The sequence below is a fragment of the Coffea arabica genome, chromosome 2c, assembly GCF_036785885.1.
Source record: "Coffea arabica cultivar ET-39 chromosome 2c, Coffea Arabica ET-39 HiFi, whole genome shotgun sequence".
Taxonomy (NCBI): domain Eukaryota; kingdom Viridiplantae; phylum Streptophyta; class Magnoliopsida; order Gentianales; family Rubiaceae; genus Coffea; species Coffea arabica.
In genome coordinates this window covers 69,928,811-70,000,899 of record NC_092312.1, presented here as the reverse complement: position 1 = coordinate 70,000,899, position 72,089 = coordinate 69,928,811, and the positions used below count along the sequence as shown (strand labels likewise).

The 72,089-nt window shown below is 33.6% G+C and overlaps 5 protein-coding genes, 2 long non-coding RNA genes and 1 other non-coding gene across 9 annotated transcripts in view; 3 read left to right on the top strand and 5 right to left on the bottom strand.

Annotated features, from left to right (window-relative positions):
- Window positions 1–1,046, top strand: part of LOC140036035 (uncharacterized) — a 3,320-nt gene extending 2,274 nt beyond the window's left edge. The window contains exon 3 of the long non-coding RNA XR_011839933.1: window positions 643–1,046. This is a non-coding gene — a long non-coding RNA (uncharacterized lncRNA). The remainder of the gene's footprint in view (window positions 1–642) is intronic.
- Window positions 1,047–12,707: 11,661 nt separating this feature from the next.
- LOC113727604 (NADPH-dependent aldehyde reductase 1, chloroplastic) lies at window positions 12,708–14,777 on the top strand. The gene is made up of 4 exons (XM_027251861.2): window positions 12,708–13,055; window positions 13,474–13,850; window positions 13,948–14,306; window positions 14,439–14,777. The coding sequence occupies exons 1-4, from the start codon at window positions 12,774–12,776 to the stop codon at window positions 14,459–14,461; spliced, it is 1,041 nt and encodes a 346-aa protein (XP_027107662.1). The 5' UTR covers window positions 12,708–12,773; the 3' UTR covers window positions 14,462–14,777.
- Window positions 14,778–15,194: 417 nt separating this feature from the next.
- Window positions 15,195–20,305, bottom strand: LOC113727603 (mevalonate kinase-like). The gene is made up of 5 exons (XM_027251860.2): window positions 20,033–20,305; window positions 18,488–18,731; window positions 18,143–18,396; window positions 17,000–17,413; window positions 15,195–15,509 (listed from the first exon to the last, which is right to left on the bottom strand). The coding sequence occupies exons 1-5, from the start codon at window positions 20,163–20,165 to the stop codon at window positions 15,391–15,393; spliced, it is 1,164 nt and encodes a 387-aa protein (XP_027107661.1). The 5' UTR covers window positions 20,166–20,305; the 3' UTR covers window positions 15,195–15,390.
- Window positions 20,306–22,940: 2,635 nt separating this feature from the next.
- LOC113727601 (amidase 1) lies at window positions 22,941–36,900 on the bottom strand. 2 transcript variants are annotated; one of them, XM_072076270.1, is made up of 15 exons: window positions 36,701–36,900; window positions 33,820–35,484; window positions 31,877–31,956; window positions 31,741–31,796; window positions 31,484–31,604; window positions 30,891–30,949; window positions 29,293–29,562; window positions 28,558–28,710; window positions 26,457–26,581; window positions 26,238–26,363; window positions 25,256–25,438; window positions 24,477–24,618; window positions 24,216–24,384; window positions 23,330–23,464; window positions 22,941–23,182 (listed from the first exon to the last, which is right to left on the bottom strand). In XM_072076270.1, exons 7-15 carry the CDS (start codon window positions 29,403–29,405, stop codon window positions 23,036–23,038), a joined length of 1,293 nt encoding a protein of 430 aa, XP_071932371.1. In that variant the 5' UTR covers window positions 29,406–29,562; window positions 30,891–30,949; window positions 31,484–31,604; window positions 31,741–31,796; window positions 31,877–31,956; window positions 33,820–35,484; window positions 36,701–36,900; the 3' UTR covers window positions 22,941–23,035. The 2 variants fall into 2 exon arrangements, with proteins under 2 accessions (XP_071932371.1, XP_027107656.1); XM_027251855.2 differs by lacking the exon at window positions 36,701–36,900 and adding an exon at window positions 35,703–35,841.
- Window positions 30,421–31,056, bottom strand: LOC113727602 (uncharacterized). The gene is made up of 3 exons (XM_072077158.1): window positions 31,048–31,056; window positions 30,891–30,949; window positions 30,421–30,712 (listed from the first exon to the last, which is right to left on the bottom strand). Exons 1-3 carry the CDS (start codon window positions 31,054–31,056, stop codon window positions 30,421–30,423), a joined length of 360 nt encoding a protein of 119 aa, XP_071933259.1.
- An 11,212-nt stretch (window positions 36,901–48,112) lies between the features above and the next one.
- Window positions 48,113–52,181, bottom strand: LOC140036034 (uncharacterized). The gene is made up of 2 exons (XR_011839932.1): window positions 51,914–52,181; window positions 48,113–48,437 (listed from the first exon to the last, which is right to left on the bottom strand). It is a non-coding gene; the product is annotated as an uncharacterized lncRNA (long non-coding RNA).
- A 13,193-nt stretch (window positions 52,182–65,374) lies between these two features.
- On the bottom strand, window positions 65,375–66,742 carry LOC113724594 (uncharacterized). The gene is made up of 2 exons (XM_027247482.1): window positions 66,452–66,742; window positions 65,375–66,256 (listed from the first exon to the last, which is right to left on the bottom strand). Exons 1-2 carry the CDS (start codon window positions 66,740–66,742, stop codon window positions 65,375–65,377), a joined length of 1,173 nt encoding a protein of 390 aa, XP_027103283.1.
- A 538-nt stretch (window positions 66,743–67,280) lies between these two features.
- On the top strand, window positions 67,281–67,387 carry LOC113728342 (small nucleolar RNA R71). The gene has a single exon (XR_003458066.1). It is a non-coding gene; the product is annotated as a small nucleolar RNA R71 (small nucleolar RNA).
- Window positions 67,388–72,089: the final 4,702 nt, after the last annotated feature.

The following is a 72,089-nucleotide window of genomic DNA, read 5'->3' as shown; positions in this document are numbered from 1 at the left end:
GTATGTTTTGTTAAACTTCTGGATGTAGAAGAGGGCGTTAGAACATGTTAACGGATTTATTTTAAGTCGAATCGATGGATTTAAAGTTAAATCTAATCTTGTAATCTATATTTACAATATATGTAGGTCGAGGTTAGGGAAATAACAGATAATGTTGTCAAGTGCCCTTTGGATATAGCCAAAAAAAATCTTATTGTGTTGTTGATGAAAATAGCATACGTATATGAACATAGATCTTGTATAGCTATATGGATGTGGAGCCCAAAAATTGATTAAATATTCTTCCAAATCGCATGTCAATCAACTCTCTTTTGCAATTCGTAGGCAGCTCATAGTTGTTAGGGTTCTAAATTATAGGGGACATATATATTATACAGTGTGGTATTGACCGATTACAACTTAATATAGACCCTGTTTGTACCATTGGTACAGTGAATTTAAACGTGCTTATAAGGGAGACTTTGTCAATTTTTTTTAAATATCTTTGTCAGTTTTTGAATATTTATAGCAATTTCCGTAGGGGAGATTTTGCCGACATTTTTAAGAAATTTTTGTAATCCTCGTTAACTAACTATTACTAATTGGGATGCAAATAACTTATATGAAATGGTTTGCATATTGAACAGTTGTTGCTTCATATAGGTGCATACAAGGTTGGTGACACAAGCTTGGGAGGCGTAGAGACCTAGGTTGGAAAGTCTGTCGTCCAAACCAAAGAAGTCCATCTTTCGAATTCGATACAAGCCATTCGATATTAATTTTTAGTTTATAACTACATATTATGGACGTCGAAACAATGAAATAGTATAGTTTGTTAAAGCTCTTCCAAACCACGAAGGCGTTAATGAAATTAAATGGATTTATTTGAAGGCGATTTGATGGATTTAAAGTACTTTAATACGTCTTGTGCAATTTGAAATGACAGTAATTTGGATTGTTTGACAGGGAGTTTTAGCCTATTTATAGGGGAGACTCTGTCGAAAATTTTGTAGATCTTTCTTTGTGAGAGCAACTGACTATTACAAATACATGTTGCAATTTCTATATTTTTAAGTAATTTTTGGTTGTAAATTATTTCTTCATCTAAGTACAATAAGGTTGGGATACAAGTTTGGGAGGTTGTGTTTGCTACCTCTAGAATCTAACCTACAAAAGTTGGATACATTCGGATTTGATACAAGTCATTAGGTAATTTATTTTATATTACAACTATTGGATCTTTGCCGTCGAATTGAAATAGTATAGTTTGTTAAATTTTCTTTTAGTAGAAAAGAGCGTTAGAATATGAAATACGGATTTATTTTAAGGCGAATTGATGGATTTAAGGTCAATGACCAACCTTGTAGTATTTTTTGTAATTGGCAAAATCTATAATGCTTAAAAAGTGGCAAAATCTGCTATAGGGAAAAACATTAATTTTGTAAGGTTCATTGCTAGAATATCACATCATTGTGAATGTGGATCTTGTTATGCGATGTGAATGTGGAGCCCAAATATATATAATTTTCCGTATTTTTCTTATACTTATACTTTGAAAATTATAGGGTCTCTTGACAATATGTAGTATGGCAAATGTCGTTACAACTTCATATAAATCCTGTTTGGATTAGTTGGCAGGGAGTTTTAGTCTATTTTGTGGATTGGTTGACAGGTAATTTTAGTCTATTTTTAGGGGAGACTCTGTCCAAATTTTCTAAAAATTTCGTTGGGAGTTTTAGGCTATTAATATCGTCATTTATAGCATATTTCATACCAGTTTTCAATTTTTTCATAAACATTTGGATCGAAATTAGTTTATTTAATAGTGTCAATTTCGACCTAGAGTCCACCATCTTTCATTTGTTTGGACTCTTGGACTACTAATTCTAATTTATTGTCCCCAAAATAGGGATTCATTTCACAGACATGTCTGTAGAAAGACCTCTGCGGGTAAACCTATACCGAGGAGGAGAAATACATTACGAGGGTGACTTTGTTTGTTATTTGCCTCGTACTTCAAACCAGACATTCACTTTGAGACATAGAATTGGATATGGGGAGTTGGTTGACAGGATTTATCACTATATTGGGGTCGATAAAGGGATGTTCAAGTTGAAATTGTTTCTTCGTCAATCGTTGGAGAGTTCCAAATATACTCTTTCCGCAGTGGTGGATGATGAAACTCTTGATGTAATGTACGATCTTTGGATCGAAAGAATTTCATACATGGCGGAGATTTATATCGAGAAGGAAGAAATCGTCCAAATGCCTATAGTTAATAGCGTATTCACTGGACCAATAGGTAATGTTGGTTCAATGATGTCGTTTGTACATGCATTCATGGATCCAACAAAGTTTAACTTCGGTTCTAGTTCAGTCATTCCAGAGACTTTATTGGCATCTCACTATATGCATGATGATCGATCTATGGATTCATTAGAACCAAGACTCACATCAGGGTCCATAGGTGCCCAAGAATATTTTCATGGCCTGGATTCGATTTCAAATTTTGGAGATCCAGGGCCATAATGCCATATTTTTCCACATGGGATCGAGTCTAACCCTGGTTAAGGTTGTCGCAATTCAGCTGAAGATGATGTATACGCTAGTGGGCATGATAGGCTCCTTGCCTCTGAAGAAGATGATCCGGAAGAAGATGACCCGGAAGTTGATGCGGAAGAAGTTGAAGAGTTGGAGTCGCAAGATGTGTCTGGTAGTGACTCGGATGATGAGCATGAAGGTGAGAGTTTAAGAGTAAACCTCGATACCCAACAACCCTTTGTTGGGTATCGGGTTGCCAACACAGAATGCGGAGATATTAGACGTAATAGCACAGTTGGCAGCTCTGCATATGTTCCAAGAGGAATGACATTTTTCTCCGATCTTGGGAGCATAGATGATGATGATATAGAAGAGGAGAATGGATTGGAGCTCAATAAGTAGAGCTCGCATTCCGCAAATGCGAAGACCCCCCGACGAATTTCCTCACCAAAATCACCCCTTTTGTAGAATTTTTTTAAAATTCATCACAAAATTGAAAATTTCTCTCAAACATAGGAAATAACGGAATTCACATTAATTCATTGTCTCATGAAAGAAAAATTAACAATTGATGCATGTTCCGAAATCAACACAAACTTCATGAGCTTCATTCATATCATCAGATCGTACTAGAAAATATATAACTACTTGTCCTAAACCGAAAGTAAGGGAATGAGATGCATCACCAAGAAAATAGTATCCAACTCTAACAGACACCATTGCTGAGTTTAGGAGAGCCCTTTGAACTAATAAACTAGATCGAACTTCAGAAAATTTTCCGTGTTAATTTAGCAGAAAAATATTAAGTTTTTTTTCTATCTCTTTTTCGGTAAATTGGCTGCAACACTTATCTTGCAGGGAAGGGCACTTGAAAATTGAAATCTGCTGTCTTGGTACATGTACAGGGGTATCAAATTGGGCTGCGGTAGGTTGCTGAAGAATGGATATCAGTTGCATGATGTTTACACGTAGCATACATGCATAGCCTTTATTGGCACCTGTCCCTGTGAGAGGATTTGTAGCTAATAGCTATCTTATAGACAAACCCCACTTTCGTGGAAAAAGTGGACAGCAACCGAGTTTAGGAAAAGCTGAAGTAATGATCATTATGGTAATGAAACTGTTTTTATCTGATATAACATGTAAAAATACTTTTAGCGATCATTTGATTATTTGTTGTACTGGTCATCTAAATAAAATAGTATCTAAAATTTTGGTTAGTAAGTTTTACATAAAAAATAGTAAGTTAACTCAATAAATTAGTAACTTTTATGTTTCAAAAAGTAAATTTGAATAAATATGAAACTTACTTTTTTTTTGAAGTAAATTACTATTCTATATCCGAAACTTACTTTTTGGAGAGTAAGTTTAGTTCAAGTAATAGTAAGTTTTTATAAATTAATAGTAAATATTGTTGATTAAATAGTAAATTTGATTAATCATCAAAACTTACTAGTTTGTGGTATAAATTTACTGTTTTACTTAAAAAAACTTATATGAAACAAGTATTAGGAAGTTTATTTGAAATAATGCTAAAATTTTTTTATTAATAATTGAAACTTAGTATTATAGTTAGTAATTACTCGTAATGTAAATGTATGATACACAATTATACGTATCATATATAAATGTTACTCCCTCCGTCCCACTTTGATAGTCCTGTTTCTTTTTTCACACAGTTTAAGAAAAAGTAGTTAACTTTGTTGGAAAAGTAAATTTAGATTGCTATTTTTCTAAAATACCCTCACATTAAATAGAGTACAACTTTATGGGAACTTGAATTGATGGTAAAAAAAGAATTAACTCTCATTAAATGGGGTAGGTTTATAGCAACAACAACTTATATTGAATAAGGGTATTTTAGGAAAATGAAAATACAACTACATTCTTCAATTGGAAAGTGGACTGCAATTTGGGACAGACAAAAAAGGAAAACAGGACTATCAAAGTGGGACGGAGGGAGTATATGTTTTAAGCATTTTAAATATACTATGAAAACATTTTTTTTTTTTCATATGGCCTTATAAATATGTAAGAATAATTTGTCATATTATAAATTTTGAATTATTTTTGAATTTGTGAAAGGTTAGAAAGTTTGGATGACAGTAACAACAAATCTTTCGAGTTATATATAGAATTGTACTTATCTATACAACACAATTTTCATATATTGACACCTATGAATATAATAAAATGGTACACAATTTTCATATATTAATGCCTATGAATTTAATAAAATGGAAAATCTTAATAAATTTATTTTCTGGGTCACAAGTATAAAAATTAAAGTTGTATTAACATAGCATAATCTTTGAAAATTATAGTAAAATTACCCATATGTTAGGTTCTGTGACTTTCAAACATACTTTTTATCATTTACATTATGGATTTGTATCCATTTGTTTTCTATCAAACTATTTTTTATTGGCAAATGGTATGTAAAATATTATAAAATGTCATTTTATAATCATCATAATTTTTTATAGATGAATCTTATGTAAATTGTTAAAATTATGAATTCACAAACGACTAAATCTGATTACTTTATGGCATATATTAGTCTAAATAACTAAAAAATTACTGTAATCATGTGCACGTTGATTGTTGAATTGAAATTTCTTTTATTACTAGTACAAGTTCTTCTAATCAAAGCAAAATAAAATCAAATATCTTTTCCTTTTGTATGCAGTAGTTATGCTTAATAGAAAATTAGAGAAAAATGCAGTTTTGGTACCTAAACTTTGACACATGAGCAGTTTTAGTCCCCAAATTTTGGAGGAAAATAGACGTGGTACCCGAACTTTCAAATTTTGAGCATATTAAGTACCCTTGACAATTTTTTCCCAATTTTTGAGCATATTAGTCACGTGTCCGGCCACTATTGTATAAAAAAAAGGCCAAAAAAAAGGTCAAATGCCATTCTAATACTAAGTATTAAGTTTAAGGACTAATAACATAATAAAGAAAAAATCTAAGGATCACATGTAGGGATGGCAATGGAGCAGGTGCCCGCGGGCAACCGCCTCGCGAGGGTAGAAATGGAGCGGGGGATGGGGCGGGGACGGAGGCAAAATATTTACCCCCGCCTTAAAACGGGGTTGGGAATGGGGCAACATACACCCGCCCCATCCCCCGCCCCGTCCCCCGCATAAAAAAATATATACACATATATATATGTGTGTGTGTGTGTGTGTGTGTGTATATATATATATATATACAAAAGTAACAAAATCCCTTATTATCCCCCTCAGTTCCTCTTTCGTTCCCTCTTTCGCAGCTATCGCCATCGCCTCCCATTCCCCTCAGTTCTAATCACTACTCAATTAATCGCAGGCGCAAAGGAGAGAGGTGAACTAGAAGGACGCGTGACTACATTACTTAAGGACATAAAAAAGTCAGGTGTGCCCATTTCTTTTTGGTGCATTTGAAGTAAGTCGTCTATTGTGGCTTAACTTGTTGTGACAGTATTGCAAGCAATGTCATTGTTTTTATTGATGAGATCCACACACTTATTGGTTCTGGGATAGTAAGACGAGGCAATAAAGGATCTGGTCTTGATATTGCCAATTTATTGAATCCATCACTTGGACGGGGTGAGTTACAGGTAATATTTCTTCCTTGTTACATGCTTTAGTGTGTATTATGTTACTGGATACTCAGTGACACCCGAACAAGAAATCATGTTACACTGGCATGATCATGGATATTGTAAGCTCATGTTTCTAACCTTAACTTGAAATAAGTAGCCGAAAGTTTCTAATCTTTCCTCGCGGGGGACCGCAGGGGAAACGGGGCGGGGGGTGGAGGACAAGGGGCGGGGGATGGGGTGGAGGACGGGGATAGGATCCCCCGCCCCACCCCGCCCCATTGCCACCCCTAATCACATGGCGTCACATAGGATCTGTTTCGTCTCTCTTGCTTCGCTCTCCAATAAGAAACCCAGGAACCGACAGAAATCTCATCTTTGCCAAGACTTCGAAAAAGAAGAAATGGGTATTGATTTGAAAGTCGGCGGCAAAGTTAAGAAGACTAAGCGTACCGCCCCCAAATCTGATGACATCTACCTCAAGCTCCTTGTAAAGTTGTACCGATTTTTGGTGAGGAGGACAGGCAGCAGGTTCAATGCTGTGCTGCTGAAGAGGTTGTTCATGAGTAAGATCAATAAGCCTCCTCTGTCACTCTCCAGGCTTGTCAAGGTCATGGAAGGAAAGGAGGACACAATTGCAGTGCTTGTTGGAACCATATGTTAGGTCCAAGGGTAGGAAATTTGAGAGAGCTAGGGGAAGAAGAAATAGCAGAGGCTTTAGAGTTTGAAGGGGAATGTCTCCTTGTTTTGGTGGTGCTATGTATAGCCGAACTGGCAATTTTTGCGAGACAATTTTGTCATACTTCATGTTTTGGAGACAATCAGTTAGCTATTCTGTTGTTACCTTATTGTTGAATTAGAAATTCTGAACATGCGTCAATGTTTTCTTTTTTCTTTAATGCCATTCTTGTTTTCTAGCATCCACCTCAACCAAGCAATAGAGAACAAAAACGGTACGCTTAAAATTCCTTTGTGCTGTGATGGAGTTTCACGCCTTGCTAAAAGATTTGTTCAGCCACTGCATGGAAATTGTTATCAATGTTGAAGTGAGTTGAATTGTAATGATCCAGAGAAGTTAAGTGCGGTGAAGATGAAGAGATACTGGATTTGGGAATTCTGCTGCATGTTGGCATATCGTCGGCTGCAAGGCTGATTTTTGGAGCCAACTTGATCTTTGTTGAAGTTCGATTTCTGGGTTTCTTATTGGAGAGCGAAGCAAGAGAGATGAAACAGATGCCATGTGATGCTTTCTTCTTCTTTTATTTTTAAATTGACTCGTGATCTTATTTAGTCCTTGAATTTTTTTTATTACGTTATTAGTCCTTAAACTTAATACTTAATATTAGAATGACATTTGATATTTTTTTAGCCTTTTTTTATACAATAGTGGCCGGATACGTGACTGTCACATGACTTTTTCCGATAGTAATTTGGGACAAAATCGTCAAGAGTACTTAATATGCTCAAAATTTGAAAGTTCGAGTACCACATTTGCTTTCGTCCAAAATTTAGGGACTAAAACCGCTCATGTGTCAAAGTTTAGGTACCAAAACTGTATTTTTTTTCTAGAAAATTATTAACCTATTTTTACAATACATAATTTCTCCTAAAATTAGTAACACTTTCCATGACCTCTAACCTTGTCAATAATAATAACCACCGACATGTAGATAATCTTAAAAGCAAAAGCCATCAATATGACAAAAAAAGAATATTGTCGTGCTGAACGAAAAAAAATTGCGATTCTATATAGAATCGAAGAAATTCATCATGAATGAGAATGAATTGCAAAGTTATCACATTTCTAATTTCATATGCATCCAGAATTTCACACAGCATTAATTTAGAAGAACTTTCCCTTTTTACACTAAGGAACCAATCCCAGTCTCTACGTCTCTTTTATTTTTTCTTTAACCATTAAATGGGGTCAAAGTTGTTAGCGGTAAAGTAATAAATAAATTTAATTCCATTTCAAACTCTAGTTAATTGTATACTAATATTTTACACCACAATCAATTGAGCACCAATTTCCTTTTTTTTTTAAGTAGCTATTATTTATTTTATTACTTATGTTAACTATTTACATATAAAATAATAGCAATAAAATGCCAATCCTCATATCAATGGAACTTCAATTATTGTTAATAAAACTAATTTTGCATTGATAAAAATTAGTCTACAGAATCAAAAGTCAATGACAACAATTGCTAAAATATAGCAATTTTTAATAATGGGAAAATAAACAACTAAGTTCCCAAAATATTTCACTTTTATTGTTTAAAAAATCTCAACTTGTTGACTAAATTCAAAATAATTCTATTGTCAAAAATATTTTTTCTCAAATTAACTTTCATGATTAGATGTGAGATACAAATATGGTAAAGTATCCCTCATACGTATGTCATGGATATTTTAGACTTTTAGTAAAAAAAAATTTTGTTATTAAAATAACATTGTATCATAGTGTACTAATTATTTTAGGACCATTTTATACGTGAACTAAATGTAATTTAAATTCTACAATAGATTATATATGCATGTGATTTTCATTTATAATTATTGGATCCTATTCTTATGAACAATCTCCCAAGAAAAAAAATCCAGATCATACAGATTTTCTTATATTAATTGTTATACATTTTGTCATTTTTATTATTATATTATTTCTCATTTGTTTAGGCTTTTACTCTTATTATTTCTTGTGTCTCAGATGTAAATTTATTAAAACTTTATCATCTTATTATATTCATAGGTGTTAAATTATAAAAATTTTGATATATAAACAAGTAATATTCTATATATAACTAGGAACATTTGTTGTTATTGTTATCCAAACTTTCAAACTTTTCAAAAATTGAAAATGATTAAAAACTTATAATATGACAAAATTTTATTACATATTTTACGAGATTAGTCAAACTATTTTTCATAGTATTTTGAAATATATAAATAAATTTTTTTAATTATACCTATAATCATGCATTATACAGGTATATTATGAGTACTTACTAACTAAGGTACTAAGAATTAATCATTAATAAAACATCTTATCGTTATTTCAAATAAATTTCCTAATACTAGTTTGAAATATGTTTTAAAGTAAAATAGTGCATGTGTCCCATAAATCAGAAGTTTTGATTATTAATCAATTTTACCATGTTATCAATAAAATTACTATTTATGTATAAAAACTCACTATTACTTGAATTAAACTTACTCTCTTAAAAGTAAGTTTGGGATATAAAGTAGCAATTTATTTATTGAAAAAATAACTTTAGAATTCCAATTTACCTTTTGAAGTATAAAAGTTACTAATTTATTACTGTTAACTTACTATTTTAGATGGGAAACTTACTTTCTTATTTTTAAGTGTTATCCTATTTAGGTGGATAGGCCTATCAAATAATCAATGGTCGCTAAAAGTAAATAAAAAATAAATAAAAAATGGTCTTATAAGTGTTATCCTATTTATGTCTCAAAAAGTAAATCAAAATAAAAATGAAAGTTATTTTTAAAAAAAAAAATAAATTATTACTTTATATTCGAAACTTACTTTTTGGAGATAAGTATAGTTCAAGTAATAGTAAATTTTTATAGATTAATAGTAAATCTTATTGATAGAATAGTAAATTTGGTTAATCATCAAAACTTACTAGTTTGTGGCATAAATTTACTATTTTACTTAAAGAAACTTCTATGAAACAAGTATTAGGAAGTTTATTTAAAATAATGCTAAGATTTTTTTATTAATGATTTAAACTTAATATTATAGTTAGTAATTGTTGGTAACGTAAATGTATAATACATGATTGTATGTATCCTTCATAAATGTTTTGTGTTTTAAGAATTTTAATAAATGTATTATCATTTACAAATGTTAAGTGTTTTAATAAATTTATTTTCTAGGTCACAAGTATAAAAGTTAAAGTTGTACTAATGTAGCATAATCTTTGAAAATTATAGTAAATTTACCCATATATTAAGTTTTGTGAGTTTCAAATATATTTTGTATCATTTACAATATGGATTTATATGCACATTTTTATCAAAATTATTTTTAATTGGCAAATAGTATGTAAATTATTATAAAATGTCATTTTATAATAATCATAATTTTTATAGGTGAATGGTATATAAACTGCTAAAATTGTCAATTTATAAATGAGTAAATCTTACTACTTTATGGCATACGTTAGTCTGATCAACTAAAAAATATTACCTTAATTAAATGTACGTTGGTTGTTGATTTGAAAGTTGCACCCCTATCACTATTTCATTATTACTACCACAAGTTTTTCTAATCAAAGTAAAACAAAATCAAATAACTATTCCTTTTTATATGTAGTATTTATGTTTAGAAAAAAATTAATAAACCATGATTACATTTCATAATTTCTAATGAAATTAGTAACCTTTTCTAAATAAATTAGAATAATTTGTAAAATATGTTATTTTTTTACCAATATAATCAAAAGAAATTTGCACTCTTAAAAAGCAAATGGGAAGAAAGGACGATGACATAAGTATAAATGTGAGCAACTATATGCATATCACACCATGAGTTTAGGTTTGATTTGTTCAAAACAACGGTAATTTATTTGTTAGTAGATATAAAATGCATATTATTTTTCTGCATATGGAAAATACAATTTCATATATACTAACCATTAACAGAATATGTAGTTTGAACACGATCAATTGAGCTCATATTTCATTTGTTTAGTTATCATTTATTTTGTTACTTAGGTTGAATATTTACATTTGAATAGAGTATTGATATCAGAGCTTCAATTATTCCCAATGACACTAATTTTATGCTGATAAAAGTTGGTCTAGACAATTAAGTGTCAATGACAACAATTGCTAGAATATATTTTTAAAATTTTTTTTTTGAAAAATGACAAAAAATACACTTTTTTTGTGAAAATATCAAATTGTTAATTCAACTCAAATTAATTTTATAATAAAAAAATTATTCCTCAAAGTAGTTGCTTAATTTGTATCTATGCCCGTACTAGTGTCAAATGGATAACTAAAATAGGAAATTGCGGCAAAAAATAATGTTACAATAAAGGTGCAAATAGGTAGGACTTTTGCTAATTTTAACCCAAAATGATAAAAAAAGATAGGCTTTTTTGTTGTTTTGAATTCAAAAGTGTTGTGGTTGTGATAGAATTCTTTGTTAAAATTTGAAATGGTTCAGAATCCCAGAGATAAGTGACAAGGTGATTTTTTACTTTTAGTAGTAGTAAGTTTAATTTAAACAAAGGTAAATTTTGTCAAATAATAAGTAAGTTAAATTACTCAAAGTGTAAATTTCTATTTCTGACTAAAACTTATCTTTCAGGCATATAGTTACTAGTTTTTATTGAAAACTTACTAAAGTTAATATTAATTAGTTTAATATAATATTTAAAAAATCGCTAAAAAACTTGATCTGTCACTAAAGATAATAGAAACCTACAATAGTAGGTTTCCCTAATATCGTTACCATAACTATAGCATTGTCCCCGAGTTTAAGGCTCTAAGGTGATTGCTGTGTCTTGTTTTAAAATTCAAAGGGTTCAACTAGGTGGACTAAAGTACGAAATAAGAATAAGAAGTGAGTTGAATCTAATTTTTGGCAATTTTAAACTTATCTCGTACCTTTAGGATATAGAGTAGAAAACAAAAATCTAATTCAAAATAGTGTTTAGGATGGTGTTATTTGTTTGCAAGGGAAAAGTGTGAAAAAGTGTAGAAAAGTTAGTTATTTTCCTCTTCATGCATGTTTGGTTGATAAAATGTTGAAAATTTTCCTGCATTTTCCTATATTTTCTAATTTACAAGGTTTTGAAGAAAAAAATTAATTACTCACGCAAGTTTCAATAGCTATTATTAATTGTTATTAATATTTTGTTAATAACTAAATGTATATGAAACAAAGATTTTTATTTTCCTATATCTCACTTTCCTTCACTTCACTTTCACATTCTAACTTTCATTCGGTTCACACTCATATGACATGCTCATACTAGTCTTCCCTATAATTAATTTCCGGTCATTTTAAAAAATTAGAACATTTTACTCAAAATTCTTGACTTGAATCTACACTTTGTTTCTAGCATGATTTGCGGGTGTGTTTGGATAAGAAATTATTTGAGATAATTTTTTAAAATGATATTGTAACATGTTCTTGATATGATATATATATAATTAAAAAAATATTGATAATAAAAATAAGTTAAATAAGATGTAAATGATGTGCAATTCAGACAAACTAAATTTATCAATGTAAATAATGTATTGATAATGCAAACTAAATTGTTTCCAACTTTCCACACAAATCGCAACTCAACGCCCCATGCATGACGCCCTTTTCTACAGATGTGCCGGTTCATACGGCTTAAGATTACACGCAGACTAATGCCTCATGCCACGCTACAAAAGCCTCGCCATGTGTCCGGTTCATTGGGCTTAAGATTACACGCAGACTAATGCCTCATGCCACGTTACAAAGCCTCGCCACCTCTTTGACCTTTTTTGTCTTCAATCTTCCATCTTCATATAAACCACCTCGGATGTGTATATATATATATATATATATATATATATATATATATATATATATATATATCTATCAACATTTTCATATATACATCCCAAAAAAAAGAGAGTTGTAAATTTCATGTTCTTTCGTTTTCTTGTTTCTTCCACAGTGTTAGCAACCACCTCATTGATCAGCTACCAAAGTTCTTTGAAAAGTCAGTTTTCTCTAGTTTCTTGTTCAAGTTCAACCTACTACAACAGTTTTACCAGAAAAAGCACCGTTTTTGTTAGATCAATTATGGCTTCTAGCGGTCAGCAATTCCCACCTCAGAAGCAGGATGTACAACCTGGGAAACAACATGTCATGGATCCAACTCCTAAGGCCACTTGCCATGAGTATAAGCCCTCTAACAAGCTTCAGGTACGTGCCACCAATTTTGCATGTATTAAATTTCTTTGTTTTTTAATTTTTATTTCTGGAGAATGAAATTTTTGGAGGACTTGCTTCTTTCGCACTATAAACAATTTCACTACCTCTATTCAATTTGCTATTCTACTGTCACAAATAGCTCCTTATTTAATAAGAGTTTGAAGGCCTATTTTCTCATCTTTCTTTTTCTTTAGTTCTTGATCGGAAGTTTGTAGTGAATATTTCATTTCAAACTGTGATTGATCATTTTATGGGGCGGAAAAATAAAGCATCAACTGAGGGGCATTAGTACTTTCATTTTGCATGGGATTGCTTCTTGATTTTGAAGTTCATGAATATTATGGCATATTATTCTAAGAAGGTACTGTATACTTGAAATTGATTACTCTAACCAACGTTCAATTGCCAGGGCAAGATAGCACTGGTTACCGGGGGTGATTCGGGCATCGGGAGAGCAGTCTCCCATTGCTTTGCTCTTGAGGGTGCAACTGTGGCTTTCACCTATGTGAAAGGCAGTGAGGATAAAGATGCAACAGACACCCTAGGAATGTTGATGAAAGCCAAAGCTCCTGATGCAAAAGACCCAATGGCTCTTCCTGCAGATTTGGGATATGATGAAAATTGCAAAAGGGTTGTGGATGAAGTGGTAAACAATTACGGTAGGATCGATATTTTGGTGAACAATGCAGCAGAGCAGTATAAAGCAGCCGCTGTTGAGGAAATTGATGAAGAAAGACTGGAAAGAGTGTTCAGGACTAACATCTTTGCTTACTTCTTTATGACCAGGTATGCACGCTGGGATGATTTAACTATCAATCTTTCATCATATGTGTAGTTTTTGTTTTGGTTTTTATTTGATTAGTTAGTGATAATGTAATTGCAGGCATGCTTTGAAGCACATGAAAGAAGGAAGCGCCATTATCAATAGCACATCAATCAATGCGTACAAGGGAAATGCTAAGTTACTTGACTACACATCCACCAAAGGAGCAATTGTTGCATTCACGAGAGGACTTGCGCTGCAGTTAATCAGCAGAGGCATCCGTGTAAACGGTGTAGCCCCGGGGCCAATATGGACACCGCTGATCCCTGCATCATTCAGCGATGAGGAGGTTCAAAAGTTTGGGAGTGAGGTGCCAATGAAAAGGCCAGGTCAGCCCATTGAAGTTGCACCCTCTTATGTTTTCCTTGCCTGTAATGAGTGCTCCTCCTACATCACTGGCCAGGTCCTCCATCCTAATGGTATGCTCCTTATCACCGTATCATGCAGGCTGCAGTTTCTTCTTTCCTTTACCTATTGATGGTGTTATCAGAATTTTGTCATTTTGTCTTTTCTAATTGAGTTCTACGATTTAATTGATTGGTTTTTCACAGGTGGGACAATTGTTAATGCTTGATCTTGATCGGTGCTTTTGTGGTGGTCTTGGCATGCTGAGTGTCTATAGCAGTGTGGCCAGAGGAAGTGGAATCATCTGTCCTTTTTTATGTTCTTTCAAGTTCCGTTGCGTGATGTTTTCTTTTGCACTTGGCATCAAGAAATGTGAATGCATGTGTGTAAATGTAAAAACCCTTGTGTTCAAGAATTCATTTGGTGAAAAAGAATGGTGTCAAGTGACTCTTTGTATATTGATATAGTTCGTGCTCTGTAGGTGTGCATCTGGGAGAAACTCTGTGCAAAAATACGGCTTTAAATGAACTTTTATCTTCTGATCACATTTGAGGATTTGATCGTGCAGTGGTAAATATTGAATGCAGCTAAGTCTGAAGAAACATGAATAAATGGTAGACAGATGAAATTGAAGACAAATTTCCTGAGACATGTAGAATCCTAGGCAACAACCTGCCTGTGCTCTACAGTAATTTGTGCCATTAATCATTCCTGTGGAGAATGGAGATTAAGTCTTCCATTTGTGCAATTTTGCTCAGATGGAATATATGATTTAGCTTATTCAAGATTTGATATATGATTTTTGTATGGTCAGTATAACAGAAGGAGAGGAAATCACAAAAGTGCGACCGACAGTCATAGAATAACTTTTTATATACAGTTATGATAACTCAAGAACTGAAACCTGAAGTAAAACAGGCATGCTAAACTTTTAAACCAGAAAAACAGATTGAGAATGAAGATTGAGGTCAACGTCACCCAGGAAAAGACATCTTTTTCTCAACAATGTGATTGTCATTTGATACAATAGCTTTCCGTTACAGAATAATGAACATACAACAATGATCGATGGGAAAATTTGAAGAAACAAATGTCTTCAACAAACTTATTTGATTCTAAAGAGATAGATCTTACAATTGGCAGCTGCAGCAGACAATATCAGGATGTACCGCTGAAGGAAACTTCCATGCCTTTCCCACCTATTCCAGCAATCAAACATTGGAACCCACATGATTCTAAATCTGCAATTACCTTGTCAACAACTGTTCCTGACAATACTGAACAATGTAGTTAAGGAAAGAACATAAAGGATAAAAATCTTAACCCAGACAATGACCAACCTATATAGTTCTCGAACATAAATAAGACATAAAAGTTCAAGTTCAGGAAGGTTTTCTGGATGCAAAATTTATTCCTCGACCGCATAGAATGATGTTAGTACTTCCCAAAAGCAAATGAAGTTAAAGGGTTTCCTGTAAATCATGACAGAAAGTCACGGAAATCTGGAGACCCTGAAGATGTTCACCAGTTTTCGTCAGGCTACAGCAAAGCAATTGCAGGTGCCCCTGCAATCTCCTTTCCCCTACACTGTTTCTTCCATGTATATAGTTACTCAAAATATGTGAGACCCAACATATGAACATAGTTAGCAAACACACATACACAGAAGAGCAACCATTGAAGTTGAGGAAGACATTTAAAGTATAAGTACTTTTCAAGCTCAAGAAAACACTAAAATACTAAGAGATTGGCTATTTTGTTAGGATCAAAGGAATACCTTCCAGTTATCGAATGTCCCTTCTGTGCACTACATGTAAAATAAACACCACATGCTATCATACCAAGCCCAAAACTACTAACCCCTATTTTTTAAATTTAAAGTTGCATTCTAAGGTGAGGTCTATATCCAACTGAAAGACACTACATCTTTATCTCATCTAAAATATCTCAGTCTCACCTTTTCTCTTACAGTTTTACATCCTTATAGTAGTTCTGCTTCCAGAGTGATCTTGCCTTAAATTTTACACCCCCTAAAATAGGCATAGGGACATAAGTTTCTCATGTGATCCAATTCCTTCAAGAATCAAACTCCAGATTCTATTCATGGGCCTGAATTTGAATTCATTTGTTCTTAGGTATGTATGCCTTAGCATCTCTCCTAGATCTTTTTAAAATTTCTGTCCTTTTCCATTCATACGCAAGTCTATGTGAGCTTTAACACCAAATGATCTCCCCAACTCTACAATTACCACTTCTAATTCAAGTCAATTTATTCCAGTCAGTACCATGCCAATAGGACTCTGTGCCTTTAGAGTGCACTAGGATTTAATTATTTGTCACTTTGATACCATAATTATCAGAACACCTGCCAACTAAGATAGTAAATCATTTATCAAGGATTCAAATGTAGAAGTTTCAGCTTAAAAGACTTCTCCATTAAACGATCTTTTGGTATTGTAACTGCAATCTACAACAGTTATGGTATGCTCTCTTGTCATTCTACAACCAAAATTTACTGGGAAACTATTCATAATAATGTTGTACACACACGAACTCTTATTCACCAATTGGTTTTTGATAGACAACAAATGACCCTAACTCCTGGACAGACAGCACAAGAGGATTATTTTTTTAAAAAAAAGGGTAAAAAGGCATAAATGAATGCAGCAGATGCGGCTAAGTCAAGCACAAGAAGGAAACAGAATTTCGAAAAGCAAGAAATTAAGGAGTTATAGGAAGCACTATAAATAGAAGATACAAAGGATACAAGTTGGTAGCAGTGTCAAAACACAGCCGCCGCCACCAGCTCCAGTCAACTTCGATGACAGTTTGAACTTTAACGTTGTTCGGAGCACAGTTTCTATTGAAGCATGACTGACACCCATGCATTGAAGCAATCCCTGATTCATTTCCATTAATTCCTCTAATTTCTCTTCCTTCTCAGTTATGGCAAGATCATCAGAAACAGGAGATTGAATAATGGTAGCCATTTCATTGCTGATGGAATCAACAGCATTAAATACAGCAGCCATAGCAGTTGGATGCCTTGCTGTCCGTTCTGAAACACCTGCCACCAATGCTTTTGTGTTTCTCCCTACTTTTGTGTTAGTTATCAACATCTTTAGTGGCATATTAGTTTTGATGCGTGTCAACTCGCCAGACTTAAATTTGATCATGTTACCTGTTTGACAATATTTATCAGTTCAAAGGACAACTAAATTCTGAGAGACCCTTCCCACATTGTGCAAAAATAAGCCAGAATACAGTTGACTAAAACAACATTTTAAGTGTAAAAAATCTAAAACAGATATGAAAAATTAGATGGTAAAAACAATTTCACTTTCCTGAATTTGTCAAAGGAGTGAATATGCTTCCATCATTTAATAATTGTTCAATGTTATATTTCATTTGACATCAGCCACTGCCCTCTTAAAGGACCTTAGTTATCTAAACTGTGAAAGCATGAAAGATGTTCAGACTCAACATGTGTTAGCCTATTGTGATTATTCCATTTTACATTACTACTCCAATTGAAAGAAGATATGGAATTATTTTTAATTCTTTATAGTTAAGGAAAGGAAAGGAAAGGTCAATTTTGCCAGCCAAACATTTATCACCAGGATAAGAAATTTTTTTTTTTTTTGTGTTTAGTGTTGTTGAGGTTGTTTGTCTAGCTTTCTATTCATATCATTCCCCAGTTACTAGTTCAACCTCCGAATACTGTTACTCCTAAAACTGTAAAAAAACTTCCAGCAGTAATGTTTTCTGTGTGGCAAAGGGCACCCGCTACTTCAGACTAAAAACGATTGAGATAAAGATCATTAAGTTCTCTCTCTGTCTCTCCAGATTTTTTTTTTAATAAGAAGCAAAAGCAGTCAATGTTCAGCCTTTACTTTGTATTTTGACATACCATATGTGCTAACTGTGTTATCAATCCCAGATGGCTTCCCATGGATAATTTTTTCACCCTCAAACGCCCATTTGTTCACCAAGTCCAACTCACTATCACCAAATATCTGCCAACCTTGGTGGCCAAAATCCAGCTTTACAGAGTCTGATAAGGCAAGCAGGGCAGCTGAAAGCGCAACACAAAAGGCAGCAGACGAACCCAAGCCTGATCCAAGAGGAAGCTCAGAATTGACAGTGGCCTTTGCTGGTTTACAACTGATGCCAAAGAAAATGGAATCATGATGTTGCAGGTGATTCAGAATTAAAAAAACATAAATATTATCATCTCAGAAAAAATGCCACATACCCATGGATAGAGATGTATAGCCAAAGAAATGCAGAAATACCAGAAGCGAGCCCTATTTTCGCCTCTGGAATGTTCTGTTCATCAACTAAGGCTGCAATTGCTTTTGTAGTTTCCAGTGAGCATGACATTGGTGAAGAGGCACTAAAACTGCCCAACTCTGGGATAGCTTCCTTGATTTTTCCAACCGGCCAAGAAAATTCTAAGTCCATATCCTTGAGGTAGAGTTTAAGTGTATCATCATTATCTACACAAACAGACCATAGAAAATAAAGAGGAATAACTTCATCACGAAGCAACAAACTACAAATGCTACAACTTGATTAGAGGAGAAGATGATTAGAGTCAGCTTATCCAGCAGTGGTCACACAGATGTTGATATATTAGGTAACCTTTACAGCTGTAAATTACAAGATTTTGGAGGATTGAATTGGACGACTCCTCAATATACTGGAATTTAAGCTAAATCCCATAATCGAGCCATATACTACATCAACGAAGTTGACCAAGCAAATTATTCTGTTTCAGCTAAATAAAAGTAAAAAAAAAAAAAACGGAAGGGCTTAATCCAGATCTATATTTGCTTTTCCTAGCCATCTGAACAAACATGTCTGGGGTGAATTTGGTTTGTTCTAAATCAAGTAGCACTATCTCTAATCTATACGCAATGACTGTAGTGAAAGTCACTTTATCAGTAAATTTCAACAGACGAAAATATTACGGTTAAAGGATCAAACTCGAATATCCCCAGAGAAGTGACCAGCTTAGTAACCCTCTTATCATTCAAATATCCAGAAACATTCCAACATTTGCCAAAAAAACAGTATGAATGAAATTAGGACCATGAGTTCATTCACTTTTCAGTGCAAGCTAATTGAATTTGTAGAACTAAGCACAAATTTTACCGCAGCAGTGTCTTCTTGCACTAGTAAATTGCCAATAAATAATCTCAAATAACAAAGTAAGATTTTGCATGACACAGAGTTGACTAAAACAACCACCAAACAATTTCAAACTGTGAAGCATGAGACGTCTCATGGAATGACTAACAAACACTTAAAGGTTTTGTATGAATTCCTCCCAGTACGAAAATTGCTAATGCTTTCAAATAAACCCAAGATTACGATTTTCAAGGACTTTCCTATAAACCAATAAATCTTTTCAAATTTTTTTGTCAAACAGGAATCATTGCGCTCGTGTCACACCACCCTGTCTAGAGAAAGACCCACTGCACTTGTCAAGGGGAAAATACAAAACGCAAGTCCTGATTATTAGCAGAGACTCAAACTCCCCAAGATCCTTAATATTTGATCAAACCTTATGCAATTATACCTCAACTGCATGGTAATATCATGTTATTCCATACGGATACAACACCATAATACACAAATAAGGACCAATCAAATCCTCATATCATGCACTAATCACCACTTAATTATCCCAAATCAAAAAGCCAAATGCAACATTAACCAAGATTACCTCTTCCAAGATTTCAATATCATTAGAAGCCCCCCATTGAAACAAAACAAGAAAGAAACAAGGGAATACCAGAAGGGGTGGGGAAGCGGAGGGAAACATAAGTGTAGAGATCGATGGCGGCAGCCATGGCCGTTGATCCGTGGACCACAGCATGCTCTCCGGCCAGTATGATTTTCCCTGGAGCTCTAGCTCTTGCTTCCATTTCTTTATTCTTCGAAATCCAATTGGAATTTTTTAGTTATTTTGTTGGGTTTTTCAAATACAGTAGGATATAGATGTATGATTATGAATTAATGCTCATTATTGAGAGCAGAGAATTTTGGCTGGGAATGGCGCAGAAATTCAATGCAAGAAATTGATTCCCGGTTTTGTTTGGAGGACGGAGTTTTTTTTTTGGGGTTAAATTAATATCATTATTGTGTCAACACAGATTGCAGGCGCGTGAGCCGTCTTTAAGATAGCTAGTTGTTTGGACAGATTATTTGAAAAAGGGCAATTTTTTTTGTCAATTCTTTATACATTAGTATATTAATCAACTTATTATTTTATTTTACATATAACAGATTACAAAATACACTGAAGTGAATCATACAAAAAGTAAAAAATTTAAGTAACCTTTAATCAAACATATAAGTGGCTATCTCTCTCATTGGAAAATTTTGTTAAAACTCTTGACTGCATTTGTCATTTTCTTGAATATTTGATTTTTTCTAGAGGTAATAATTTGTTATATATATATATATATATATATATAGTTTGGACACCATAATCCAGAAAATGTTATTTGAAAAAGAAAAATGTTGACCAAATATACATTCATACTAAAATCAATTAGGGATAAAGAATCGTAAGTAAGAGATTCCGTGTTCGAACCTTTTCACTTACACCAAAAAAAAAAAAGAAATTCAGAAAAAAAATACTGAAACCAATGAATAAATTTTTTTTTTTGATAATAAACATGTTTAACAGTTTTCCTATAAAAAGCAACAACTATGACTAAACACATTCAATCTTCTACGTAAACAATAACATGAAAATATACAAACTAACATCATAAACTTTACATGGTTTTGAATAGTCTTATATGATAAGAAAAAATTCTCATATCAAATTTGCAAGTATTTTTTTTTGTTCACCTTAATATACTATGAAATTGTAAACTAAAATAATAATTTTGAAAATTTTATCCAAAAAAAAGAAATAATTTGAGGAATTATAGATTCATAGAATAACAAGTTGCTCAAACCTACACTGATTAAAAAGAAAAAAGTTGCTCCAATGGAGCCGGACCATTGGAATGCTTCAGCAGCCTTTTGGCTTCGCAACCCGTCACTTGCTGCACACGCGCCCCACAGAAGTTGGAGAATGTCAATTTCATAGGGTTGGTAGACTTTTCAAAGCTTTAGTCAAAGTCAGCGTTCATAAAAGTTTCGCTTTTCAGCCATACCGTTAGTGAAACCTCTCCAACCCCACCATTAAAAAAAAAAAAAAAAAAAAAAGCTACAATATGTGGATCTAGTCCCTCACATTTTTATTATTTTTTAGGCCCTTGCTGTCAACATAATGCAATTTTATACCACACGCAAACGATATGCACTGTTTTAGTCCTAAAGCCTAATGGTGGCTGCAAGCTTATTAAAGATGATTGCGATAGGTCGGCAAAGACAAACTAAGTTTGTTGAGGAAATTGAGAAACACAGGATCAAAGATTTCGAGAAGAAATTAAACACGAAGGCCAATTGCGATACACACGAGTCTTTTTTTTTTTTTTTTCCAAAAAACTTGAGAAATTAATTTAAGCTAATATATACCATGTATAATATGACGTGATAAATTTAGCGTGGATTTGACACATTTTAAAATTTGGCTAGAATGCATGCACAAGGGAGTGATATCTTTTTTGCTATTCAAATTAACATTACATGGTGACCACGTCCCTTCTTTCGGACAAAATATTGATCTATTATGGATCTTGGAAAAGGTTTTGTTCGCATGAGGGTTGAAAATGCATCATTTTCAAGAGCAGAAGACTAAAGTATGTAGTCTAGATATTTGAAGGACTCTTTAGGCGATTTCACAAAAAGGATGAACAAGAAAAGGTAAACCATGTAAAAAAAAAAAAAAAAGTTACATTCGGCCTTCACCAACCATTTGCTTCAAGATTCGGATCTTACAAATGTTTTTGTAGGAAAATTAACGAGTTTAATTCTGTCATATTAGGTGTATATCATAGTTATACACTACCTTGTTCACATTGCCGTTTTTCTCAAAAAAAAAAAATTTAAAAAATTACATTTTCCGTAAACACATTTTTTAGTCATCTTTTTACCTTATATACGTCCAATCGTTACAGTGCATTCTTCTACAAAAATCCGAGAAAATAGATTTCATTTGAATGATTTTTGTACCTTAACAGTAGACCACTCAAATGATTAACTCATTTTTGCAAACAATTAAGTATGTTTACAAATATGTTGAAAATCAGTAACATGAATGTACACAGTACACAGTCGTATTACTACAATCAGATCCACCATTTCTAGCAATGGTAAGTCCTCTTTTTCAAAGATAATCAGATCCGCCATTTCCCAGCTATATCAGCTAAATGAGAAGCAGAAAGACAAATGTGGTAGGTAAAAAGAGCAGGGATGGCCGCCAATTTAACCATTCTGAGGGGGTTAACAAATTATCATTTTATTTAACAATGTAAATCATTTTGATCATAGTGTAAACTTTAAAAATTATTTTGTGGGATGCACATGGAGTTGGAAATGATGTATAAAATGTGCTCTAAAGTTTACAATTCATCAAAGAGTATAGTTTTTCAAATTCAATAATTGGGTCATCTTGGTCCTTAAACTTTAATATAACTGTTCCTTGTACCCCTTGTTCATGGTGATAGTGCCAAAATAGAAAATGGGATGCAACAGAATTTAAAAAGTAAGTAAAGGAAAAGAGTGAAAAGAGACAGCAAGAATCAGCAGGAAAAAAGGCTCCATTAATTGGTATTCAGCTGTTGAGAGAAACAATAGTGAAACTTAAAATCTGCATCTAGGGAGAAATGCAACTCAGCTAGTCAATATTCAGCAATTCAAACTGCTCCTTAAGGGTGGTGTACATAGTCTCCACAACGTTTAGTAATAACCAATCCATACCTTTCTTTGCCAACAATGAAACTGCAATAGGAAGATTTTCATACATCCCTAGAGGTACGCTTACCTGTTGATGAAAGCAGTTTTTGCAAAGAACCAAATTAGAGCTTTCAGGGAAAGCATGTGTCAGTATCTCCACATTCCTTAAAGCCAAAAAAAAAGGTGTATCTCTGCATTCAACAAGGTTATGTAGAGAGAGAGAGAGAGAGAGAACCTGACAAAATCCAGAAACTCCTGCAACAGATAACAAACTAAAAGCCTTGGCACGAAAAATTTCTAGTGAGCTTGCCTCCTGTTGAAGTTTTGGAGGAGGTCCAGCTACTGTAGGGAGTGCAAGGATGCCAAAATCCTACATTTTGTATAAAGAGTATTCACTCAGGAATGGCAGAAACTGTTAAACACCAAGCTTATTAAAATCTGTTCTACAATTTCAAGTTTAATAGGAAAAAGGATAGCCAACACCAATCCATGATCATCAAATTTAATTGGAAAAAGGATAGCCAATTTTATTTTTAATTGGAAAAAGGATAGCCAATTTTATTTTTTTAAGAAGGATTACTCTCTTACAGAAGATAAAAAGCTATAAAAAGACCTAGATGATTTTAAGACCTAAAATACGTACGTGTACAATGAAGGCCTTCTATTCTGAAGGTTATAGTCCTTTGAAAGTGTTTAAAAATAAAAATAAAAACATTGTAAGGAAAATTCTCATATTCAACATTCATTCCAAAGAATCAAATAAATCATGCAGCTTTAAACGGAGGAACATGTTGATATACCATCAACTGTTGCTTACAACTGGGAAAGGGAAAAGCTTGAAGAGTGAAATTCTAATTCACTGTAATAGCCTCCTATCACACCATGAAAATGGTTTATAGGCAATGGTAATCGATCATGATAACTTTAACCTTTGTGTTCCTATAAAAATTCAGCAAGTTTACTGCTGCCAGAGTATAACGTTCTTACATTGTCCTTTCTTCCTTTGAAGGTATGTGACATAAACTTCTATACATGCATAGACAGGTCTGGACAAGGTATTATAATGATCACAAAAACACCCTCACACAGGAGGGAGGGAGGGAGGGAGAGAGAGACCCCACCTCCAAGAAAGCAGTAAGTGCAGCAATTAGTTCACTCTTCACACTGTGGCAGACATCTATATGTTCATCCATTGTCCTAACAGCTTCCCATATTCTTTCTGATATACCTGGACCCAAATTAGGCTTGGCTGTGGTGACCCATTCACCATGATTTTCCTTGAATTCATATCTGCTTAAAACCAAAATGGGTTCAGGAATGGAGATAAGAAGTCACACCATGCTTATTGAACTACCAGATAGACTGAATATGTATATTTTCACCTCTGAAGCAACCGCATGGCACTTGAAAGCGCTGCTAAGGAGGCTATACTATATTCTTGGTTTCCAGTACTCCGGAAATGCTTCAAATTTGGAACTTTCTCCTCAACATAATCTCCCAGACTTGCAAACTTTATGCAATGACCTGCAAAATTCATTTTTGATGTGCTAGCACATGTTAACAAAAATATTTTTTAGCTCAACATAAGTCTCATTCATCGGACTTCTGTTATTCTCCTAGTTATTGACTGTAGCACATGATAGGCTTGGATTCACGAGAGACAGAAGATGACATAAGATTGTAGTTGACAAGCATGTTTATGGATCCTTGGTTGTCCCATCTCAGGATGGAGTAGCAGCAAGAAGTAAACTTTATATGGAAAATCCTTGTCCCCAATAACTAAACAAACTAAGATTTCTTTTAATGTCTCTTAAAAAGGAGATTTAGTCTTTTGGCTGTGAGAAAATTGTCAATATCGTGGCTTATTGTTACTCAGCTTTACAGGTTTGAGAGGCTTCTGATTTTTGTACTCTCTTTTTCATTAGCATATTTCTGCCCCTTCAGATGAGGATGCATGTAAATCTGACTGCTCCACAAAATAAGGTGTGTAACTTATTTTGCCTTTCATTTTCTATTTCCAACATTAAGCATGGTGTTTGAGCGTGCGGTTCCCAACAACTAATCAAATTCATGGGTTAACAAGTAAAATGTGTTTTCCTTGTAGTCTTTAAGTTCACGTAGGAATTTAAAAGAATTCAAATAGCATCATGATCACACTTACGGCCATAGGACTTCTCCACTGACTGTGTGATAACCCTGGTTAATTGGTCTCCTGGAAAATCCATGAGCTTGAAGCAATCCTCTGCAATAACAATATTACTGGGTGCTACAGAGCTGGCGTCATGCACTTCTAAAAGAATTCTTCCAACGTGCTTCAAGATTACAGGATCCCTAGCAAACCATCCTGAAATAACATTTTCAATAAAACAAATGTCAAGAACTTGCATCTGTATGACCACAGACCAAAAGAATATCAAAGAAACTGTGTACATGTCTGCATCTGAGAAAAAGAAAGTTTTGGGAAGAGTAGGGAAAGGGAAAGAAGAGTTAGGGTGACTTAAAAAGCACATTCATACTCAACGAAACATCACAGACAGAAGCAGAGAGGGTGAGAGAGAAGGATTTACAGCCCATTTTACACTCATTGCAACAGCCTATAATGTTATTCAGTAAGCATTCTATCCCATGGCAAATGGACTTTCTCTTGTTCTTACAGCATCACCTAGAGATAGCATTTTACAGTTGCAAATCAGCGAAACAAAGACAATCAAGAAATCCTCTTGATATCCAGCTAACCAGTTTCAAAGCAAAACAAAAAAATAGATTCAGCAGACTTGAAAGATTTAATTGCAAACAGCTTACAAAAGATGTTCAATTAGTTGGTGTTGACTTCTAACTGGAATTCAAATTAGAAGAGTATTACCAGTCCATAAGTGGCATTTAAGCAAATCTCATGTTAGTTTTCCTCTTGCATACTTGCGACAATCATCAGTGACTTTGAAATAAGGGATTCTGATAATAGTACACAGAACAACAGTGCATCAAATTTGCCTTACATTTTGGGAGGTGATGAGTTTTTCCATTAAGACATCACACACTGGAATATATTAGGCACTATTACATTAAAGAATTTTCCCGAGTTGGGTTTAAAAAGAGAACTTTTAACATGCTGTACATCACATAAATTGTACTTCTATGCTAACCTACTGTATCGAAACTCTGTGCCATTGGAATTACTCCCTTGGTGGAAACAATTCCATGGGAGGGCCGAAAACCCAAAATTCCACAATATGAAGCTGGAACTCTTACACTTCCTCCAGTGTCGGTACCTGTATTAGATGGAATAATTGATTCAACTAGCTTACAAAAAGTCAACTAGCTATGAGAATTCAACTAGCATACTTGTAATTCTGGAAACTCACCTAAGGAAAAATCTACTGTCATTGCACCAACTGCAACTGCAGATCCGCTAGAGGATCCTCCAGGTACCCGATCTGGAGCACATGGATTAGTTGGTGTTCCATAATGTACATTTTCACCATTTATGCTGCCAAAGGACAACTCTTTCAGCTAAAGGATCTTCTAACTTTAACGAGAATTCCCCAGACCTTTCAGTGTGATGCACAATGAGAAAATGAGCCTAAATGCATTTCTAAGGTTGCTAGCAAAAGAACTAACTTTTGAATGCTTCTTTAGCATTTTGGACTAAGGGTAAAGAAAGTAATCATATATGGCCAGGAAAGGATAAGATTTCATAAAAGAAAAACAGGTCACCAAAGATGACTTCTATCTATTTCAATATATTGAGGTGCAAGAAACCTAGAGTTGAAATGTTTTCATCAAATGTTCACGTTTGACATTGACTCCAGTTTAGATGGAAGTTTTAGATGGACAGTATCTGATATATACAAATTCAAAACAAGGGGCTTGAAAAGGTACAAATACACCATAAGCCACTTCATTAATCACTAAGGTAGCTTAGTGGGGGTCAATTGACATTTGTGTGAGTGAAGATGCAAAGCTAAAAACTATTTTGAAGTAGTCTAAAATGGGAATATGGACACATCATGTTGACATGGAAGGAGTCTATCTGGTGTGAAAGAATTAAAGACAGGATTCAGCAATCTTGAACTTGGATTTGAGAAATTGACACCAAGTTTCATGTCTAGTTCACAAACAGCATAAAGAAAGTACCAATTTGAGAACAGTGTAAACCTACATAAAAGTGAGAGATGTTTCAAGAATCTCCAGAGATCAACCTATAAACTGATATACTGGGAGATGCTGGGATAACGATATTGACAATTCAATTTTTTGCAAAACAAGCATTAAATTTGTTTTCTGTCACCTTTGATCCCAAATACTTGGTCAGATAGGCATTAGCTTTTTAAAGATTTGCATAATAGGCTTTACCATCTGTAAGCTTGCAACAATTACTCATTGAACTTATCATTAAACCTTCCTTCTTTAACAGCTTTCAAGTTTCAGAGGGTATTACTTCAGCACCAATAGATGGTTAATCAGAATGACTAGAATACAACACAATTTTAAATGAAAAATTCAGACACCCAAGTGCATTGTGAACTTAAATTTGTTCCATTAGGTTTACAACTAGACAGAATTTATAATTTTTTTCTTCTTACTAAGTACTGTAAATTGATATTTTCTCTTTCTTGATTGTTGGGTATATTGGAATAGGCGTTGAAGCAGGAGTTGAGCTTAATTTTATGAAGGAAGTGAAGACAAAATCATTCCATTAACGAAGTAGACTCCAGGAAGAAACTCTCTAATAAATCTTTAAGAGAAAATTCATATAAAGCCCAAACTTTGCCATTTCTTTAGACGTTGCAAATGTTTCCACTTTGCTATTGATATACTTCATACACAGAAATTATTCTATAGCAAGAAATGCATACAGTTCTGTCAACTTACCATAGATGTTATCTAGCCTCGTGTAAATACCCATTATCAGCATGAACCCTATTTCCTCCAAAGAGCCCTTCGAATTTATTTTGACTTTAACCAGAAAGGCTGGTAAATTAGAGGTTGGCCTAGAGATAAGAAGTGAACATACAGCTGATAGAACGCCAACCACCATCTTTTTTCCCATCCAAAATATTTCCCCTACTTGTATACCCAACATCACTTGAATTGATAGTTTTTGACACAAATAGGAATGGAGGAATGTGAATCTGGTGTCCAAGTCAATATCCTAAAAGCCAAGAGAGGTAGCTGGATACTTAACAGTCAAAATAGTCATTTTGTTTTACTGAGGAGTACAACTCATCCCTTTTATGATAGATCACTATGTAGCCATTACAAGAAAAGTTTGCTAATAATAAGTAGTATGAAAGAAGCTGTCAAGAATGGTTCCAGAAGACTAAATAAACAATGTTGAGCATACCAGCAAGTATCTAACCAAATAATACTGGAAAGCCCAGAAAAGTAACATGAACTTTCACCGCTGAAAGAAATTAGAAAAGAAGCTTCATAGCAAAATTATGAGAACGTGAAGTTCCTTACCTGTAAGCCATTTCATCCATGACAGTTTTACCAACACAAGTGGCACCAGCATTTAAAAGAGCCAAAACAGCAGGTGCAGTAGATGTTGCAGCAGAATGAGTCCGTGCCCAATCAGGATTTCCAAATCCAGTCACATATCCATCAACATCAAATCTGCCAATCAAAATTTAACCTATCAATGCAATTTATACATCCCACAACCTAAACAAAAGGAAATGAAAACATTTAAATGGAATCCCAACATACTAAACGACTACCTAATTTCATATATGCAGGATAAACAAAATCTAGAAGCCTCATTTTAAAGCCTTCACTCACCCCTGCTATCGGTGTTCTCATAATGAAGTAAATCAATAAAAACAGTAAAAAGGCCAAAATAAGGCAAATTTAAATCAAGAACTAAAAATTATTCACTCAATACCACTAAAACACTTGGGAGTATTGGGAGATAGAAGCAAAGTTTTATTTTTCTGGCAGCTAAAACCCCAATAATTTGCGATTCTGTTTCGCTGTTTTTCCTTTCATATTCACCTTTGAGACTTGTGCCAGACCCCCACAAATGCCAGCACTATCTAAACAACAAAATACAATAATCTAAAACAAGACTAAGGAACTACACAAACCTGTTGAGCACCACGAGATAGACTGAGTACTTGGTTCGTATATAAGCATATGTTGGATAAGACCATATTGGCAAATGATGATTGAAGTAAGACCATATGTTGGATAACTCACATGTCTTTGACAGCAAAAGTGAGGCCACTCAAGGGGAGTTGAGATGATGAAGAGCCTGACTTTAGGATGAACTTGTCCATGAAAGCTCCATTGTCTGATGAGCCTTTTGCCATTCTCCTCTTACTCCTTAGTCTGGCAGTGTGATAGCGTGCTTCTTTTCCCAGGAATTAAACGCTGCCAGTATCCTTTGATGATTTGATTTCTAACCACTACATTAACGATAGTGCGACCAAACTCCAAAGTGTCCGACGAATACAGCCACTTGTTTTTCTGGAGGAAGAAAAAGGGAACCATAGGATAAAAAGCCACTTGTATGATCCCTCTGATTTTTCAATTGACTCTTGTGATCCGCCCCTTCTCCTTACTTAATACAGAGTAGAAGTAGATATAAAATAAATTAAAAAAAAAAAGTTTTAGAATTGACGTTTCATTTGGGATTGCACGCTTTTGAGTGCTAAAAGTGACATTTGGCAACTAATTTTCTATGGATGTCTCTATACCTAATTTCTCGTAAATTAAGGAGCCCAATATTTGATAACCTAAAAGCACTTTAGTTAAAAGAACTTGTATCAAAAATATTTCTTTATAAGTCACCGTGATTTCAAACAGAACTTTAGATTGATGGAAAAAAATACATATCAAGACCAAAAATAAAAATTCATAAAATACTAATCTCTCTCTCTTCCAAAAAGGGAAAAAAAATACTCGTAACAACAACTGCTACCAAAGTTAATTTAATGAGAATTTGGGGTAGCTTTGTTTAGCTAGAAGATTTGGTTTTGGTCTTCTAAGAAGGCTAAGCACCTAGTTAAGTACAAAATATGGGCCAAAACTTGAGTGGACCTGATCTTCATAGACTTATGGTTCAGATTGTGCCACTCCACTTGGTGAGATAGTATAGCACAATTTGGGCCATTGAATCTTTGAAGATCGGGTCTACCAAGTGTGAGCCTAAAATATAAACATAAACAAGATGAAGGAGAAGGGATCAACATAATGATGGAGTGAGGTAATTACCACTACCGGATAGATGATGTTCCACTGGGTACAAAGAGACAGGTCAGAGATTATATTACAAGACCAGAAGGATGGAATAGAACGAATTAATCGGAAGCTAAGGAAGAAATTCTACTCTGTATAATCAGAGTCCTCATCAAACAAGTACAAGTTTGGAACTGCAGGGGCATGTTCATGAGGTTCTTCCTCATCCTCACTTATTTCAGGAATTTTCCAACCCAAATTCTTCAGATAGACTTTATCATATGCATCAATATTCAATCCTGAGGCAAGAAACATTTCCAACTCATTCACAAATTGATTTGTTCTGCCTGTTAGGAAGCATCTGGCTGCCTCAGAGACTAAGATTCTAAATCTTTCTCGCTTTGCCTCGGGTGATGTTCTTGAACTGGTTTGCTCAGTTCTGTGAACATGAGGGTTTGTAGTGAGCTCACTACCCCAAATAATTGGAATATCAATTGAACCATGTTGAAGACAAAAATATAGTGCTATAAAGCAAAGGAGGAACGTCTACTGTAATCATGCTGTCTAAAATTGCTGCAATTCATTCCAATGAACACGACCATACACAGTCATATTACCTTCTCCAGGATTCAATAACACCGAGTATGTGATGAACAACAATGTCAACATCCTCCTCCTGGATGCAAAATAACGAAGGGAGTATATCGGTAAACTCTTAAAAGACAGCTTTGTGTAAGAGATGAGTCAGTTCCATTTCGCAGAGCTGAAGTATACCATGACCATTTTGTACAGCAGGTAGTTTCTATTCCTAAGGTAATGATTGTCACATCTCATGCATAGTCTGGGCAGAAAACATGGAATTCAGATAACAACTAACAAGCTTACACTTTTCTATCAACAAAAGAGTCTGGGAGCTGGCAGAGAAGTAAAATGGTATCAGAAATAGAGATCTAGAAAGCTTCACAGGTTTTTTTTATGAGCTACATTGCCAAAAAGGTTGATAGGCTAAGGTGCAGCCCGAGGCCCCCAGTGGTTCATGGACTTCAAGCAAGAGCTAAAGTTTCCAAACCAATCACATTTTTCTTGTTTTTTATTCTTTTTCTTGTGTCTTGCCCAACAGCTCCCCATAAAGATCGAGATCCTCTATGCAATTAAAGATTACAAGTGCAAATGCATCAAGTAAATGAAAAGGGAGAAAGATAAAATCAACCTGAGTTAAAGCTTGAATTTCCCTTCTCATCCAGTCATAAAGCCAATGACTTGGCTGAAGATACTTGTGCAACTTCCAATAACGGGTTGGATTAAATATATCAATTAATGTACCTGTTTATCTTGCATTAAACAAAGAAAGGGACACTTGGTCATGAAACACGCGGAGCAATGAAAGAAAACATGGTTCCTACTAAATACAACAGAGGGCTAAAAAATTAAGTACGCTTATGAAATGACAAAGAAGCAGCATGGTACCTGTTTCACAGTAATAGGACTGTAGCCTGTATTTGTGTGCTTTTGTAAAGAAATCACTGAGGATTTGATTAACAAAAGTATGAGCAAAAAACCTACAGCGACTTGTACAACTACAATTGACGAAAAACCATTATACCTTGTATGAAAATCCTGACCAATGAAATGCCTTTGGAAAGAAATTCCATCACATCCGTGTATAATAGAAAAGTTCTCAGTCTGCATGTCAGAGATACTAGAAAGTTGATCTTCACTGAAAAAAAGAAAATAATACTACTCCAAAGGAAGAGAAACAACAAACAGGAAAATAGATGCACCACTTAAGGGATAACTGAAGAATTCATTAGTCCCTTCAAGTTTCCTTTTTCTTCTAGTATCTTTTGGTTGGAGTTGTTGAATTATATGCGATTATTTCAAAAGCTTTTCTGCAGAAAAGAAGCACCAGCACTCTTGGAAAATTCTTACTGTAAGTAGAGGCTCCATGACATATAATTAGGTTCCATGGACTAATCTAGAAGCAATGTGCCACAGATAATGGACTTGTAAAGCAAGTAGGAATCCTGTATTTTATGACCATTCTTTCCCTTTGCTACTCATTCGACTACTTCAGAAATGACCCCTGTTTCAATAATAGAGAATCTAACAGATTTACCTTTTCTTTTTTTCATTTTATCCCCTTCACCTTATCTGGTTTGCAATAAAGGAAATGCTAATACTCATGGTTGGCCCCTTTAAATAGTCCTACAAATCCTGTTAAGCGGTCACTCCACAACACCTATACTTTTGCTACTGAAGGCAAAACAATTAGTCCTAAAACTCACTTCAACTTCATAAGGTCAATTTGCACCAAAATCATAAATAAAGCAAACCAACTCAGCATTTTTTTTAAACAACTTTTAAACAATTCTAGACAAATTCCCCACGTTTCCGATAGAAGTTTAGCATGAATATCAGCCAAGTGACAAATTTCATATCACTTAATATCATAAGCAAAAAGGAAATTTTGGAAAATAAACAAACAATATCTAGCATATACGGGCTCCCCTTCCATCTTATTAAAAGACAGGAAAACCAACAGAGACACATGTAATTGCAACTCTTTGTAGATGTTGTCATTTAATTAGACCACATCCTTTTGATCAAAAGATTCAAACTTTACCATGAGTTCAGAAACATGAGCAGTTCCCAAGGAATCAAGCGAACGAAAGTAATCTAACTGTCAGAACAAAAAACCCAAACCTTGCATAAAGGACATTTTACTGAAGTAGGTGGTGCAGAGTAATTGTAAGCTACCACTTTGGTCCAACGCAAAATGCAGTTGTAGCAAAATTTATCTGTAAAGCAACAGCTCAGTTACTGACCAAATGGTTTTTCCAAGAAATTGTAATTCAAGTCAAATTTCTGCAGGTGTGGGATTCAAATATATATACACTGACTTAAATTATTGTTTACATTCTAGTACTAAGTATGCCTTGATTGATTCAGCATTTCATCTCTCCACAACCAATGCATTTCTTCAAAATTAAGGTCCTAATTTCAGCAAAAAATCCAACCTTTTGGATTCTAGTTATCCATTCTATCCTTCATCAGACAAACAAAAAAATCCCCAAAGAACTAGTTAAACAATCAAACTAGGGAGGAATAATTGGTGGAACTTACAGAAGAGTAGATAAAGGAAACTGTAAGGGAAATGGAGTAAGAATGTGATATCTTTGTTAAACAAATTGATTCAAGAATTTCATTAAACGAACTTTTGACATAAATTTGAGGGCTTCCCACAAATTTTGAAACAAATTCTCCATTACATCTCCAATTAGGGTTTCAAGAACTGCAATATTCCCACAAATTCTCCATTTGACAGTTCAGGCACTTAAATGAACTTTTGACATAGATTTGAGGGCTTCCCACAAATTTTTGAAACAAATCCTCCATTTACATCGCCAATTAGGGTTTCCAAGTACTGCAATATTCAAACTTCTCGACTAAATTCAATCAAATTCTTGATATTTTATTTGAAAGGAATTATTGCTCTCAAAACCTACAAAGAACAGAAAAGTAAATCAGGAAGAGAGATAGTCGTACGGAAACATTGGTCCAAATACGACTCATCGATGACGGGTCCGAGGCAGATGGGGCACGGGTTCCGGTTTGGAGTCGGATGGGGAGAAAGTGTATCGCTCTTGCTCTGCGGGTGCTCCATTTTTTTTACTTTCTTTCTATTTTTCCCAGACGAAGAAGAAATAGCCAATCAAAAAAACCAGTCTGTACTAAAGCCGTGGTGGCTCTCCTACTTACTTAAGAGGAGCGGTTGAGAGAAAGCGGGGTTTGGAGGCAGCTCAAGAATAACGCTTCTAGAAGGTACTACTAATTTGTATTTGTTCAAGTAATATGTACCCAATGCTCAATTTGGAATTTCATTTGAAGTGTTGGAGTGCTTTTCAAAAATTAATTTTTCAAATATAATAAAAATTTTTAAAAAGTACTTTAAAAGTTAATCTAAAAATTAGTTTAAATTTTAAAACATATCTCAACATATATTCTAAAAACTCTTCTATTCTTAAATATCTCAAAATATTTCCTGAAAATTTCATAAATATAATCCAAAAATTCTGCTACAGCAAAATTTTTCAAAAACACCCCAAAAAATAACTAATCCAAACGGATTGGATGCAAATTACGAAAAATTGTATATGAAATTATCTTTTTTTATATATTTTTTCTTCCCTTCCCTTAATCCCTTCCTATCTCCCAAACTTGACAGCCCAGTTTGAACCCTGATCCGTCAACGGACGTAAAATTCCTGACAATGGCTATTGACTTGAATATGGAATTATCAACTTGAACTGTCGGGAGGCCATAAGTCCCTGACAAAGGCTATTGACTTGAATATGGAATTATCAATTAATCTTTAGTGAGACCAATTTTAAACTTTAAATTGTAAAAGACAAAAGAAATCTAATACATGTGGGAATTTTTGTATGAAGCCTAATATAGCAGGATCAAACGGTGATGGTACTAACACAGCACCAATTCTCCTTTGCCATCATATCACTAGCAAAATGTACTAACAAAATTTTTTTTTCTTAGCGATAAATAGAAGAAATTTATTCCAATTCCCTTGGAAGCTATGTAGTTGTTAGCACAAATTTGTGTAGGACTTGAACAAGACATCAAGATTCTTCTGAATTTGGAGTTTTATGTTCAACTAGCTAGAAAAGAGGTTGAAGAAAGGGATGATCAGATTGATGAACAGGGAAGGATAATTGGGATAGTAAAAATAAGCTCATGAGCAAAGTCTGGTATATCAAAATAATTAGTTGTTGGTTATCTTCTTCTTCTCTATTATGATGGAGTAATTGGAGGATATGCAAAAGTAATTCATGATGTACAAAATTATATCTCAAGAATACAATCTTTTTTTTTTTTTGGATAAAAGCAAAGCTTTTCATTAAGCCAAACTTTTAGCCAAGATGGCTGAGGATATAGCAGCTGGTGGATCAATCCACCACAATACAGAGTCAATGATTGGTGGAAAAGTAATTCATGATGTACAAAATTATATCTCATGATGTACAAAATCTTTTTTTTTTTTTTGGATAAAAGCAAAGCTTTTCATTAAGCCAAACTTTCAGCCAAGATGGCTGAGGATATAGCAGCTGGTGGATCCATCCACCACAATACAGAGTCAATGATTGGTCTAGCTAATTGAGCAACCCTATGAGCTGCTCCATGACGAACTCTCCTAACCTAAACAAAAGCACAGGAATTAGAGAAAGACAAATTACGATGAACATCATGAATTAAAGGTACGATCTGATTATTGCAAAAATAGTAGTAGCAAATAAATGCATAAAAGCCCTAAGGCTCCTGATCTCCATCAAACACATAGACTTTACAATCAGAAAGAATCGAGTTAGAAACTAGGTGTAGTTGTTCCACCATATCAATATTTGGCTAGATGATACCTGTCTTGATTTTCTTTTGAAGCTTTGACCTGCATAATTGCAATTTTCTTAGCTGAAATTTCAATCTCTCAACATCCTGTTTCATAACTGCAATTTCCTGCAAAGATTTTGTGTATCCATTTCCTAAAGCTTTACTCACTTTCATTATTGCTTACGACTTGGTTCTCTGGTAATTTGATCCTGCAGCTTTAAAAGACCTTGTCATAGCATCCTGTTCAAGAAGTAAGAGTTGTGTCGCGATGTTTACTGGCAATCTATTGTTCTTGAAGGCATGTTTACGCACTTCTTGTGACTGTTTATTGTAGTCAATGACTTTTGCATATATTGCTTCTCTCTTCTTCTATCAGGTTTGGAGATGCTTGTATATAAGTTTAAGGCAAATCTCAACCTGAATAACATGTCAGTCAAACATTCACGAAAAATGAATAAGGGATCGAATATATTCTTGCTCTATTCCCCTAGATTTGCCTAAAATTTGGGCAAGCATTTTGAACAGACTAATTGAAATGTGAAAAGTGAACAATTTCACTTGACATGTCATCTTTCTATGCATTTCTAGGGATGTTATGCCTATCATACTTGACAAGAGAACTACTCCTTTTTCCTTTCTCCCTAAATATAAGAAATCAAGCAGAGTTGCATACCTTGAAATACATATCTATAGCTCTGTAGAGGTTGTCATGATAGTACCTAGCATTATTTGGCAATACTTCAATAAGTAATTAGAAACTTGTTGCTAGAAGATTTACATCTCTTGCCCCTAACACAAGAAACTCATCCACCCATCTTCCAACGACAGTCAAATTTGATGTCGAGTTGCTGGAAACTTCAACAAAATAAACTTCCACAACTTTAGTCACAATATTGACATCAAAAAGAGTAGTTCTATGCTTACCTAGAAGATCGGTTGCCTTGTAGCTCTTTGAAACTAAAACTTTTGATAGGCATAAAACTTAAGGAAATATAAACTTGTAATTCACTTAAAGATTTGGACTTACAGATAATATTGAGTAGACAACGGAAGCTTTTGAGAAATGAAGACTTCTTGATTTCTTATTGAATACACTTGACAATAGCTAGAATATAGAGGTAGGTTGGAGTAGGTAGGAGTAGGTTTGAGAGTAGGTAGGAGTTTTTAGATGAAAGCTAAAATTATCTCTGATCTATTCGCCGATGCTCTATCCTTTGCAATTGAATCTATTTATAGAGCAGTCTGTCTTTCATTTCATCTGAGTTTGCATCTGAATTTGAATTTGCTTTTCATCTGAATTTGCATTGTGGCCGACATCTTTTTCAAAAGTCATTTGAGTCTTGTCCGCATGGTCCACCAAAAGGATCAAAGGTGGATTCGGATGATCCAGCTGACTCCTCAATTTTGTCAGTTTCCTCCTTTTTATCTTGCTTTTGTAAATAGTTCAGATATTCTTTTAACATCTCGGGATTTTGCATCATTTGCTTTATCAGAAAGTTACTGGCAATTTCTTCGGATGCCATTTCCGTCACTTTCTCTTTATCTTTCTTTGGAGTGGTTGGACAAGACGTAGTTGTTGGAATAGTGGTTGCTTGTCTTGTCGTCTTTGGAGTAGTGGTTGAAGTTGGTGCAGTGGATGATGGTTTCGTCCATTTGAGTTTATCTCCGGTAGTTAGGAATCTGATAACATTTTGTTGATCTCCGAATTCTTGATTGAATCCCGTCCACCATTTAATTTTGAATTCTCTGACTAATGACATTGGAAGTGGTTTTTCCAGCTCTTGATGAATTTTGAAACTCCAGCAAAATATCCACGGGACTTTGAACTCCATATGGAATAAAATTAGTCTTGCATATTCTTCCCCCCTTGCTCTTTTTAGATATGTTTGAAACCCCATAAGCACATTTGGAGGTAATATCTCTGATTGTGGTCCAAACCATTTCCACCAGTGATTAAACCAAATTGAAAATTCTCTGCTGCAATTTTCTTTGAATGTGAAGAACCATGAGTGATTGAATGGTCTAAAAAGAAAAGCACGATACCAAGCCATTTTGTAATCTTGATAGGTGAATCCATCTGGAATGAATCGTACTGAAAAGGATTTTTTAGAATAAAGAGAAGTCCATTCATTTGGAGAACAAACTTTCTTTATTATACATTTTGAGTGGCTAATTATATTTGGATTTTTCCTGTCTGGAATTAGGAATATTTCTACAGATTGAATATCTGTAAGAATCAATTCATAATAATCCAGATTTTTGGAGGGATCATCAGGTTGCCAAAAACATTTTGAAGGAAAGATTCTTTGAGTAATTTGATTGAGTGTAGAATACAAAGGTACTTCTTGGAATTTGGTTAAAGTAATATGTTGAGTAAAAGGCTTTGTAAAATAGGTATTTTCTATGGATTTTTCTGGGGATTTTGGTAGTTGTTGAATTGGTCTAATTTGAGAAGAAGTTGGAGTACAAGCAGCTTGACTATAAGTCAGTGCTGGAAAATCTGATAAGAGTTGGAATCTATTTTGAGTGACAAGAGTAAGACTCATCTCATAATCTTGAGGAGTCTTTGGCCTGGAATTTCCTGCTTTTGAATCCATAATCCTGCAATATTAATAAACAATATTTTTAAGCTGGTCAGATAATTTCTTATTTTGCTCTCTGTGATATTGAATAAATTCCTCACTTCTCTCAATTCTTTTCATAACTTTGATACGAATGGTATTTCTCTGAATTTCTCTTTGAATAAGAAAGGCTTTTTCTTGAGGAGTGATTGTAGTGTAAGGACTTTTTCGAATGTGTATGGTATCATATTTAGGAATTTGATGAGCTGGAATACATTGTCTGCCATAGCTGGTTTGGGCAAAATATTGATATCCTCTAGATTGGATATCTTTTTCTTTATTTTGAAGTGTGGGAGAATCCCTTTGAGCTCTCAAATAATTGGTGTATTCTCGTTCTTCTCTGTGTGCCATCATTTCACGATCCATGTCCTTGTAGAAATTCTCTAGTAAGAAAATCTGGTAAAGAATTATTTTCTCCTTTAATAAATTCTATATCAAAATCGAATACAGATAGAATAGCTTGCCATCTAGCAAATATTTGTTTTGAAACAATATTTTGAACATCTTTCTGTAAAATTTCTTTTGCAGATTTACAGTCTATTCTAATTAAAAATTTCTTATTATATAAATCATCTTGAAATTTTGATATACATAAGACTATGGATAAGATTTCTTTTTTAATTGTTGAATAATTTTTCTGAGGATCAGACCAGGTTCCTGAATGAAATCTAACTAATTTTTCTTTTGAATTATTTATTCTCTGTTTTAGTATTCCACCATATCCTAATTCTGATGCGTCTGTTTCAACTATCATGAATGCTTTAGGATGGGGTAAACATAAACATGGTAAAGATTCAATTTTTTCCTTTAGATATTTTATTTTTTGAGTATGTTCTTTTGTCCAAGGTTTTGGATTTTTCTTTAATCTATTAAATAATATAGAACATTCTTGTCTTAACTTAGGAAAGAAATCTGCTATATAATTTAAACATCCTAAAAATTTTTGTAATTGATTTTTATCTTTTTTCTCATCTGGAAATTTAGTAGCAAATTCTAAAGCTCTATTAATTGGTTTTATTGTTCCTTGATATATGTTATGCCCTAAAAATCTTATTTTTGTTTGAAATAATTTCATTTTTTGAACAGAAACAACTAATCCATTCTTCTTAACTATTTTTAAAAATATACTTAAATGCTTAAAATGTTGTTCTATTGATTCTGAAAATATTAATACATCATCTATATAGACTATACTGAATGAACTGTAAGGATTAAAAATATTATTCATTATATTTTGAAATTCTAAAGGTGCATTTTTTTAATCCAAATGGCATAACTTTCCATTCATAATGTCCAAAAGGTGTTGTGAATGCTGTTTTATATCTATCTTTTGAATTTATTATTATTTGCCAATATCCTGATTTCATATCAAATTTTGAGAATATTTTTGCATTAAATAGTCTATTAAGCAAATCTTTTTTATTAGGAATAGGGTATCTAATCCATTGTAATACTTTATTTAAAGGTTTATAATTTATTACTAATCTTGGAACTCCTCTTTCTTTTTCAGCTTGATTCATCACATAAAATGCAGCACAACTCCAAGGTGATTTTGAAGGTGTTATTAATCCTTTATGTATTAATATTTTTATTTCCTTCTTACAAAATTCTAATAGCTCGGAATTCATTTGTATTGGTTTAGCTTTTGTTGGAATATTCTTTTCTTCAAAATCTTTTTCATAAGGTAATTCTATCATATGTTGTTTTCTATCCCAAAAAGCATTAGGAATATCTGCACAAATTTCTTTTTGAAATAATTCTTCTAGTTCTGATATTCTTTTTTGTAGTTTAATATCATTTAATTGTTCTTCAATTTTTAAATAAAATTTTTCTTCTTTAATATAACTTATTTGTTGTTGTACCTTAGTAATGGTATTTATTGTTTTATATATTGAAAATGTTTGTAATGTTTGTAATTCCTTCTGTCTTATTGGAGTTAAGAATTTAAAGGTAATAATTTTTCCCATTATGTTTACTGAAATTCCTTCATGACTTACTAGAAATGGATATATTTGAATTAAAAAGGGTGTTCCTAATATAACATCATGATTTATATTGTTTACAATTATGAAATTATGTCTAATACAATATTCATTATTACATATTGATCCTTTTGTAAATTTATATTTTACTTCTAAATTTTCTCCATTTGCTGCCATTAGTTTTTCTTTTGTTCTTTCACAATATTTAGTGGGGATTATTCCTTCTTTAATACAACTTGTATCAGCTCCACTATCTATTAGAACTACAAAAGTTTCTTTGAAATCTTCTACTGTGATAGTTACTAAGGCAAACCATTTTTGAAAAGTCATTTTTTCTATAGTATTTATATATTGGTCTTCTTTTACTGGGTTTTCTGCTATTGATATTTCGTCTGTTTTGGTATTAGAGGTTGAAGGTTGATTATTATTTATTAATGTTAGTTTGGCTTCTATTTCTAAGTCTTTTGTCTTTAAATCTATAATTTCTTGTTGTAATTGTTTTACTTGTATTTTAATATTATTAATTTCTGATTGAAGATCTTTAGTAGTTTCCTTTTTCATTATATTTATATTAGGATATTTGTCTATTAATTTAGAAATACTAAAAGGTTCTATTATTTTAGGCATTTTGTCTTCTTGAATAATTAAGCTTTTTAATATTTCTAAATATTCTTTTTTAGCTATTGGATCTTCGATTTTGTCTATTATGTCTAATAAGAATTCTTTGTCTTCTTTTTTAGTTATAACATTTATATATTTTGGAGTACAATTACAATCTTCTTCACTTTCGGAACTAATAATATCATCATAATAGTCTTCTTCAGAACTTTTATCTTTTTCATTTATTAACAAATTTATTAATTTATTTTTAATTTCTTCTTCGTTTACACAGATTTCTATAATTTTTTCTTTCAATTTACATTTGTTTGCTTTATGACCTATTTTTCCACATTTATAACAAACAATTTTCTTTTTAATAAATTTTCTCTTCTTAGTTGGTTCATTTTCCTTAGGTTTTTTATATCTTATTTTCTTGGAATATTTTTTAACTTTCTTTTTGTATGCTGATGGTGACTTAATTCTTTTAATTCCAAATGCATCACAGAATGATCCTACTTCTTTTTGTTTCGATCCATATTTTATTTGTAATCTTAATTCTGAACATAACATTAATCCTTCTTTTTTCACAAAAGCAAATAATTGTCCGAAAGTAATATTGTCGAATGAAATGACATCTGTTCCCATTTCTTTTTGTAAATTATCCATTATTCTTTGTGAAAATAAGCTTGGTAATCCAGTTATGAATCTTTCTTTCCAGAATGAAGCATTACAATCTGGTCTTCTTAATACATTTGTTAAAAACATATCTTTATACCATCTAAAATCTGATAATGTTGGACATCTTAAATTTGTTAAAAATGTTTTATTAGAATTTAATTCTTCTTTTGGATTTCCTATAAAATACATGACTATTGTTACAATTAAAAATTCTGCAGCATCTGACTGTATTTGAATATTTCCTTCGATTTCTTGTGTATGATCTAATATTGATAATTTATCTTGTAATGTTAAAGCATTATCCCACCAATTTTTTAATTGTCCAGTAAATCTTGAGACTAATAATGTTGCAATATTTCTTTCTTGAATATTTTTAATTTTGTAGGCTAATCTAGCCATTCCCATTTCTTGCAAATTATTTAATACTTCATATTCAGCTTTGCTATCTATATTCCATTCATATATTGAATCTCCATCATATTTAGTAGTTCTAAATTTTGATCTTTCTTCGTATTGAATATCCGGAGGACTTGGTCTAGGATAATAATTTTTTGAACTTACCATCTTCCAATTATTTTTATTATAATTTTTCCTTTTTATTCTATTTATCTGATTTCCTTCTGTTTCTTCAAATTGATTTTCTATTGGTAAAATTATATCTTCTTCTTCTGTTTCTGATTCTGTTAATTTTTCAGATAAATCTTCTATTTCTTCAGTTGAATTTTCTTCTATTATTCTATCTAATGTATTTATTTTTGGAGTTGAAGGTTTAGATTCTGTGGTTAAGTTTTGTAGTGCTTGTGATATTTTATTTAATAAATTATCTGTAGTATTTATTTTTTGACTATTAATATTTTGTACTAAGTCTTGCTCTTTTTCTCTTGTCAGGCTTCTAGGTTTAAAATGGGGTGCTGATATATCATTTGGGAATTTTAATTCTGATTTATTTATTGTATCTATTTTAGTATTTAATACTTCCATATGTTGAGATATTGTATGAATGATTTGATTTGTATAATTATTTTGTTGATAAACTTTTTTAATATCATCTAGATTTACATTATTATTTGTACTTGATTCAGCTTCTCTTCCCTTTTTAAAAGGTGAGGCTATTATATCTCCTTGTCCTATATTAATTTTTACTTCTTGTAATGGGGGATGTATTGAGGTTAATATTTGATCATCTTTTAATTTCCATTTTTTGTACAAATTAGTTTGAACATTTATTTGTGGTATATTATAAACATCATTTATTTCTAATTTTGATGTATAAAATGTTAACCATGTAAAGAAAGGGAAATCAAACTTTTGTTTATCTATTTCATTTTTCCATTCTATAATTAATTTTTCTTTATATTGTGATTCTAATTGAAAAAACCACATTCTTTTTTCAGTATTTTCTTCATTATCAAAATCTTCTTGTAAATACTCATGATTTATTTTATATGGTTTATTTATAACATTTATTTCTCATTTCATTTGTGAATGAGTAGGTGAATATTCTCTTGCCCCTAACACAAGAAACTCATCCACCCATCCTCCAACGACAGTCAAATTTGATGTCGAGTTGCTGGAAACTTCAACAAAATAAACTTCCACAACTTTAGTCACAATATTGACATCAAAAAGAGTAGTTCTATGCTTACCTAGAAGATCGGTTGCCTTGTAGCTCTTTGAAACTAAAGCTACTCTTCTTTCAAGTTGGCACAATAATTCGGAGTTTATTTTCAAAATATGACCAATCTTGACTAGATGAAGAAGAAAATTGCAGGGCACTGAATTTTCCTCCACTGCTAATATCCTTATCAGATATTCAACTATAACTCTATGCAGTTGGGTTTCAGAACTTTTTTGCCTCATAGTGCAATCTGCATCTTTGATTTTGGAAAGCCACCAATGACCTACACAAGATCTCAAAAGCTCAGATACAATCTTTTTTCTTCTCATTGGTGCAACCACTTCAACAAATTGATATATACGAAGAGATGAAACATCTTCAAACCACCAATCCTCTGGAAAGTTCCTGCAAACATTCATCAACATTTCACCTTTGTCAAATCCATTTGAATTATTTTCTATACAAGCCTTCCAGACAATTATTGCTGAGCACCATCTTAAAATTTGTAAATCCCTAGCCCATGTGGAGATGGATTCTGTTGGAAATCAAAGACGAGCAAATTCGGGTTACCTCGCTCCGAAACTTTGGTCACGGCGAATTTTTCTGAGCCAATATTACAGTTGAATCACATGCTCTTAGTCGGGTGTGAATCACAGTGAAAATCACACACTTGTCACCACCCAAATCCTAGGTTGTATTTGTTCTTCTTTTAGAGGAGGAGAAAACTGAAAGAAAGACTAGAAAGCTCTCTGTTCTTCTAGCTTCTTCTATCGGTTCTTATAGAGACAATTGTCAGTCTCTATTATTTCTTGAAACAGTGGGACAGTGGGGTGGTGGAACAGGTTTACCTATTCTCCCCTTTTTCTTCCCTTTTGTTTTGTTTGAAAGTTTTGTTTTGTTTTTACTTTCAAGTAGAAATCGGGTCGGACAACCTATCATGGGCGCCCACCCATTTCTCTCACATTCTTCCACTCGCACGTGATGGAATAGAGTCATCTAAAATCTCCTCAAACTCTACTTCCAAGAACACCACAACCTTCATACAGAAAAGTGGATCGTGCGACCTACGAGCTTACCTGTACTTTGGGAGCCAAAAATCTATGCACCTGTTAGAGAGGACATAGCGGCTTCAACCCGAAAGAAAGTACAAGAATACATTATCTTGTTGTGCCCCAAATTCATTTTACCACACCATTATAGTATACCCAACCTCTCAAAGGTCATACTTGATATCCATCTTTCACAATGCATTCACAATTCTATTACACCTCAAATAGTAAATATAATTGGTCGACCAGTGAATACATGTGAAAGGTGTAATCAAATCAGTCTTCCTATTGCACATATGTCACTTGGTAACATACAAATAGTTTTTCGAGTCATGCCCAGAAGGTTGAATCAGTCATAACCATAAGGAACATGCTAGAGTAGCAAACATTTATTTATCACCTTGTAACATTGTCAAAAGTTAGATAGGGCACAATTGAAGGAACTCATACAAGTGAGGAGGCAGAGATTTCCCAAATGAAAACTTACTTACTTTCCTTCTATGGTTGTCATAGCACATATGGTATGAATCACATGTTATTGTGGGGAACTCTTTATAAACAGAGCATATGTTTTTACTTTTCAAATATATCACCATGTGAATCTTGACTTTGGTCAAGGCGACATTTCTGTTATACAGTCATAAGCGGCATGAAGTTGTCAGTTAATTGAAGAGTGTAGTTTAGTCTCATCTTAACTCGCTTCCATAGCGTTTGAGGTGGTCACTCATATGAGAAAGTCGACCAATGTTTGGAGACATATTCAATATCAGTGCTAATAAATGTAAATAACAAATAACACATCTATTTCATAATAGATATGAAATATTTACATTACCAGTTCAAAAAATCATACAATATTTTATCATAATCTATGCAAGCCCAGAGTCTTGACATGATAAAAGATGGCATCTCTAGGAATCGGTTTGGTAAGAGGATCTGCAACCATCTTATGCGTAGATATATGTTGCAAGATTATTTTCTTATGCGCGATAATATCTCTAACAAAATGATATTTAGTGTCTATATGTTTCATTTTACCATAATATTTGGGATCTCTAGTATAGTCAATAGCTACTTAACTATCACAATTGATCACAATAGGCACAAAGGAATTGACACCAATCCACAAATTTTGTAAAAACCTCTTTAGCCAGATAGCCTCTTGTACAGCTGCAGCACATGCAACGAACTCAGCTTCCATGATAGATAAGGCTATGCATGTTTGTTTCTTGCTACTCCAAGATATGGCGCCATTATTTAGCAAGAATACGTATCCTGACGTAGACTTCCGTTCATCTAGATTCCCTCTCCAATCTGCATCAATGTAACCTATCAAATGTAGATTACCACATTGATAGCACAAAACATAATTGGAGGTACCTTTAAGATATCTCAATATCCTTTTTTACTACTCGCCAATGAGTTGGTCTAGGATTTGACTGATATCGACTTGCTATTCCAACCGCATAGCAATGTCAGGGCGAGTACACATCATGGAATATATTAAACTTTCCATAGCACTAGCATATGGAACTCTTTCCATATTTTAAATTTCTTTTGGAGTCTTAGGACACATTTCTTTACTAGAGGAATTACATTTCATTACAAGTGTGTCAACAGGTTTGCAATTTTACATATGAAATCGTTCGAGAATTTTCAACACACAATGCTCCTGTGAGAGGGTAAGAAATTTCTTCGAACGATCTCTAAGTATTTTCACACCAAGAATATATGCTGTCTCGCCCACATTTTTCATTTCAAAATAGGAAGATAATCATTCTTTAATGGCAACTATAACATTTATGTTGTTTGCAGCTAATAGAATATCATTCACATATAGTGACAATATTACAAAGTTATCTTCAAGCTACTTTATATAGACACAATGATCCTCATCAATCATCGTAAACCCATAAGAAGTTATGGTTTGATGACATTTTAAGTACCATTGTCTAGATGACTGTTTAAGACCATATATTGATTTAAGGAGTTTGCAAACTTTGCTCTCCTGATCTTTAGTAATGAAACCTACAGGCTGTTGCATATGAATTTCTTCATCCAATTCTCCATTGAGAAAAGCAGTTTTAACATCTATTTGATACAACTCAAGGTTCAAATGGGTAACAATAGCTAAGATAAAGCGAATTGAAGCAAACCTTACAACAGGTAAAAAAGTTTCTTCATAATCAATACCCTCTTGTTGGGTATATCCCTTAGCTATCAAACGTGCATTGAATTTATCAATAGATCCATCTGTCTTGCGTCTTATTTTGAGAACCCATTTGCTCCCAATAGCCTTACGCTCTGGAGGCAGATCAATTAGACGCCAAACATAATTTAATTTCATAGATTCCATTTCTTCTTCCATAGCTTTCTTCCATTCTGCTTTATCAATCGATGAAAGAGTTTCTTCAATAGTTTTAGGGTTCTTTTTCATCATGTGGTGCAATCATAAAAGCTTCTCCTTCAATCTCAAAACGACGACGAGAAGTGCTCTTACGATTGCTTCTACGTAGTTGAATTTTCTATGGAGTTGATTCATTTAATGAAATGTTACTCCCACTCGATTCAAGAGAATAAAGAATCTCCTTATGTCTCATATTAGAATTACTCGGGATGCTGACATTATCAGGATCTTTCATTTCATATAAACCAAAATCCTTATCAATTTCACCTCTAGTTGGAAATTCATTTTCCAATAACTTGGCATCTCTTGATTCTGTCTCAGTTACACTTCCATCCACGCGTTCACCGATGAACACATACCCTTTTAAATGTTCAGAGTGACAGATGTCGAGTTTGTGCAATAATAAATACCTACTCGAGAAAAATACATATTTTTATGTATAGTAGTGAGTAGGATCGAATCCACAGGGACTGAAAAAAATTTGATTCTTTTCAAGTTCGAGACACGGGAGATTTTTTTTTTTCAGAATTAAACTAAAAACAATTAAACAATTTAATCAGAAATAAATGATTAATTAACATGAATGTAAATAGAGATTAAATAAATAATCAATAAAAGGATACAACTTCTCAGGCACAGTTTATTTATCCGATCATTGATGCAAAGAAGATTCACTTAATTTTATTAACATGTTAGTTATATTTGCCGATAAACTCTGACGACTAGTTTTTCGTTAATTTATTGATAACTAAGGTACGACCGTTGATTACCCCTAATCAGGAAATACTCCTAGGTACGACCGTAGGAATTAATTTCCTAATTGCTTTAAAAACTAAAAAAGCCTAACTCAAATTAATAATACGCTACGAGGATTACTTAAATCAGATTGCACGTTCCCCTAGTATGTGAAAATATTAGCTGCCACTAATATTAACCAATTAAACAATTACGGATTTAATTGATTAATTTGACAGGAGATTAATAAGTCAAATTGCACATCGGGCCCTTGATATTCAATTAACAAAATAATCCCATGAAAATTCAAATAGAAAACATGCAAATATTAACAAATTAAGGAACACATAAAATTAATTCGATCTCACAGATATTTGGGACTGCGTCGTCGCATTGATTCTTGACTAGACAAGAAGATTAGCGATGCCTCATAAGAAAATTTCCACACAATTTAATTGAATTCAAAGGCATCCGTCTCTTGACAGTAATCTAGAATAAGAAATTGATTCTCCGTAGTCTAATACAATAAAACTAGTCTCATGGAAGAGACTAGTCTAATGGAAGAGACGGAAGAAACACAAACCAAACCACTGAAGAAAACTTCACATCCCAAAACAATAGAATGAACAACTCCTATTCTAAAAACCAACCAACTCCCTATCTTCTAATCCGTGCACTCATAAATGAGCCACTAGTCTAATACCTTATTCTTTTTCATTAGTTTCTTAGGAGAAGAGAAACTAGTCACATAGGAAGAAAGTGAAAAAGGTCCTTCCATCATCAAAATCCACCTATGGCTAATGAGTACATCTCCCAAAAGAAGAACAAATTTTCTAAATCAATTCACCAACTTTGTTACGTGGTCCCCGCTACATTCTCCCCTTTTGATTTCTTATTGCTAGTGAACTTGCCAGGACTTAATAATAGGAAGGCAACTCTTTATCAGTAAATGGAAATGAAATCCGTTGCTTAGCATCATGTGGGCCAGGTTTGTAGAGCTTTTGGAAATCTCTCACGTGCGTAGCAATCTTCACAAGAAGGTCCCCATTTGTAAACGCTTTTCAGTTCTACTTCCTATAAATGGATCCAAATACCAAAAATAAGTATATGTCGACAATTAAAGCAATATTTGGCAAGGATAAAGAGGAAAATTATCAATAAAATTACTAACAATTAACACCCTATCACAGAGTATCTTATAAAGATACATTTCTTGCCTCTAGGACCCAATTTTCCATACATATGATTTGGATCATGAACATATATTGCTGACTCCCATGGTCGCAATTTGCCTAGATCCGGCTTTCACTTTGTCCAAAACTCATATGGAGTAGAAGTAACTAATTTAGTTGGCACACGATTAAGTATATATCAGCAGTCAACAAAGCATCTCCCCAATAGGAGATTGACAAATTTGCTTGTGTTATCATCGACCTAACCATGTCTAACAAAAGTCCTATTCCTCTTTTCAGCAACACCATTTTGTTGCAGTGTACAAGGAATGGTTAATTGCCTATTTATTACTTTTTCATCACATATATCTTTAAATTGATCTGACAGATATTCACATCCATGATCTGTTCTCAATGTTTTAATCGTTTGGTCTAATTGATTCTCAACCAAATTCAAATACCGTTTGATGCAATCTAATGCTTCTAACTTATGAGAAATCAAATAAATATGACCAAAACGAGTAAAATCATCAATAAAAGTGATGAAATAATAGGCTCCATGTTTTGCCTTGACGTTCATTGGACTACATATATCAAAATGGACTAGTTGCAGTGGAAGTTCTATTCTAGTTCCTTTACCAAATGATTTTCTTATTACTTTTTCGGCCAAACAATGTCCACATATTGACAAGTTTACTTTTGAGATATCACCCAAAAGTTCGTCTTTGGCTAGCACATTTTTTCTTTCTTGCCCAATATGGCCAAATCTAGTATGCCATGTATTTGCATCCACATTATGGCCATCAGAAGATGCAATCAAAGAAAAGCAATGGTCATAATTTACATTTTCTTGTACCACATCTAGCACAAGAAAGTTATCCAAAAGTTGCGCGGAACCAACATATTGAGTACCAAGATATATATTTACATCATGACCATGAAGACTCACGCAAAAATCCAAATGCATAAGGACAGTAACTGAAACCAAGTTTCGCCGAATATCTGGTGCGTACAACACATCATGTAGGAATAAGATTTGGCCATTTGTCAAAAATAATTTTCAAGTGCCAATGTCCTTAACTGCAACTTTGGCATTATTTCCTACATATACCCATTTTGTGTTTGATGGGATTCGGCGATACTCGACAAAAGGTCGTCTGTCTCTAGCTACATGGTTTGTGGCTCCTGAGTCTAGAATCCAAGAAAGATTCGTTTCAGCGAGCATTACAGTGCTAGAAACAAAACTATAGTTAAGAGGAGAATTGAGCAATGCTTTTTTAGGCTCAGTGCATTCACGAGCATAGTGACCTAATTTGTCACAATTATAACAAGATTGATTGTTCTTGCCCTTTTTGTTATCACCGCGCTTACTTCTCTTGAGGTTGCCAATCTGAGTTTTCTTATATTCTAGGATAGCCTTCTTGGACGACTTCCTTTTCTTGTTACGTTTGGAGTCAGAGGGCTTACTTTTGTTTGACTCAGCAACATAAGCCTGTTTAAAAGATCTAACTGCCTCTAGGCACTTTATCTTCCAACTCAACATGATGCCTTGCATCTTCAAATGCTTTGATGCTAATGTTGTGGGTTATGTTGACTTTCATATGCTCCCAACTCTGGGGAAGCGAACTAATGACAGCTTGTACTTGTTGTTCATTAGTCAATATATGTCCAGCAAACTTCAACTCAGTAATCATGTTTGACATTTCTCTCAGATGTTGCTTCATTGAGTGATGTTGTTTTTTCACATAAATGTCAAACTTGATTGTAAGCTGTCTGACTTTAGTTCATGAAGTCACTCCAAACTTTGCCTTTAAAGCGGTCCACAATTCATGAGCTGTTGGATACTTCTCATACTCAACCATCAGATCATCTTGCATACTGCCCAGCAGCGTGATGCGAGCATTACTATTTTTCCTTTTCCAGGCTTGATAAGCCTCTAGTTCTGCTGATGGTGAGGAGTATCCCCATACTCTGGTTCAGTCATGGTATGATGGAGAGCCTCCAAATATTCTTGCTCTTCAAGAGTATACTGAACCCTTCGATGCCAAACATCGAAATTGTTTCCGTTCAGTTTCTCCCATTTGTTTAATTCAACCACAATATTTTTTGTCGCAATAGCCATTTCTTAATCAAGCTACACATAAACAAAGGCGCAAAAAAGAAAAATAAGTAGCACTGAAAACATATTATTCATTTGCAGCCAATATTACTGAAATAATATTTACTAGAGGTAATTAGTACAAGATTGAAAGTTCGCATAGCGTCCAATCATCTCTTGTAAACTAAAACTTCTAAAGTAGTATTATTCCAATATTCATGCTAATTTTGGGTGGGAATTTTAACTCGACCAACCCATGCATCCCACTTGAATAAAACATATACAGTAATGACATAAAATGCATACATCGACATACATTTAGTATGCATCAACATTCATGAGAATAAATAATGCAAAAAAAATGCTTTTTCTTAAATGACAGCAGATTCAACATTTATTCTCAATTATTCATAAACAAAATTGACCTAGGCATCCCTAATTAAAACATTCCAAATAGAATGTACACATGATTTAAATATAAATCATACCAAGAAAAAATTAGGGACTTAAATTCAAGCCTTTATTCCAATTTTCTTTAATTTCATGAATATGCAAAAAAAAATTTGAAAGATTTTCAAGTGGTAACAAATAGTTCAAATTATCATATATTCCAAGAGAGCAAAAAATAAAAAAAAATTTGGCGCAAGAATCACATTTTTCTGATTTATAGATGATTTTCTACGAATTTCCAAAGAAAAACTCATTTTTGTTGCATTTTTTTGGTTTTTTATCAGCTAGTGCAGCCCCAGCCACACAACAAGGTGTGTGTCTTCACGTGCCTGTCATCTTCTGCATTAGTTCATATAAGTTGATGAAGACAGCTATAAACTATGCGACTAGGGACTCTAGAACTTAGATTTCTCATTATTTGAGCATCCGTTTTGCACAGATGATATAGCATTGGAAAGCTCTTTCAGAGTACTACATAAATATGTAATAAAATATATTCAATTCTGCACACACAATTCATAGAAATTCTCCAAAAACAGCTCCACAACACATATGTAAACTTCAAAAAACTCAACAACAAGAGAGAATTAAACCATGAAATTTTGCAGGTATATTCTGACCCACATGAGGAACATATTCCATGAATTTCATGGCCTAAAATTATGTGTGCCAAAATCGGCCATTAAAAGTCATGCTCTAAGCTTTAACCAAAAAACCAGCGCAAAACACTTCTCAGAGCATGGTTGAGCATGAATTCAACCTTAGAAGCTCTGACACCAATGTTGGAAATCAAAGACAAGAGCAAATTTTTCTGAGCCAGTGAATTTTACCTCGCTCCGAAACTTTGGTCACAGTGAATTTTTCTGAGCCAATATTACAATTGAATCACATGCTCTTAGTTGGGTGTAAATCACAGTGGAAATCACACACTTGCCACCACCCAAATCCTAGGCAGTATTTGTTCTTCTTTTAGAGGAGGAGAAAACGGAAAGAAAGAGTAGAAAGCTCCCTGTTCTTCTAGCTTCTTCTATCGGCTCTTATAGAGACATTTGTCAGTCTCTATTATTTCTTGAAACAGTGGGACGGTGGGGCAGTGGAACAGGTTTACCCATTCTCCCCTTTTCCTTCCCTTTTGTTTTGTTTGAAAGTATTGTTTTGTTTTTACTTTCAAGTGGAAACCGGGTCGGACAACCCATCATGGCGCCCACCCATTTCTCTCACAGATTCACAACTTTTCAAAATCTGAAATATGTCTTTCCAGGATGAAAGAATCATGTAACTCAAAAACGATTATGTTTCAAACATGACTTTTCCTTGTTGATGATCATTAGTTATTTCCAAGAAGTGTGCAGCATAGTATAAAGGAGAAATATTGGGTGCTATAAAACTGATTTTTCAACAATAAGAAAATTTTACCACTAATTCAAATACTTTAACAACTTTAGGAAGATTATCTATACAGACAGTTGGATTATTCCCACTACTACTCTATATTGCTAATCTCTTTTTAAGTCTACTTCTTGGGACCATAGGAACCTGAAAGAATTTGATCATCATAATGAAGTTTTAACTCATTTAGAATTAAATCCACAAGTATATTGACATGAATTATTAGACATCATTTAAGTTTCAAAAATCACCTTATGTAAGTGAAATGTTTCTTCTCCAACTTGTATTATCAAATTACTTGCTACTTTGGCCTTGATCAACTTGTGATGACCAGATGGAGAATAATCAACTAACACAATCAATTATGATAAATAAGTAGCAATATTGTACAAATTACCAGCTTTTTGCTTCTTTTTTCCAAAGATTCTTTTACAATACTTGACTTAACAGGAAAAATTACGAAACGATTATACTTTTCAACCAATTTTGATCCACAAGATAGAATTTCTTTCCTTAAACTTTTAATTCGCATAGAAGCCATCCGAGAACTGAGGATGAAAAATTATACTAACTAGTTATTTCTTGACGAACATAACATCTAGGCACACTGTCTGATCCTTTAATAAAAAGCAAAAGGAATACTCAAGAACCACAAGTAGAGTTTCTTAGCAGAAGGTCACTTTCATACCCTGTTCCAATGATTGTGTATCATCTAACAATGAATTAGACCTGTTAAATTATGTTGTAGTCTTCTTCAATGTTTTTACTGATTGAATTTCAAGATCCTATTGTCAATGCGGATAAATATTAGCCTCACATTAAAGCATAGTTAATTTTATATTAACAACTAAATTAGTTGGAGCATGATTGAAAAATTTGATGAATGTAGTATTTCTCTACAGGTCCCCATGTTACATTAGGTAATGGAATAGAACCAGTCTCTTCATAGATATACCTGGACTGAAAATGATGGAAAAAGGTCCGCAATTTCCACAACCAGTTGGATTGATAAGGCAGTAGAGCAAATAGCTTTCTGTTTATTGATTCCTGTTATCCAAATAGCAAAAAATAACCACATCCCTTAATTGCCTTTTAGTCAACATCTATTATAATATTTAGCATTTATGCAGAAAGATTTGGGTTAATAAAATTGATCTTTCTGCTAATATCCCATAAGTTATTTTATTAGAAATACACCTAAATTCATATAGTTTGTACTAAACTTTAGTTTCTAGTAAAATGATTTCCATTTTTGGAATAACACTTACATTTTATTATGTTTCAATGATGGGATTGCGAGTGGATTTAAAATATAATTTTCCAATCAGTATATTGAATCATGGGACACAGGGAAGACATAACCAGGATCATTTGCATGGCAGACACAAGCAAAGTACAATGAAAAGGAAAACCTACAGACTTCATATTCCCAAGCCTTCTTGCCATTGAACTTTTATCACAACTATTGCAAGAAGATTTGAATTTACTTTCACGGCCACACTTGGGGTGCTTATGACTGCTAACTTGAATGGTGCTATCAAATTTCAAGCTACTATCCTTGCCAAGTCTAGGAATGCATTTAGGATGAAAAGACTGATCACACTCTCGACAATGATATATCCAAGTCTTCGAATATAGTTCATCTTCGCAAACCTCACAATAAAGTTTATCTGGATGATTACTGAAACGGCAGATACATCAAGAGAAGAGGTATTTGTCCCATCTATGCTTGACTGAACATGGTAAAGTAGTACCGCATCCATATAAAGAGAAACCGCAACGATAGCTATAGTAATGAGTCATCTTTGTACTTATGTCTTCTCTGCAGGCATCGCAATGCAAAGATGAGTTTTTTCAATAACTTGAATCGGACAAAATATGTTGTTAATGAAGTTTGTAAACCAAATCACCACATGATTAAAAGATGATCCATTTAAGATGAATTTGGAGATGGCGCTCTTCACAGCTGAAGAAAAAGCCATTACCTATAGTATCACACCACAGGCAACAAAAATACTCCAGCTCATTTTTAAATTTTTTTCAAAGTAAAATCATATTAACCTAGATGGTGCAACTTCTCAGGCATATTGGCATAGGTTAAGTGCAACACGTACTTACACTGGGCACAAGTATGGTATGGAGTTAAACTTGGTTCAATGTATCTATCGTATAGCATTTTCTGGTCAGTATCTTTTTCATTCTCCATTGACCGAGTTGAAAAAAGAATTAGCGGGTACTCATGACTAAAATATTGAATCTTTGGCAACAATTTTAAATCATCTTGTACTATTTTCTCCATCAAAGGTTTGATCGCTTTAGTGAACATATTATTGTAGGAAAGTCTCAGCTTATTAGGATCAGCTTCATCATCTCTATGATCATAATGTATGCCACTCCTAAATCCTAAAAAATATTAGTCAATGCAGAAAAGAAGTCTAATGAATATCATAAAACGTCACTGAAGGAAATTAAAATGCAGTAATTCAATACATAGATCAAAAGACAAACTTAACATGGATTCTTAGGCAATAGACATGGACGAAGTATCTACAATGATCACAAAAATAAGTTTATTCGATTGGTTTCAATACTTCGCTACAAAATTCACACTCAAAATCATAGCTTCGAAATTCAATTGGAAGCTCGTAAACTAGGTTGAAGGGGTGATCATGGTCATGAGACTCACATCCTTTGGTAGTCGGTAATGAAGCGCAATCTTTGTGTATCCAAAATAAGCAGTTTTACATGTAAGACGGGGTATTAATGCTGCTATTTAGAACAAACATCAAGAGGTCCCAAGCATAGCACCTGCTTGACTCATTTTTTTTTACAAGTGTCAACGAATGTTGGTGAAAATTGTGTCTGATCATTCGTCGATTTTAAACTTTCAGAGCATATTCTATGTTATATACATATTACATTTAGGACAATTGTAATTGAAATCCGAGAAATCTTTTCAACAAGCATCATATCGATGCTGAGATTGAGCCAAAGTGATGAATTTAAGAAGATGGACTGAGAGCATTAGATGCAGAATCTCCTGAGACAACTCTGCACATACCTCGTAGAGACAGGTGCAATCACATGGTTACAAAAGTAGGTCAAAAATGAAATTAATTTTTGACACATATTACAATTATAACTAGGCAATTTTTCTTTTTCTTCTTCAAATGTTCCCTCAGTCTTGAACACAAGTTGATGCTTATGGCTGAAATGTTTCACCTCCATTCCTCTTCTGCCTTATCATGTACGTCTTCTGAATTTATTCAAACTATCTATAAAGCTCTGATGAATGTGAAATTGAAAGTTCAGGGTTAACCAGTTGAACTTATAACTAAGTAGATAATACTCCAACATTTAACCAGTAGTGAAGGGCATATTCCTTGCTTGCTCTTCAAATTAACTAGTTTAATTCATCATGTTAAATCCCTTTTTCATTCTTTAACAATATATTTGTTTGTATTAAAGATTTTCTTGTTCACAATATTTGATTCAGTTGATCCTTTTTCCATTTAATAGTATTGATCATGTACTCCAAAGTGTAGATTCCTTTTTTTTTAATTTAAAAGAATGTCCCCTCTTTTCCCAGTTGTTATGTAATTGTTTTTTGGCACAATATTCCGAGTAAAGTAAAGCAGATTTATGAGTCCAATGTTCTATTTCACTAGTTTAAGAAAATAGCGAATTATATCTTACTATAGATGCGGATCATTATTGCAACAATTTAGACATCTGACATAAGCAAATTATCTGTTCATCTATATCTATAGGAAAAGGTATTGCAAGTTTTATGTGCATCACATAATGAAATTATACTAATTACTAATTACCAATAATATTTTATTGTCAAAAAAATAAAGTATATTTCACTATCATTAAATGGTGATAGCTTACTAGTTCTTGTAATTGTCATATCTAATATTCTCCCATACCAACCGCAATAGTAACATATTATTGTAACATTCAAAATTGTAGTCTGTGGAGTGGGATGGTCATGATGGTCATATTTTCATCATTACTAATAAAGTTGAACAACTTTCATGAATATGCACAGCTAGTACACATAACAAAGGCTTGATGCATAGCATAGAGTGTCTTGGATTAGGTGATTTAATTACAAAATAGTGTTCCTCACTCGCATTAATTAGCACCATTTTTTATTGAACATAGTACCTTCCTCTATCTTTACTATCAATTTTATCCATGCCTAATCCTCTTTTCCTTTTCTTCAAGATATCATTATCATTATTGTTTGAATTGTGACCCTACTTTAAGTGGAATCAATAAGCTCACAAGGAAAAAGGAAACAAAATGTCTCAATTCCTCCATTAGGATGGACAGTGAGATTGATTCTTGGACATTTGTTACTTTTGATAAAAACAGAATTGGCTTATAATTTTTCTCCAGATTGGACTAAGAATACCAGTGAATGCTTATGGTCGAAATGTTTCATGAATATCTTAATCTATTTGAAAATACTGCCTATTTTCTTCTGGAATAGACAACACATTAGTTGTTACATGTAGAGATGGCAATTTGGATTGAGATCCATTTATCCATCCATATAATCCATAATTAAATGGATTTGGATTATCCATTTATGGTATTGGTTTTAAATGGTTGATCCAAGTAAAACCATTAAATTAAATGGATTTATATGGATTATCCACAAAAATCACATATATCCATTTCCCTAAAAACCAAATAAAAGAAACGGATAGATCCCTCTAACTAGAACCAACTGGGAATGAAGGACCACATGTGACAGCTGTTGAATGAAGGATTGAGTGGGAAAATCTTAACAACTTAAACATAACTAATTTCCAATGCCCTTTGCACGCTGAAGACTTGGGGCATGTGGTTGTTAATTGACATCTCAGATGCTGTAGAATTATTAACGGAAACTTGCAGAATAGATCCACATCAAATTAATGAAGGTGAGAAAAAAAGTGATTAGGACGTCGAGAAATTCACGATTTAGACTAGTCCAAGATTATTGTGTTTATAAATACTCCGGCTTTTTCTCAAAACTATTCATATTACAAGAAATGGTAATACAAAAACAAAGTAACCAAAATATTTAAATGGATTATAAATGGATAATTGGTTTTTATTTAATCCATTTAGATCCATTTAATAAATGGATCTATATGGATTGGATAAATTTCATCCACCATCCATTTAGTCAAAACCAATTATGAACCATTTATCCATATTGCCACCTCTAGTTACATGTATATCTTTTATATTCAACTTGTCAAACTATTTACATTGCACATGAAAATCCTAAAGCTCATCAATAATTATTCAAGAAAGTAAAGAGTAAACAAAAGGAGAAAATAGGCAAAGATTATATGGATAGAAATACAAGTAAATTGCAATCTCTAAATGATACAATTAGTTTCGTTACTCGGATCGGTCGTTTAGACTAAACATTCAAATGACTTTCTAGCAAATTGTGTTAAACTTTGAGAAGAAATGATCAATTGAGATGAACCAATAAATTCCTATCAATAATGAAACTATCTTATTAGGCATGGCTTTTATAGCTCCATTATTGTAGTTAGCACATATATGTAAATGGAAAATAAACTATTCATAGTGGTCTTTGAGTGTTCAAGCTAAGGTGCAAGCTACTGTGTCCACTTCACATTATTGCACATAGTCCTCCTGTGTATCCTAAATCTGGTTTCTCACCCAAGTATTCTTGTTGTCTAAGAAGGATTCTTTTCTTATGTGGCTTAGCAAGAATATTGCCACAAGCATATTTATAGTGTTGTGAAAATTTACAAATTCTACATTCATAAGCCTTATAGCCACTCAAATTCATAACACAATGAGCACATCTGGATTTATATTTACCTTCTTAAACAAATTTCAGAAGGTGTTGGCGATTGTCAACTTGAAAAGTGTAACCAAACTTAATATGATGGTTCTTGCCCAATTGAGGAACGCAAAAAAAATGAAATGATTAATCACAATTGCGACAATGATACAACCAATGCTTAAGATGCATCTTTTCCTCACATATCTCACAATATAATTTTGCTGGATGATCAGTGAAAGGTGGAAACCTCAAGTTTAGTTGGTATTTGTCCAATTGTCCCATCTATGATTGATGGCTCAAGGCAGAATAGCGCATTGATAATGCAGATAGAAATTGGAGCAAAGCCTATCACAGTGGTACATTAAGCCAGAAATATGTTTCCCACAAGCATTGCACAACCTGTATGGATCCTTTTTGTGTAAAACTCTTTTCTGATCCAAAAGATACTTTTATGAGCTTAATGTGCAATAGTTGTTGGCAAAATAACACACTTGAGATCAAGTTGGAAGTGACAAGCTTTGTATTCATGGAAAAATCCGTTGCTTCTTGCATGACAAATTCTGCAATAGAAGTATCCATAATCTTGTTTGAGTTTTCTCAACAAAAGATTATGCTCTAGGTGACTCTGGTGCTACAATTCTATTGGCAGATGGGCATAATTCACATGAAGCAAGTATATGTACTTAGAGCAATAGTAATATGAAGAGGAAATTGGCTCAACACACTTATCATATAGTATTTCTTTGTTGGTCCTTTCTTGGTCAATTTGTACATTTTGTAGAAGTACTGGTGGATGCTCATGGATTGAATGCTCTCTCTTCCAATGGTTGTATTTCAATTAGCCTTTTTTTCTTCAGGAGAGGTCTTATCACATCCATAGATATATCACTCTATGGTAGTTTGATCATATCATGCTTAATACTTTTATCAGTTCAGAGAAAAAATTAGCAAGTGTTAAAAATACTTAAAGTGATCAACTTTCACATGAAATTCATCAAAACTATGAATTCAAGAATCACATGTATATGGAATGATGAAAGACATGTAGATAATTTAAACTGTGAATGTTAAAGATACTAAATTAAAAATCGATCTTACATACATGGAAGATTCGTTGCCATTACTAGTAATAGTGCATGTCTTCCAATGGCATTTGACATGGATAAAAAAGTGACATGGTCCATAATAGTAAATCCACATCAATGGCTCGAAAGCCTTGCAGTAGATATCACATTGGAGGTTATAATGATGAAATTCTACCGAAAAACAAAATGCCAAGGAGAGGAGGTGATTATGAAGTTTGGTATCCTTGGTAGCAGGTAAGAAGGCACAAATATTGTGGATCCAAAATGAACAAATAGTACAAACATAAGAGGAAAACTTGGACCCTTCTACATCACAAATATTGCAATAGAATTCTGCTTTTCTCGGCACAAACATTAAGGGATACGAGTGATCATCGTGTTTGAATATGCCCTCTTTCAAAATACGCAAAGTACATTCAATACGTATCTCGAATATACAAGGTAAGAACTTGTAAATATAACATTCATCGGACATATAACCATGACAATTGCTACAATATCTTGATGGTTCCATTAGTTTTCGATAACCTTTATATACAAGGGAAAGACGGTGCTCAAACTGCATGGGATGTGCAACTTGCAGAGGCAATTTTGCACACTTTCTATGGAGGAAGATATCACACTTACTGCAGAAATATGTAGGTAACTCAAACACTCCCTTTCTGCATGCAAATCAACTTCGTAGTGATTTTTCGCCATCTTTCCTCTGATTCTTCGTATCGTCATCTTTGAGTATCAGCAGCTGCTCATGGCCATGAAGCAAATCTTTAATTTCCATCTTTGTATCTGATAAGATAAATTATAATAATACCTTTGGGATTTCACTAGATGCCTTGAAATTTTTCTAGAGACAGATAAGAGAGGTACTTAAATATAGTAAGTTGGTTCATGATTTTAAGCATATTATATTTCAATGAGGAAAATTCCTTTCTTAAGCATACTATTTTGCTTCCATACATCTTCATTTTTTACTCTTTTTCTTTACAACATCTTCTGTTCTTCAATGTTTTATGGTTTTGATAATACTTTTGGCTCATGACCTTCAATAAAAATTAGTATTTGTACTGCCTTATTAGTATAAACTATATGGAACTCTTCCTTTTGCCTGTATTATAAAAATATCCAAAACATGAACCAAGGTTGCATCTAGCCATGAACTAGCCTTGATGATTAAGGTTGAGATATTCCAACTTGAAAACTGTAAATGAACAAAATTTAACTAAAATTCTATTAAAAGATTAGACCACGAACGTGCCCTTAGGTTTTACATATGTAAGATATCTAGTTGCCATGATAATTGTTAGATGCCAGACACTATTGAATTTTTAGACTTTTCATACAATAGAATAATTAGTCAAGCTGACTTTTATTTTCAGTTTCTTTCCATACAACAAAAATTTCATGAATTATTGGCCTAGTCAAAATGTGGATTAAAAACTACCTAGCCATAATAGCCAATAGGAAATAGACGTCATTTAAAAGAAGCCCATTCAAAAAAATAAACCAAAGTTTTCATTGTCACACTCCGAGCCAACATGCCAATAAAGCAATCAAAGTCTTAGCAGCCAAATCCAACTATTTGGGTTCCATTCTCGCTAGCCAAAAATAGATATCCCAAGTTAGACTTGAGTTTTTAGACCTTTTATACAACAGAATAATTAGTCAAGTAATTTTTAATTTCAATTTCTTTCCATACAACAAAATTTTCTTGAATTATTGGCCTAGTCAAAACGTAGATTGAAAACTACATAGCCATAATAGCCAACTGACGGGACTTTTATATCAATGCAAGTTTAATTCCGATTTTACACCCGTTGGACTGCAAGTATACAGGTCGCAATTGTAGTACAAGATGTGTATCGGGTCGATCCCACGAGGAGCAATTTAAACAATTACTAAGCCCTTGTTTTCTCTATTATTTAGACTTATAATTAATTTGAGTAGAGAAAGTATAATGCTGTAGTCTACAAATCTGATATACAAATCTAGTTTAACAAATGCTGAATGCAAATAGAGAAATTTCACTTAAGGAAGATTCTAGGGATGTAGATTCCACTTATGGCATAAACAACACTAATGAATGGATTTACTTCTTGCTATTATTCTTGTTTAACCAGAGATTCATTTCCAAAATTACCAAGTCTCATTTTCATGATGAAATGGCCTAGAGCAATATAGATTTCCCTATTTTCATGGTGAAATGCTACTACTACTCCGTTTTATTTCATGAAATGCTAAATAATTCACCTAAGTATATCTCTATTTCCATGAATATACAACTCAATCTCTACTCATGTGTTTCCATTGTTATTACCAATTCTCTTTGAACAATAACAACTATAAACAAGCTATTGGTGATCAATCAACAACAAGCAATCACAGCTACACAAGTAGACAAGTTAATACAAGATATAACAAGTGTAAATCACATTCAATTCATATTATTTAGCCATAAGTTTCATCTACTCCATAGATAAAGAAAATTAGCTACTCATGAATGATTTAACAATCACAATCACAAGTTTATTAATGCAAAACATCTTAAAGTACAAGTATAAGAAAGATAAAAGAAAGCTTAGCCAATTGAAGGTGAAGCTCTCCAATTCCTGCTATGCTCTTGCACAATATGATTACAAGTGAAAAACTCCAACAATGCTTCTCCAAGAACTCTTAGCTAGAGAGAAAACTAGTTACAAGAAGAAAAACTAGCTACGTATGGTAATGTCCTCACCTCTCTTCTGTGTTTCTGGATAAAAAATTGTAGAAAGTCTATTTTTCTCCTTCATAATTTTCTCCACTCAGATTTTGTAAAAAGAAGTCAAAGATATGATGTTTCTTTTTGTCTACACTCATTTGGTCTTCTTTTTTGTTACAGAAGCATGTGCCACCGATTTCTATCCCTCAAAATAGTTGGAAAAGTTGTGAGAAAGGTAAAGAAAAATGGCTGTGCCACTTGCTGAGGAGAGAGGTAGATCCGAGCCACGGATCCGAGGAGTGAAAACAGATCCGCGCTCGGATCTGTGGATCCAAGGACTTTTCATGATGGATCCGAGGTCGAATCTTCTTGACCTCGGATGCCAGAAGTACAGATGAGGGCTCGGATCTCTCTTGTACACACGGATCCGAGCTCGGATCTGTGTTGAGCAATTTTCCAGTTTTTCACTTCTTCCCTTTTTCTACATTTTTGCTCCCAATTTCTTGTGTACTTTGTCCTCTGGATGACCCTTACATTTCTTTCAGCTTGTGCATGAATTTCATACATCAATTACCTTCACAATTTCACAAAATTAACGCATTAATCCACTCATATATCAATTTTTGAACCCTTAAACAGTATTTAAGCAATTATCACCAAAAGAGTTCAAATATGACTTTAATCTTCTCAAAACATACCAAAAATTCATGCCAAATTTGTACAAAATGTACATTAAATATTCACTTATCAAACTCCCCCACACTTGAATCATTGCTTGTCCTCAAGCAATTTTACACAAAACTTACTTCAATTGTTCAATAGATAAAACAATACACGTACTTTTGTTAAATTTAATTCCTCAAAAACTTAGAAACCAATCATTATGTCATTTCTCAGATTATACTAAATACTCATAATCTTCTATTAAATAAAAAATAATTATGCCTTAATTTCAACAAATTCAAATCAATTCTCGCATTCTATCCTAATTTCACAAATAAGTAAATCACATAGTCAATTTTATGGCCTTCTCATCCCAAAACTTATCAATTTAGAAGGATTTATTCACAGTTTTCTCCAAAATGAGCTTTATCTCTCTATTAGCTAGCTCTGCTTGTCCATTGGCTTGAGGATGATATGGAAGTGCCGTCTTGTGCCTACAACCATATTTAAACAATAAGGAATCCAATTATTTGTTACAAAAATGTTTCCCTTCATCACTCACTATGGAATTGGGTATACCAAATCTACTAAAAATATTCTTTTTAAGGAATCTAAATACAATCTTAGAGTCATTAGTAGGTGAAGCGATTATTTCTACCCATTTAAAAATATAATCTACTGCTACTAAGATGTACTTATTATTAAAAGAACTAGGAAATGGTCCCATAAAATTAATACCCCATACATCAAATAACTCAACTTTCAAGAATGTAGTCAGGGGCATTTCATTTTTTTGAGATATATTTTCAGTTCTTTGGCATGCATCACAATTTTTAACATATTCTCTAGCATCTCGATATATAGTTGGCCAATAAAATCCTGATTGCCATACCTTTGCCACAGTCTTTGAAGTACTGAAATGACCACCTGTTTCAAGGTTATGACAATGATATAAAACATTATGTACCTCATCTTCAGGAATACATTTTCGTATCATACCATTGGCACAATGTCTATATAGCAATGGTTCCTCCCAAAAGTAACTTTTGACATCATGTAAGAATTTCTTCTTTTGATGATAAATCTCTCCACTGACCAAGTAGTTAGCAAAATCTGTATACCATGGAGAATTTCTAAGTGCTAGGACAAACTCATCTGAAAAATTCTCTTGAATTGGAACCTGATATTTGATTGGGATATATTCCAAACGTGATAAATGATCTGCAACTAGATTCTCCAATCCTTTTTTGTCTTTTATCTCCACATCAAATTCCTGCAATAAAAGAATCCACCGAATTAGTCTAGGTTTTGCATCCTTCTTATGTAGCAAATATTTAAGAGCTGAATGGTCAGCATATATAATAACTTTAGATCCTACTAAATAGGATCTAAATTTATCCAAAGCAAATATCACTGCCAATAGCTCTTTTTCTGTCGTTGCATAATTGAGTTGTGTCTCATTTAGCAACTTGCTAGCATAGTAAATGACATGCAATCGTCCTTCTTTCTTTTGTCCCAAAACTGCTCCAACCGCATAATCACTTGCATCACACATCAATTCAAATGGTAGTGACCAATCAGGTGAAATTATAATTGGGGCCGAAATCAATTCCTTCTTCAACCTTTCAAATGCAACCAAACAATTGTCATCAAATTGAAAAGGGGTATCTTTACATAATAAATCACATAATGACTTTATTATTTTAGAAAAATCTTTAATAAAACGTCTATAAAAGCCAGCATGTCCTAAAAAACTCCTTATCCCCTTGACATTGCTTGGAGGTGACAATTTTTCGATAACTTCTATTTTGGTTTTATCCACCTCAATTCCCATGGAGGAAATCTTGTGTCCTAAGACAATTCCTTCTTTTACCATAAAATGACATTTCTCCCAATTCAGTACAAGATTTGTTTCCTCGCATCTCTACAAAATCAATTCCAAATTATGAAGACAATGGTCAAAAGATGAACCATACACAGAAAAATCATCCATAAATATCTCCATAATTTTCTCAATATAATATGAAAATATAGCCATCATGCAACGTTGAAAAGTTGCAGGCGCATTGCATAAACCAAATGACATCCTTCTAAAGGCAAAAGTGCCATAAGGACATGTAAATGTGGTCTTCTCTTGATCCTCTGGAGCTATAGCTATTTAATTATATCATGAAAAATCATCAAAAAAACAGTAAAATTCATATCCGGCTATTCGCTCCAAAATTGATCAGGAAATGGTAGGGAAAAATAATCTTTTCTTGTTACCGTATTTAACTTACGATAATCAATACACACTCTCCACCCTACCACAAGTTTAGATGGAATCAATTCATCATTTTTACCGACGATTGTAGTTATTCCACCTTTCTTTGGTACCACATGAATTGGACTAATCCAAACACTATCGAAGATAGGAAAAACTATACCTGCATCAAGCCACTTAAGAATTTCATTTCTTACTACCTCTTTCATGTTTGGATTGAATCTTCTTTGTGTTTCCACCACTGGTTTGCAATTGTCCTCCAATAAAATACGATGCATGCATATAGAAGGACTTATACCTTTAATGTCTGCAATTGTCCATTCCATTGCCTTCTTATGCTTCCTTAGAACTTTTAAACAACTTTCTGCACTACTCATCATCAAGGTCAGCACTAACAATTACAGGTAAAGTACTATTTTTTTCAAGAAATTCATACCTTAGATGAGTTGAAAGTGGTTTGAGCTCTAGTTTTGGAGGTTCAATTTCTGAAGGTGGTGAAAGCCCTTTTCCTTGGCCAAGACTTTCATACAAATTACCCCTTTTATAAGGTGCTTGAAAATCCAAATATTTGACCAATTCTTCAATCTCCCCACAATCTCCTTCTTGCATTCCTAAACTCATTAAACAATATTCAAGAGGATCAAAGTCAAAATTGACTTGGCTCATCTCTTGAGTTAGTTTATCAATTGTGCCAATAGAATATGCATGATCGGTAAAAGAAGGGTATTTTTCCATTTCATGCAAATTAAACTCTACATCTTCTTCACCTACTTGAAATTTCAGTTTGCCATTTTTAACATCAATAATAGTACCTGCAGTAGCTAAAAATGGTCTATCAAGAATAATTGGCATAGATACATCTTCTTCTATATCTAACACCACAAAATCCACTGGAATGATAAATTTTTGAACTTTTTTCAATACATTTTCCAACACTCTTAGTGGATATATAATAGACCTGTCCGTTAGTTGCAAAGTAATATTAGTGCTTTTAAACTCCTTCAAACCCAATTGTCTAGCCACCGTTAGAGGAATCAATGATACCCTAGCACCAAGATCACACAATACTTTAGAAAAATCAATGTTACCTATGATGCAAGGTATAGAGAAACTTCCTGGATCCTTCAATTTCGGTGGTAGCTTATTTTGTATAATTGCACTACACTCCTCAGTTAATGCTATTGTTTCGCAGTCTTCCAACTTCCTTTTTCTAGTCATGATTTTCTTGAGAAATTTTGCATAAGATGGAATCTGTAAAATAGCATCGGCAAAATGAATGTTAATGTGCAATTGTTTGAAAAGTTTAACAAATTTTTCAAAATTCCTATCAAACTTATTCTGCTTTAATCTTTGTGGAAATGGAACTGCAGGAGGTATTGGAATGGTAGCGGAAGATGATGGTTAATTTTCTCTTGATTTCTCCCGGCTATTTTCTTCCACTATCGCCTCTTGGTTCCTCTGTTTTTCTTCTTGTTTTTCATTCTCATCTTTCTCAACTTCCATCACTGGAGGATCTTCTAATTGCTTACCACTACGAAGAGTAATGGCTTTGACATGCTCCTTAGGATTTATCCCCATTTTGCTAGGTAATTTTTCTTGATTACGATTATTCAAAGAACTAGCAATTTGACCAATTTGGACCTCTACATTCCTGTACATTGTAGTGAGTTGGTCTAATCTTCCTTCTACTCGCTCAAATCTGTCCGAAATAACTTTTGCGAGTTTTTCCACTGCCATCTCCCAACCAGATTTAGTTTCAACTTGTTGCCTTGATTGAAATCCCGATGGATTGGTTGGTCTTGGTTGATTTCCTTGATCCTTCCATCCAAAATTTGGATGATTTCTCCACCCCGGATTGTAAGTATTCGAGTAGGAGTTATTTTGAGCATTACGATTGTAATTATTGACGAATTATACCTGCTCAAAATCAATACACTCATTAGTATCATGTTCACCTCCACATATAGAACAACATGCTACATGTGCATTAGATGAATTTGGACCAACTCCACCTTATCTACTTAGCAACTTCATCACATTATTCATTTGAGCACTCAGCATATTGAGAGTGTCCATTTCTATCATACCTGCGTGACATCTTGTATTACCTCTCTCATTGGCCCATTGGTAGTTATTTGCTGCTATTTTTTCTATCAAATTATGAGTTTCTTGGGGTGATTTACCCATTAAAGCTCCACCTGCAGTTGCATCGATCATAGTTTTAGTAGAAAAAACTAAACCATTATAGAAGGCTTGTATGATTAACCACTCCGACAGTCCATGATGTGGACATTTTCAAAACAAATCTCTAAACCTTTCCCATGTCTCATATAATGATTCACCTTCTAATTGGCTAAAACTAGTGATATCCATTCTAAGTTTAGCAGTCTTACCTGGTGAAAAATACTTATTTAAGAATGCTCTTGATAAATCATCCCATCCGGTGAAAGTATTAGGAGCATGAGAGTGTAGCCAAAGTTTGGCCTTATCTCTCAATGAAAATGGAAACAATCTTAGCCTTATAGCATCATCATTAACTCCATTCATTTTAATTGTATCACAAATTTCCAAGAATGTAGCTAAGTGTGTATTAGGATCTTCTACTGCATTACCTCCAAATTGAGATTGTTGAACCATTTGGATAAGTGATGGTTTAATCTCAAAGTTGTTAGCATTTACCGAAAGCCTTGCTATGCTCGTTTGAGATCCTTGTGTTCCTGGTAGAGTAAAATCTCGTAGAACTCGTCTATTTGCTTCATTTTCTGCCATTTCTTCTTCAAATGGAAGCTCTATTAAGATTTCCTCTATTGGTTGCCAAATCCCTTATTCCTCTTCCTGTAGTGTGTTCCTCCTTTGTCTATGTAGTGTCCTCTCAATTTCTGGATTGAAAAGTACAACTTCTAGAGACGCCCGGTGCATATACTACAAACAAAAACAAGAGAAATTTTGCAGTTTTAATTCAACAACTTGAATAAAAACAATGAAAATATCTAAATTAATAGAGATGATTAGGCCCTAATATTGTTGTTCCCCGTCAACGGCGCCAAAAACTTGACGGAATTTTTATATCAATGCAAGTTTAATTCTGATTTTACACCCGTTGGACTGCAAGTATACTGGTCGCAATTGTAGTACAAGATGTGTATCGGGTCGATCCCACGAGGAGCAATTTAAACAATTACTAAACCCTTGTTTTCTCTATTATTTAGACTTACAATTAATTTGAGCAGAGAAAGTATAATGCTGTAGTCTACAAATCTGATATACAAATCTAGTTTAACAAATGCTGAATGCAAATAGAGAAATTTCACTTAAGAAAGATTCTAAGGATGTAGATTCCACTTATGGCATAAACAACACTAATGATGGATTTACTTCTTGCTATTATTCTTGTTTAACCAGAGATTCATTTCCAAAATTACCAAGTCTCATTTTCATGATGAAATGGCCTAGAGCAATATAGATTTCCCTATTTTCATGGTGAAATACTATTACTACTCCGTTTTATTTCATGAAATGCTAAATAATTCACCTAAGTATATCTCTATTTTCATGAATATACAACTCAATCTCTACTCATGTGTTTCCATTGTTATTACCAATTCTCTTTGAACAATAACAACTATAAACAAGCTATTGGTGATCAATCAATAACAAGTAATCACAGCTACACAAGTAGACAAGTTAATACAAGATATAACAAGTGTAAATCACATTCAATTCATATTATTTAGCCATAAGTTTCATCTACTCCCTAGATAAAGAAAATTAGCTACTCATGAATGATTTAACAATCACAATCACAAGTTTATTAATGCAAAACATCATAAAGTACAAGTATAAGAAAGATAAAAGAAAGTTTAGCCAATTGAAGGTGAAGCTCTCCAATTCCTGCTATGCTCTTGCACAATATGATTACAAGTGAAAAACTCCAACAATGCTTCTCCAAGAACTCTTAGCTAGAGAGAAAACTAGTTACAAGAAGGAAAACTAGCTACGTATGGTAATGCCCTCACCTCTTTTTTGTGTTTCTGCATAAAAAGTGGTAGAAAGTATATTTTTCTCTTTCATAATTTCCTTCACTCAGATTTTGTAAAAAGAAGTCAAAGATATGATGTTTTTTTTTGTCTACACTCATTTGGTCTTCTCTTTTGTTGCAGAAGCATATGCCACCGATTTCTATCCCTCAAAATAGCTGGAAAAGTTGTGAGAAAGGTAAAGAAAAACGACTGTGCCACTTGCTGAGGAGAGAGGTAGATCCGAGCCATGGATCCGAGGAGTGAAAACAGATCCGCGCTCGAATCTGTGGATCCGAGGACTTTTCATGATGGATCCGAGGTCGGATCTTCCTGACTTCGGATACACTCCGCCAGAAGTACAGACGAGGGTTCGGATCTCTCTTGTACACACGGATCCAAACTCGGATCTATGTTGAGCAATTTTCCAGTTTTTCACTTCTTCTCTTTTTCTACATTTTTGCTCCCAATTTCTTGTGTACTTTGTCCTCTGGATGACCCTTACATTTCTTTCAGCTTGTGCATGAATTTCATACATCAATTACCTTCACAATTTCACAAAATTAACGCATTAATCCAGTCATATATCAATTTTGGAATCCTTAAACAATATTTAAGCAATTATCACCAAAAGAGTTCAAATATGGCTTTAATCTTCTCAAAACATACCAAAAATTCATGCCAAATTTGTACAAAATGTACGTTAAATATTCACTTATCACCAACAGGCAATAGACGTCATTTAAAAGAAACCCGTTAAAAAAAATAAATCAAAGTTTTTATTGTCACGGCCCAGGCTCGCAAGCCCATGATGCAACCAAAATCTCAACAGCCAAGTTCAACTATTTAGGCTCTATCCTCTCTAGCTCAAAATGGATATTCCAAGTTAGATTTGAATGTTTAAACTCTATATAAATAGAGGTTTATAACACATCACTATTTCGATGTGTGACGGGGAATCACATTCACTCTTCTTTTTTTAGGCTTTGCGTGGATGAAAATCCCAATCCAAGACACAGTTGAATCTTTAGACTTTTCATACAACAGAATAATTAGTCAAACTAACTTTTATTTTCAGTTTCTTTCCCTACAACAAAATTTTCATGAATTATTGGCCTAGTCAATATATGGATTGAAAACTGCATAGCCATAATAGCCAATAGGCAATAGACACAACTTAAAAGAAACCTATTAAAAAAATATATAAAGCAAAGTTTTCATTGTCACACCCAGAGCCCATGACACAATCAAAGTCTCAGCAATTAAGTCCAACTATTTAGGCTCCATGCTCATTAGTCCAAAATGGAACCAAAGTTTCAATAGTCAAGTCCAACTATTTGAACTTTGTTCTTACTAGTCCAAAATGAATATCCCAAGTTGGATTTGAGCGCCTAGATTCTAATTAAGTATTGGTTTATAACACTTCACTATTTTGACGTGGGACAGGGTATCACATTCATAATCCACAGTTAAGAGTTTTTTTTTTTTTCTTATTTTTTGAAGGAGCACTTCTTTTTCCTTTGTGCGTCCTAGTCCAGAAATTGATCAAAAATTGGGAAGGCCATTTACTTAATTGTGAATCACTAATCACAAGAGCTCAAATATTAGTTTATGACTTCACTTTCCTTAGTTTGTATTTGTTCAAAACCAAATCAAATGGAGGTACTTTACGCTGAGCAGATGTGGAAAATAACAATGGAAAATTTAAAGATGATTTATTCATACTATCCATGAACATAAACGTAAACGAATACTACAATTTAACAAGTCAAATCTAAAGACAATTATACTCGAACCAAGATGTTCAAGCAAAAACAGTATTTGTGCTTATTCCATTAGTAATTGAATAAGCCAAATTTAAATACAATGATATTATAAGGGATCTTCTATCATACTCTCTATACCACTTTTTATCACAGAAAGAGAGTATATTATTATATAACGAATCTTCTGTCCTCTGTCCTCATCTTATGCCGCTCTTTGTCACAAGGAGAGAGTATATGTCTATCTCTCCTTCGCAGTTATACTCGCTTTGTTCATGAAAGAATTTCATTGCTTCAACAATTCTGAAAGTGGCTTGGCAACGTTAAGCGTATTCGGCCAAGTAAAAGCCCCATGTATATCGGCATTGAAATTAGCATTTCTTTTTAAATTAATCTCTGGACTGGACTAATGAAATCCACTGCCACATAAGCCAATACAAGACATTCATTTAAGCGATCTTGGCTTTGGCCCAAGAGAAATGATGTCCATGTATTAAACCCTACTGCTGATTTTGCTCTACCTCAAACATTTCACAAAATGTAAATCAAAATTTTCAAAATCCCCAAGTCTTGAGAAAAGCGGAAACCTACAACGGTCTCTTTTATTTTCTCAGGTATCTTTCTCTTCACCTTTTGCTTCGAACATAGATCCTGTTACCTTCTCATCTCAAAGCCTTCTTTTCTCTCTCCCAATTCTATTGCAATATGGAAAATTTTCTACCCCAAAGCCTCGGTTCAACGAACCCCTGTTCAATTTTTGTCCCCGGTTGCCATTTTTCACTCTATCAATACAAATTGGTCTCACATTCTCCTTGCCATTGTCGCTCATTTTCCCAAGAAACCCTGATCCAGAAATCGATTATATGTGCAAGAAACAAGAAAAGGCAGCATTTGTCTGCAAGATCAAGAAAGTTGGTGATTGAATCAGCCTATCAGATTGCATCAAGACTCAAGATTTTACCAGAGCCGTTGGATTATTTGATCAGGGAATTTGGGATTGGCGGTGCAAATGGAGGTGGTGGGTTTCGGGCCTTCTGGAAAGGGTCCGGATGGGGAGGTTTTGATGGGTGGGGAAGGGGAGGAGGAAGGAGGAAGAAAAGGAGTTTGGAATTCTTGGCCATTTTGGTAATTTCAGGTATTGGGTTTTGGTTGGTTTTGGGCAAACAATTGGATGCTGATCTTTTCTTGGGGTTTTTGGGTTTGGTATTGTTTGGACTTTCAGTGGATGGTTGGAGGAATGGGATCAAGGATTGGGCTTTGGGCTTTTGTTGCTGTGCTTTTCTGGTAGGTTTGGTTTTGAGGAGA

Excerpts from the sequence above, each read along its gene's own strand:
- LOC113727602 (XM_072077158.1), bottom strand. Across the intron at positions 30,713-30,890 it reads GTTATTGAATCCTGGAGAAG|AACTGAGCAAACCAGTTCAA; the intron begins GTAATATGACTG and ends TCATGTTCACAG.
- LOC113727603 (XM_027251860.2), bottom strand. The coding sequence starts at position 20,165 with ATGGAAGCAAGAGCTAGAGCTCCAGGGAAAATCATACTGGCCGGAGAG. Across the intron at positions 18,732-20,032 it reads CCGCTTCCCCACCCCTTCTG|ATAATGATGATACACTTAAA; the intron begins GTATTCCCTTGT and ends CTGTTTGTGTAG. Across the intron at positions 17,414-18,142 it reads TAACACAGTTAGCACATATG|GTAACATGATCAAATTTAAG; the intron begins GTATGTCAAAAT and ends ATTGTCAAACAG.
- LOC113727601 (XM_072076270.1), bottom strand. The coding sequence starts at position 29,405 with ATGGCAAAAGGCTCATCAGACAATGGAGCTTTCATGGACAAGTTCATC. Across the intron at positions 24,385-24,476 it reads GCCATGCGGTTGCTTCAGAG|ATATGAATTCAAGGAAAATC; the intron begins GTGAAAATATAC and ends GGTTTTAAGCAG. Across the intron at positions 23,465-24,215 it reads CACTTACTGCTTTCTTGGAG|GATTTTGGCATCCTTGCACT; the intron begins GTGGGGTCTCTC and ends TACAAAATGTAG.
- LOC113727604 (XM_027251861.2), top strand. The coding sequence starts at position 12,774 with ATGTTCTTTCGTTTTCTTGTTTCTTCCACAGTGTTAGCAACCACCTCA. Across the intron at positions 13,056-13,473 it reads AGCCCTCTAACAAGCTTCAG|GGCAAGATAGCACTGGTTAC; the intron begins GTACGTGCCACC and ends TTCAATTGCCAG. Across the intron at positions 14,307-14,438 it reads CCAGGTCCTCCATCCTAATG|GTGGGACAATTGTTAATGCT; the intron begins GTATGCTCCTTA and ends GGTTTTTCACAG.
- LOC113724594 (XM_027247482.1), bottom strand. The coding sequence starts at position 66,742 with ATGGCAGTGGAAAAACTCGCAAAAGTTATTTCGGACAGATTTGAGCGA. Across the intron at positions 66,257-66,451 it reads AAAAACAGAGGAACCAAGAG|ATTCCATCTTATGCAAAATT; the intron begins GCGATAGTGGAA and ends GCTATTTTACAG.